Source organism: Sinocyclocheilus rhinocerous, unplaced genomic scaffold (assembly GCF_001515625.1).
Source record: "Sinocyclocheilus rhinocerous isolate Xijiao unplaced genomic scaffold, SAMN03320098_v1.1 scaffold491, whole genome shotgun sequence".
In the NCBI taxonomy this organism is placed as follows: Eukaryota; Metazoa; Chordata; class Actinopteri; order Cypriniformes; family Cyprinidae; genus Sinocyclocheilus; species Sinocyclocheilus rhinocerous.
In genome coordinates this window covers 844,086-903,852 of record NW_015625034.1, presented here as the reverse complement: position 1 = coordinate 903,852, position 59,767 = coordinate 844,086, and the positions used below count along the sequence as shown (strand labels likewise).

General features: G+C 36.2%; 2 protein-coding genes and 1 long non-coding RNA gene across 4 annotated transcripts in view; 1 reads left to right on the top strand and 2 right to left on the bottom strand.

Moving 5' to 3' along the window:
* ncalda (neurocalcin delta a) overlaps positions 1–15,821 on the bottom strand; it is a 55,103-nt gene extending 39,282 nt beyond the window's left edge. The window contains exon 1 of the mRNA XM_016563593.1: positions 15,651–15,821. The gene's annotated coding sequence lies outside the window, so the exon portion shown is untranslated. The remainder of the gene's footprint in view (positions 1–15,650) is intronic.
* Positions 15,822–19,336: 3,515 nt separating this feature from the next.
* Positions 19,337–25,091, top strand: LOC107749163 (uncharacterized). Of its 2 annotated transcripts, none has more exons than XR_001640993.1 (3): positions 19,337–19,411; positions 20,558–20,639; positions 24,518–25,091. It is a non-coding gene; the product is annotated as an uncharacterized LOC107749163 (long non-coding RNA). The 2 variants fall into 2 exon arrangements; XR_001640994.1 differs by having other exon boundaries at positions 19,337–19,534.
* A 27,028-nt stretch (positions 25,092–52,119) lies between these two features.
* LOC107748665 (DNA-binding protein inhibitor ID-4-like) lies at positions 52,120–54,274 on the bottom strand. The gene is made up of 3 exons (XM_016563569.1): positions 53,749–54,274; positions 53,201–53,259; positions 52,120–52,188 (listed from the first exon to the last, which is right to left on the bottom strand). Exons 1-2 carry the CDS (start codon positions 54,079–54,081, stop codon positions 53,215–53,217), a joined length of 378 nt encoding a protein of 125 aa, XP_016419055.1. The 5' UTR covers positions 54,082–54,274; the 3' UTR covers positions 52,120–52,188; positions 53,201–53,214.
* Positions 54,275–59,767: the final 5,493 nt, after the last annotated feature.

Genomic DNA, 59,767 nt, shown 5'->3' with positions numbered 1-59,767 from the left:
ACGAAAATAGTTCCGATCAAAGCCACAGCAGAACTGTTTTGTGTCTCCGAGCAACACACAGCAGTGTTTTGTTACTGAATGAATCCACGTTTTTGAACAAATCGAGTGTCAATGATTCAGTGGCCCATTCATAAGGACAGTCACTTGCCTCGTTTCTGAATGAATCAGCCATTTGAATGAATCGGCTGAATGAATGAATAAATGACTCACTCATTAAAACAGACATTTGCCGCCACCTACTGGTGGTTTAGTCATATTTAAAAGTATCATTGCATTTTTTCAACATTTATTTGTGTTTAAAAAAATATGTAAAACATTAATCTTATAAAATTAAGTTATGCATTTGAAATTTTGCAGTGTAAATGCATCTAACGCCACTTCAGATGCAGCTTCTGTTTCCTCAGCAGTGGTAAGATAGACTTTGTTAATACTAATTTCATTTGAATGGTAACAACTCTACAGTTTCTTATTATTCTAACTGAATTAATTGAAACAAATTAAGAATTTGATGTGAAAAATGACACATTTAATAAGGTTAGGAGAAACAAATGACCATTCTGCTCTCTTTAGCTCTCGTGGTACTGTACTGTAATACACCGACTATTTCCATGTCTTCCACCTTTTTTATGTAGGCTACGGAAATCACGCTTTCTTTCTCCCAGTCTCTCTCACAGACGCACACAGTGCAGACACGCGGAGACGCGAACAGAAACTTCTTGTCAGCGCTGCACCGCGAATTTATCAGTAAAATAGTTTCGCAGCTGAAAAGCTACATGACATTTCTCAGTAGCGAGGTTCATGAAGGAGTTTAACTTAAAGATTCGCTATTAGTAGACGCTGCTGCTGAACGCTGCTGAGAGACGCATAGACGCAGGTATTCACACGCACTTAATCTCTCTCTCTCTCTCTAATAACCGCATTAGACTGCATTAATAACTGCGTTAGCCTGCATATCAATGGCTCAAGCCTCTGTTATCAGCTCTAAAATGACGTTTTGGAATTTGCAACGGAAGGTTTGGGATGAGGTGCGTAAAAAAATTAGTTCAACCCACACGAGATTTCAGGACGGAAACATGTCAAATGTCTTGAAACAAATGATCTGAACAATGTCTTGATGTGTGGTTGGGACTCCAGGCCGTTAAAATTATTTGAGAAATAATGCACTCCCGGAGGTGGTTATGTGGCCACGACTATATGGTATGGTCTTTCTCAGTTCTCAAACAAATTAAGAACTATTCGATTTTTATTGACTGAACGCAAGCGCTTATTCCGATAGAAAACACTGTATCGGTTTCCACTGATTAAGAAATATTTTTGTTTGCTTGGGTGGTAATATTAGGTCTATTATATTAATAGGGAAGGGGGCCCAAAAATTTGTTTTTTCTACGTCACGAAAATAGGTAAATCCGGCCCTGCCATCTAATGTGTGTTTTGGCCATGTAATGTTGCTGAAATTAAATATGTTATTACCTCTGAGTCAGAGCAGCGATCATGGAAGAGAGAACACATGGAAGAGAGCTGGAAGCTGCTAATGCTCATCAGTAAATCAGTGGAAAATGAATAGAAATCATGATTCTGTCTGAGCTATGCTTTTTAAAACGAACACTAACTAGTGTAAATGTAGCCTAACAGATGTGTAAACTGAAGACTATTTGAGCTTTATTAAAACTATTTTGCACTGATTTATTGTTGGTTACATTTTGTTCCTTTGTGCAGTGGCTCAGGAGATGAGTCTTTGAGTTTGTATAAACATCAACAAGCTGAAAAATAAAACCAAAGTTTTTTTTTTAGATAATGTAATCTTGTTAAAATTGATTTCATAAAATTGGTATCGAAAACAGTATCGTTCAGGAACCGGTATCGAAGTCAAGGTATCGGTATCGAAAAATTTTGAACGATACCCAGCCCTACTGCCAACCTCCACTCGATCTGCTGAAACCATCACATCATTCAAGAAATGGATGAAGACATAGGCTACCTCCTCCGCCAGGGCCGCATTAAGACTGAAGGGGCCCCTGGGCTTTACCTCTTGAGGGGCCCTTCATCAACAACAACTACAGCCTACATTCACTCAATCTTTATAATTAAAGCTCAAGTTGTCAGCCTTTTATTTTGCAGCTACAAATGTCATTAACAAAATATCCAAACCTATAGATCTGTCATATAAAATATACACAAATATCACTGCATGAACTACACATGCACATAACCAGACATATTTTACACAGATATCAATATAAAAACATGTAGCATTCAATTGCATGTGTTGATGTTGGTTAAATGCACTATGTACTAACAATAAAGGCCAGAGGAAGGTAAATTATTGAAGGTAAATGTACACCTTTGCAAAATGTTCTGTGCACTTTGAGTTATGCCTTCACAAATATGTCTAACTGCTTGTGGATCTTTGTAACAGGCTGGTAAGTTCATTTACATTTTCACTAATCTTACTCTGCACATGCAATTTTTAAGTCACCAATTTACCTTAATGATAGTGAAATAATTTATTAACTTTAACCAAAAGAAATAGAAGATGTGAAATATTGTTAATCATGATAGTTATTCTTGACAGCTAATGCAATAACTAGGCTAATAAATATTAACGAGTGAAACCTCTGTAACCTGCTATACATTTTTAAGTGTTTATCATCAAAATTGTATTTTAGCATTTTTAATTAAAATTAAGTCCCCCAGCTCGACAATAAGGACTGCCCGATGGCCTGGGGTCAGCGTGAAAGACGCTTGGGACAGATGATGGATTTGTCACAAAATGTAAACATTCAAGAGGGTTTAAAGCATTCAAGCTTTAAAGTGTTCTGAGCGAGCGTCTCAAACAGCGCACCAGCCCTGAAATGCATTTTTTTCCAGAAAAATACATTCAAAAGTATGCAATGTTATTTTACATTTGATTATATTTAATTTCTGTACCTGAGCACCTACAAACTCAAAAACCTAACGCATTGATGCATTTTTTTTCCCATTTATTCATTTGTACTATTGTTTATAATTGGTAGGGGTGCTCCAATTGATCGGCTACCGATCACTATCGGCCGATAATCACGTTGGGATGTTTGATCGGCGGTCTCTAAAAAGGCCGATCTCAAAAAAACTCTCTCAAGCTGATGACGCTGCCGTGAGAGGTTTGGCACGACATGTAGCGGCACCATCTCAGTCTCTGTCCGTCAAGATCCTCATGCAAATAATTGGTATCGGTAATAAAATATCAATATCGGTCGATCACTAATTATAATAAAATGTCTCATTTGTTGAGTTCTGGGAATTGCCCAGTGATGCCTTATTTTCATTTACGTTTCTGAATCTTGACTTTAATCAGACATTCTCCATCATAGGAATTCAGCACGACATAAAAGAAACCAATCTCAATCTCAACAAGTTTAAATTTTTAAGAATATTTAAATCATGGAAATTAAGTATCAAAATATTACATATCTTAAAAAACTTTAATAAATAGTAAATTAGCATTTTCTAACAAAAAGTGCAAAGTAACAAATTGTTAAACAAAAACGCACAAAGAACTTGTATTGAGATTTTTCCATCTACAGATTTTCCCCTGACCTTCTTTTTTTCTGTAAATGAACGGTGCACACTATTGCTGAAAAACACAATCACTACTTAGTGGTTAGATGTCCGTATGCACAAAGGCACAGATCCCTAAACAAGATCATATCTGCAGATGAAACATTTTTTGTAGAAGCATTTTTTAAATTTGAACTAGCACCTCATGACTAATCTACGTTATGTACAAGAAGCTGCAAAAGACACAGGCACAAGCGGAAATGTACAAAACATGGTGACGTTAATTTTAAGTATATATAATGTGCGATATATTGCGTCACCAAAAATGATTGAGGTCATGTACATATATTGCGCGATAAGTCGTTATATTGATTATTGCGACAGGCCTAATCTCAACCATATCTGCATCATTTGCATTTTCAGTTATAAAAAACTATTCCTTATTACAGCAAGCAACATGGAAAACCTAAAGTTATTTCCACATCGCTCAAATATAGTAGCAATATCTTTGTACTACATGTCCCAACGATATTGCTACTATATGTCCCAATCATGTTCTACTGTCAAAGCATGGTACTTACTAAGAGGAAGTCCATGCTTTTTTGGAGATAGCCAGTTATATCACATTCAGATGACTATAGGACAATGTAATTTATTGTCTAAAATTAGTAATTTTGATAGCATGATAGTTAGGCTGAGTGAGATATTAGACTTAGGGCACCAGCGCAAACAGTCTTTTGGTGTTAAAATTGTACGGTCAGGTTTTACTAAAGACGCGCAGTGATGAATTATCGCTGAAAAGGCGTGGACAGTTATTTTTGCGCCTGACCTTATTGAATATGCATTTGTAGGATTTTCCCTTTCAGACGCAAAATTTGTGGGAGGACAGTATTCAAATGAATCATGCAACATTTGCGCTCGTCAAATTACTGGCATTTGCTCCATTATTTAACGCCCAAAAAAAGCTTAAACTATTTTGCGCTTGAAATGGCTGCAGTTATTGTTGCTAGGAGGAGGCACCTCAGAGAACAGAGAGCGTGTGGTAGAAGGGAGAGGATTTTTCCCACACGTATTAATTTATTTTGAATGCCAGAAGAACACATTATCTGAACATATCGTTTGCCAAGACATGGTCTTTTTAATTTGCTTCAGGAAATAAAAGAGGACTTGGAACCTCTTTCCCACACAATACTAGCTCTAGCATAACTTCTTGCAAACCTTCATTTTTTGTCCTTCGGTTCTTTTCAACATACTGTGGCTTCTTTATTTCTTTATTCTTTATTTGCGACTATGCTAATTTGCGCTGCACTTGGAATATTGCGTTGGTCAATATGTAAATGAGATGTTGCGTCGGTGTTCTTTCATTTGCACATTATTAGTAAATCACCAGCAGAAATTTCCCCTCCCATCAGCGCTGTTTTGGAAGTGCACTCTCGCATTTTGTAAAACTGGCCCTTAATAGACTAATAAATGTCTTTTCAATAAGAAAAAGGTGGGCACTGCAGGTGAGACAGAAAGTGCATGAGACCATCATAAATACGAAGAATATTCATGAAAATGCAGAACAGTGAGTGTCCTGCCTACACTGCTGGTAGTTATGCCACAGATCCATATTCAGACAAGTGAAAGTAAAGGTGCAAGACCAACCAAGATGCCACACTGTTACATAAAGTTTGTTACATAAAGTCTAAATGGTATAAATTAATAATATGCTAACATTTGTGCTGGATCTATTTCCATTACTATAAAAGAGCGAATTACATAATATTTGTACTGATATTTGGCCTACAACAAGCATACCCACAACACACACGCATGCGGTGTTACAGAATGAACCATTGCGTGCCCATCTCCTTGGACACCTGCTATGGAGATGTGGGTGACTGTTGAGGTATGCAGGTTGTACAGTCGTGGATGCACGCAGGTTTATATTAATGTGTGTGGGCAGCTGCACTCCTACGAGTGTTTCAGTTCTCTTCCTCATGGCAGAGACAACTGTCACGACTTTGCCCACTCACACAGCAAAACCTCCCATTTCATCGGCAGGGAGGGAAGCGGAGATGCACTAGATGTATTTGTTAGTGTTGCTGTTCACCATGTGGAGTCTAACCAACCCCCCTCCACCACTGTACCTTACCCAGAGTGCAGCTGGTCACGAAACAATGAAGAATGAGTGATTCATCCCTCTGCAGTGGTTCTGTTCTGTCAACAGAGCCGCGTGGGTGATGCCTCTTACGATCCAATTTAGAAGAATGCACACGGACAGGCATGTTAAAAACTGCCAATGACTTCTGGATTTGAACATCTTGAGTGCTTGTCAATCCATCTTAAACTATGCTAAAGCAAAATGTGTTTATGGAGGTTTGATATTTGAGAGAGATTTCTCAACCTTTAAGGCAAATGTGATTTTTAACATACATTTTAGGACTCTTGCCAATTGCTTGTTTCTAAAAAACAATTTCTCTCTACAGGAAAAAACATGATTGGATGGACTAAACTCATGACAAATTTATTATGAAAGAATGAAGTATGAGTGCAAAAGGGGGTGAGTATGTGAGCCAATGTATTTGGCATTAATGGAGGAAAAGCATCAAGTACTTTTAAAATGTGGGAGTAAAGAGAAGCTGTGGTTTTATCATAATGGACGAGGTTGGCGTTTTTACATTGCTGGCCTGTGTTTCTTTGTCAGGTCTTACATAACAGCTCTGCAGATTTAAATGGTACTTTCCTATAAACAATTCTTACAAGACCTATTTTCTTGATATTTGATAGTATCCAAAACTGGTTTAACAGGTTGATCACACACAGTAAGATTATATTTTGTTTTATACAGGAAATATTTTACAAATCAGCCTATGGTTTGCTGCCACCCACTACAAGAATCCAAAACTTACTCCTGAATTTTAGAGTTAAATCAGTGTAGCTAATACAAATATAAAATCTATTTTAAGTAGCAGACTCTGAATGCCATCTGAGTGTAATGACCTTTGCCAAAAACATGCTTCTGTTATGCCCCAGGACTCTTTCAAACGTGGAATGTGAAGCCAGGGCTGTCAGCACCACTTAGTTACCCCTCTCAACAGTATGTCACGCTAGCTGTCACCACACTGCTGGTTTCACCCATCCTAGAGTAACAGTGAAAAGGCCAGCTTTAATCAACACAGCTGAAATTGATCTGAAGTTACACTCTACCAACTTTTCGTGAACATTATGTAACACAGAAATCTCTTACTGCTGAAACAGTCCAAAAAATGAAAAACACTTAGAAAACATTTTAAGGGAAAGCTGCCAAAGCTATTAACATTTCATACCACAGACAGTTTCAAAACAGCTCAGTTTCACAAAACACCACACATCACTCTAGTAAATTCTGCATCAGAAATGAGCAAAAATAATGAAACTGGAGCGCATTCTAATCCATGTCTACACAACTCTTATTTGTGCTGGAGACAAAGTATGTGTTAGGTTGCAAAGAGGTGGAAAATTTCCGGTAAATCTCTGGAAAGTTTCCAAAAATCCCTGGAATATTCCAAAAAATCCTGGAAAGTTTCCAAAATGTCTGGAATATTTCCGAAATTTACTGGAAATTTACCACCTTTTTGCAACCCTAGTGTTAGGACTGCAACATCAATTGTCACAATCACAATTATGCGGTTTTGATTAACTGATGCAAAAACAACATACTGCACTCTAAACTGCACTTTACATCTATTCCCATTCCATTAATGGCCAACCAGAGATTTTTAAAGGGCTAGTTCACCCCAAAATGAAAATTCTGTCATCATTTACTCATAATAATTTTATTTTTTTATTCAATACAGGGGCAAAAATTATGAAAGAATATTTAAAAAAATATTCATTTATGTTCCGTAAGTCTACAAAATTGAACAGCATTTTTGGTAGAACAAACTTTTTAAATGACTCCAAAAGCCAATTAGTAACATCCAACACTAATAAGAGAAGTTTAAACTGTCTGTTTCACTGATGCACATTTTAGGTTTTACGTCTATTCGTTGTGGAATAAACATCACCTGAAGAAGAAAAAAAAAAAAAAGCATTACCTTATGGGCTTATTTACACCTGGTCACTGATAGCCATCTGATTTGTTAAAACCCTTCCATCTTCACCTGGCCACGTAAATGTGTCTCCGGGGAAAAAAAACGAATACAAAACCGATTTTCAATTCCCATGTAATATGCAAAATTTAACAGAGTTCAAGTCAACTGACAGATATGCAGCGATGCGTGTTGCATTAGTGCTGTCATATACGACTATAACATGTCATATAGCCTATAAAATGCTCTAAGACATTTATTATTTTAACCATTGGGAGGAGTAAAATTTACATATGTGGTTTCAACAAACAGATACATTTACACTTGTCCAGTTTTGTCTGAAATGCACCCCAGACCACCTCCTGAAATGGTTTGAGCAATCGGATTTAAATCCGTCTTGAAAGCATTTCGAAGGCCATTTACACCTGGTCTTTTCACAATCAGATAGCTATCCGATCAGAGAAAACGCATGAAGTGACCAGGTGTAAACAGGCCCTGTGTGTCTACTGGTACGAAAAAAAAAATTTGTATGTCTTTAAAAAAAAAAAAAAGTGTTACATTGTATGGTACAATGAACTCTTACCTCAACAGATCAAAGAAAATAATATAATAATCATAATATAATCCCGTTATTTAAGTGATGTAGCTACCAAAGGCATTTCCATACACATAGCCATTAAACCTTTGTTGACACTAAATACCATCATTAATTGTTCTATTCTATATCAGTTATTTAATCACGCAGTCCAAACATTCTTGACGTAGTATGAAAAAGTGTCAGTAGTGAAAGCATTCCACCACACATTCCATCCACATAATATCCAAAGACATCAAGCCCAGGTTCTGCCAGTAGTCAACGCCATGTGCTGCAGTGATTGATTGGTTTCAGTGTGTAGGCAGCTCTCTGGTGGCATGTGTCTGCTCACAGAGTTTGTGCTTAGGCTGAGTGATCTGTTATTGACTTCCTTTCAGCCGACCACCTGGAGAATAATGACATTTACAGACATAATTATTCAAGAAATGACGGCATCAGCTCAGGCTTTGATAAAACATTATCGACGGATGGCTGTCTGTATGCCTCCCACAGAGCTGGGCACTATCCTGCAATCTATCTTGATTCATTGTTCTCTGCAACTGTTCAACCTTGAGCAGAAGAAAGCTTTCTCATCGTGGATCAAAACATGTAGAAAGACCTTTTCTACTCTTAAATCCTCTACCAATTCTTCACAGAACACCAATTATATTTTTTCCATCTGACAAGCTACACAAAATCGCGTTCAAAATCGGCAATGAATCGCCTGCGATTTTGTGTATCTTGTCAGTGATTTACGGCTCTGTGTAGTAAATGCCGCTCCATCTGAAAGCACGTGCTGGAGATTTACTACTGATCATCAGAAGCGGCTTTACTGGTGAGATTCGCATGAAAATCGCATTCGAGTTTTTTGCCCAGCCCTACCAAAAACACTTGGTCACGTTGAATTTGAGTTTTCATTGATTCCACACAGTTGGTGTGAGGTGACATTTGAATGTGAGAATGGGGATGTGGCTCGGAGCGTAATTCATGTGAACATCCTCAGTGAGACAGAACGTCTGCATCGATAGCCACAGATTTTCCTCAAACAAATACCCTGATGATTATGTAATAACTGAGATGACTGGACTAATGGAAACCGAAGGACTAATAACCGTGTCCTAACCAGGCACGACGAGGCCAGATTCCAGCGCCAGGCAATTTGTCTGCTCAAACAAAACGTGAAAATGGGCCATGACGCAAGATCAATCAATCACAAAACACAGCCAATTACAATAGTTTTCTCCATTTGGGTCTCTCACGCTCACAACGCACTGCAGCTCAAAAGAACAGTCAAAGACGGCATGACTGGTTAAATGTCTGTAAAGTCACAGTCCGTATAAAACTGCAGCATGATTTCACAAGATAAATTGCAAACTTTTTCATGAGCATTCTGGTCACATACTCTTAGGACCCCCAATGATTTAGAGCAGGGACGTCAAACTTAGTTTCTGGAGGGCCATAACCATGCAGAGCTTAGTTACAACTCCAATTAAACACACATGAACCAGCTAATCAAGGTCTCCAATTACCTGAAAACTGAAGGTAGGTGTGTTGGAGCTAAACTCTGCAGGACTGTGGCCCTCCAAGAACTGAGTTTGACACCCCTGATTTAGAGGTATTACATTTATGATGTACTAAAGTCAGCATGTGTTTGTAAAATGATCTTCTGGTTTTACAGCTTAACATTAGGTAAGAATCACTCACACAAACTTGCGTCAGTATCACTGAGGACTTGATGACAAGTGACCATGATGACTGGGAGTTCATGTCATCGATCCAGGGGCTCATTTGGGTCCAGTATACATTTGCTCTCACAGACATAGACGTAGAACGTGCTCTTCAAAAACAACATGCAAAAATGTATCTGCAAATTTTTCCACAAACAAAACATCAGGTTACCGCAGGTTGTTGTCATGCCTATTAAACCTGACCCACATAGAAAAGGACAGGTGTTCGGAATAGGTCTTGAGTAGGGCTGCACGATAAATCGCATGCGATATTTAACGCGCATCTTATCAGTAAAGCCGGTTCTGTAATCAGCGGTAAATCTCCATCACGTGCGGGCTTTCACATGGAGCAGCATTAACTACACAGAGCCGAACACTCTAAAGAGAAAGGAAAAAATGAAATCGCATCATATGACCCCTTTAATGCTGCTCAATGTGAAAGCACGCAGGTGATGGAGATTTACCGCTGATTACAGAACCGGATTTCTGACAAGATGCGCGTTAAATATCGCATGCGATTTATCGTGCAGCCCTAGTCTTGAGCAAATATTTTCCACATATTTGAGGTGAACAAAAACAGATTTTTTCATTTCTGTTTGATTCTTTCTGTACAATGGTGCTTTGAATACCACTTTTGCATGGCTGCATTTGATCAATATTTATTTAAAATATCAATCTCAATGACAAGACTTTTAATAATAACAATGACTGAAACAAGTAAATAATTGTTTCAATATTAAATAAAAAAAAATAGGACATTAATTTTACCGTACAACTTGCAAGTTCTTCATGAAATTCTGTCAACCATATAAAGCAAAGTGAGTGCATTTAGCACTAGTCTGGGCATCAGTGCAATACTGGGATTCAGCCAACATCAGACAATAGAGGACTTATGACAATAAAGTACCCGCAGCAACAAAAGGTGTTGCATTTTTAGTTTGAAATAACCTGAGGCTTGTCGACTGAGCCAAGTCTTTTAAACATGGACAGAAAACAGCGTTTCACTGCCTCAGGGAAACAACCTTTTCAACCAACCCACTGGGCAGAGATAATGTTGTGTGGGCTAGATCAGCAATGCGATAACACGACCAATGAGTTAAATGAGATCAGCTATAGAGTTGAGCCAAGTTTTGAATACCTCTGTCCGGAGATAAAGTGAAAAAAAGATTGGGCTTAAGATTATTTATAGAATGCTGCAAGCCATTTCTCATCTTAGACTAAAAATTGCAAAATACCTCTTGACAGAGCACTCTTTTCACTGCGTTTTTACTATGAGCAATGTACCTGTAAAACAAATACATAAATACATTTATCATGTCAAGAGTGATTTTTAATGATCAGTCGAAGAACTCTGTTTTGCAGAGATATTATTTTCCACTGAATTTTGTGGATTTTAATAGCAAAAACATACATAAAACGTAAATGTTACAGTATACATTAATAATAATGAGTGTTTTGCACACATGGATTTTGTTTGGATTCCACCATGTTTAAGGCTTACGCATCAAACATTTCCATAACATTTCACTTGAGAATGAATTTGCCTGCTGAAAACAGTAATGTAATGTCGTTTTATTTATTTCTCTATTTTTATTTTTTAAAGATAACTGATTAAATAGAGAAGTTCTGGTAGATGTGTGGAGTTTTCACGCATATGTTACACTTGTCATTGTTATTTACATCTCATTATTCTGCCAAACCTTTTTAAAAACTTCTTTACATCACAAAGGTTCATAGTTTTTTTTTTTTACCTAGAGCAGTTGTTCTCAACTCCCGTCCTTGGGACCCACTGCTTTGCACATTTTGCAACCCAGTCTCATGGGACATTTCTCTTTGAAACTGCGGCGAAACGTGCAGTAAGGTACTTGCAGTATGTCAGTAAATGTGTTGCAGAAATGTACGCAGAGGTACGTATTTTCATGAGACTGGGTTGACATTTTGTATGTCTCCCTTATTTAACACACCTGATTCAGATCATCAGCTCATTATGAGAGCGATCCATGAACTGAACTAAGTGTCAGATAAGAGAAACATACAAAATGTGCAGAGCAGTTGAGGACCACTGACCTAGAGGATGGTATATGTTAAAAGCCGGGAAAAAGTCATCCAAAGCACGTTCCGAGACTCTAATGCAGGGTATTGGGGAAAAAGAAGGATGCAAACCGGAGTACAGTCATGCAGCCAGTGAAAATACAGCAGACGTGAGACTTCAAGCTCTCCAGGCAATTTATGATTACGGATATGAGATCCAGTAGGCGTATTCATTCAGGCATAGCAGCATGATTTGGGCAGCGACACAGTGGTTTTCAGAAGAAAATTCCTGTGTAAGTCACCTGATCTTCACAGTCAGGATTGGCCATTAATTGTCCACTATTCACAATTTCAAGATCTGCATATAAACAGCATAACAACAATTTTTTGTCAGCCTAAATCTGTTTGGATGTTATTGAGAAGTTCTTGGTTATGTCTTGCCCTTATATCAAATGAATACTGCCTCACATAACCTGTCATTTCAGTGCTCTCAATAGGCAGTCACCATGCTAGAAATGTACTGATTTAAGTGACACAGGTGGGCTTTTATTTCCTCTCTGTAACTAGGCAACAGCAGCTTATAGAGAGTTTTAAGTTGTGTTCTTGAAAGAGTCATTACTAACCAAAAACAAATGCAACCATTTAAGTAACTCAACAACATAAACCTCAAGGTCACTTCCTTCCTGTTTTGATGACGACCACAGACTGCCAGGCCTTTTCTGGTTAAAACAAAACCCACCAAATATTCTGTAATAGATTTACAGATAGATTTATCATGAAAGCTATTCTTAAAGAAACAGAGATCCTCACCTAAAAAAAAAAGACAACAGACGAATTTTCATTAGCGAAGCCATTAGATTTATGCAAGATATCTCAACTGGGGTCTGAATTATGGAAATAAGAGTGGAAAAAGACCAAACTATTTATTGAACGGATGGGTTAATGTTGAAAAAAAAAAAAAGAGGTTGTGTCTTCTGGGTGGGTGCTCTTGTTTCTAAGCAACAGAAACCTTGACTCATCCCCTCATTGTTCTTATGTTGTTCAACAGCTACAAAAAATAAAACCAACGTCTCTGACTGCTTTTGTATGTACATCTGCCATTAAACCTTCATCAGCCCTTTGATGTTTACTGAACCTGGCTCAATAAACACCTCAAACACATATGCTATGAAATACAATATATTATAGAATGAGTTCACTCAAAAAATTTAATTTGCTGAAAATGTACTCACCCTCAAGATGTAGATGATGTTTCTTCATCTTAAAGGGATAGTTCACCCCAAAATGAAAATTATGTCATCATTTACTCACCCTCATGTCGTTCCAAACCTGTATTTGTTTCTTTCTTATGGTGAACATAAAAGAAGACATTTTGAAGAATGCTGGTAACCAAACAGTTGATGGTCCCCATTGCCTTCCATAGTATTTCTTTCCCAACAACTGCTTGGTTCTTCAGAATGCTTCAAAATACCTTCTTTTGTGTTCAACATAAGAACGAAACTTTGGAAATGTTTTCTTTTTAGGTGAACTAAGATGTTTTTAACTTCAAACTGTTGCTTCTGGCTAAAATATGAGTCCTCTATCCATAATATTGCTTTCTCAAGTGAAAAAATCGTCTTGTCTGAATCAGGAGAGAAATGTGCACAGATCAAGCATTGTTTACAAGTAAAAACAGTTCTAAACAAACATGTTGGTGGCTTTTAAGGTGAGAGGACAACAGGGGATGGACTGAGGGACGAATTATTATGGGTTATGGACTGGTATTTCGTCCAGAAGTTAGAGATTAAAGTTAAAAAGCCTTAATGATGGATTTATGTAAACACAACTTTTACTTCACAAGATATTAATTGATGGGCTGAAGTTGTGTGGATTACGGTGATGCTTTTATCAGCTGTTTGAATTCTCATTCTGACGGCACCCAATTACTGCAGATGATCCACTGGTGAGCAAGTGATGATATTTCCCCAAATCCATTCCAATGAAAAAACTCATCTACATCATGGATGGCCTGAAGGTAAGTAATTTTTCAGCATATCTTTCCATCCATTAAGATGGATTTGACAATAAAATAGGAATACTGCTGCTGTCAGTTTTTGTGAGACCACACATTTACAGGTCATTGACCATAATCGGCAGTGTCATGCATGCCGGTCAGTAAGGTGAAGCTTCATGTCTGCGAGGTTTCCACACCTCCATAACATATTATGCATTATTCTAAGTGGCTCTTTTTCACACAAAGTGACAGCAGGATGGTCAGCCGGCTTGGATCCTGTATGCCAACTCTCTCTCTCTTTCATCGCAAATTATATGCATTAGTAGAATTGGCCAACAGATAGCACAGACGTGTGTGTGTGTTTGTTAGGGGGGGCATCTGGCATGGGAACACACGGTTGTTATCTCTTGGCTTGCATCAGTGGCTCTAATTTCCATCTGGTCTGCATTAGTGGGAAAATGAGGGAGGAGGCAGATCTGGGCTCTTCAACCGCAGCCATGAAAGTACACAGACCAAAGGACTTTATCTTTTTTAGGAACTGTAATAGGCATGGATGAACTCTTCAAACACTGGTAGAAAAACCGCACATGCATTCAATCGAACAACTTCTAAATTAAGCATTCATGCTATTCCTATTCAGTATGACAACATGCATACCTATTTCAAGAAGACTTCACAAGGTTTCACATACAGTACCTCTAAGGCTGATGATACACGGGGCAACTTTTTGAGCAATGTTGCCGGGCAACTTTGGTTAAGGTTGCAGTCAACGGGCAACCAGGTGAGACACAGGGCACACGACCGATCTAAAGTATACAGAAAGAAATTTGTTACCCATTTTCAGTGAGAAAGTGCCCCAAAAACATTGCTCAAAAAAAGTTGCCAGGCAAAATTGCCCAAAAAGTTGCCCTGTGTCTGATCAGAAGGTTTTTCATAATCAAAACCACTTTTAAGCAGCATCCTTGGCAATCTCAAACAAAGACAAAAACATTGGCTCTTTCAGTTCATGACACTTGAGAGATATTTAAAGATGCTTAAAAGCCATTTCAGTGTCAAAACCTCACACGCTCTGAAGGATGCCATTGTAAAGCATGAATGACATCCATCTGAGATCTATCCTCAGTGATAACACTGGAGAAATTTCAAGACAATCAAGAGAAACATCACTAATAATGTATCAACATCTACAACAGGCATTTAATAAGCAAACTTCAGCAGACTATTCAAGTGAAAAGTTCACATGAGAAACGGTCATTTCAGAGTTCATGTGTGGCAGTAAAGATAACAATTCGTCAAAACACTCATCTGACCATCTGTTCTTGTTAGTAGCTAACGGTAATACTTGACAAACAAATCTTTCTACAGGAGCCCTTCAAAATTTTTGTGTCAGGAGCTGGAAGAGCAGTTTAAATGAGTATAACGAGTTTACCTTCAGTTTAGCGTTCAAAAGACCTAACGTTACATTCACAAGCTGAGGTTTAAGGAGACTTCCTACCATCAAGCTAACAGGCTAAAAACACACGTTATGTCAGCGTAAAAACAACGAATTGTGTTAAGAAACCACACGACGTTATCGGCTATTAATGCGAAGAAACTCATTTTGTTGTTTATCATAGACAAGAAACACAGTCATGAGCTGAACAACAAAACAAACACAGAGCTCAAAGAAAGAATGACGACAAACAGCGGCAAACTTGAAGAAAAGTTTAGGAAAACAAGAAAACTATACTCACAGTAACAAACTTTCTGCAGACGACTGGAGGAAGCCAAGGAACAAAACCAGCTGTAGGGTCCTATGCAACGGCAGAGAACAAAACGAGAACAGTGGAGAAATTAAACCGAAAACGGTCTCTCACTGCCCTCGCGCAGTTTGGGGAATGTGGCACGAGACATTTTTGATGACGTCATCTGCGCGGCACGCCTTCCTCTTGGCTGCAGCTCAGAGAGGAGTATCAAGCCGGTGGATATGATTCTTAATCAGTATTTATACGCATTTATTTTTGTTGTATGTTTCAGAGAATATGGCTGCATCTTCGCGGATGTATTGTTTTCAAATGCGTTTTTAGATTTCTATAACAAGTCTTAATATTAGTTGTTATTACTTCCAAGTGTTGGAATTTACTTATATGGTATTATTTAATACAACAACAAAAAATTAAATATGCAGTTTATAAGAAGAAGCCGTTTGATTTGACGTTTGATTCCGTTTGATGCATACGTTGTATTTAAAATATATACATTCTACTCAACAGCAAGAGTCAAACGTGAAACGTTGAGAAATATTATGAAATCTATGCATTTACTGACATCTAGTGGTGTTACAGTAACAACAAAGAACAGCACCTCCATGTAGTATTTATATCATAACGAGTAAAAATATGATCGAAAGGCAAATTACAATTTTTTATTCATAATGGTATTTAGATTATAATGCAAAATATAGGATACAAAAGATATTAAATGAAAAACGACAGAAAAACTAGAAAGGTCCTCCTCGTTTTGATGTTTCTCGCATGCGCGCTAGAATGGAAAGCGGGGATGGCAATATTTTGATTGAATAACGTCTTAAAGTTCGGTTTGTTTTTCACAAAAAGCAATCGAATGACTTCAAAAAATTGGAATATCGCACACGAATCATATGGAGTATTGTTATGTAGTATGGTAGAGTTTAACTGTTTACCTTCCTCTCATCAGCCTGTTGAGTTTGACTGACTAAAAAAAAGTCACATGGGTTTGGTGACAGGACTTTACTTTTCAGTTATTCATTTCATTTTGCTCTAGGAAAGCAGTATCACTTTTTATTTGTTCATTTATTTTGGGATATTGTAGGAGCCATCATTTTAACGTTCTGTTGTGTAGCCTATACTTTAGCAACACAGAAAGTTTGCATTACATTGCAAACAATTGCATTGCTATCACTAAAATTATTTAAAGGAAAATATATATTTCTAGAAAAAAAGCTAAAAGAAATTCTAGATTTCTTGTAAAAGCACTTTTATTATAAACTTTTGATCAATTATAGAACTGCTAATAGTGTTGGCTCCTGCCTTTAGAGTAAGTGTCTATACATACATTAGCTTGCAAAAATAAACAGACCCTCAAAAAATAATCAGAAAAAAGTGCCCCATAAGGTTGTGTGCCAACATTTACCTCACTATAACAATAAGCTGTATTGACCATACAAATCTTAATTACATTGCTTAAAAGATGGGCGTTTTATTGAATTTTATTTTTCTCCACAAATTTCTGCAATTCAGCCCGAACCACTTAACGCTACACTAGATTCCACGGATGTGTATTTAGATTTACAACTTTGGTTATTTATATACTCTATTACTAAGTTGCTGTCTTGCAAGCCCTGGGATGTCATTCATGAAATGTATTTAGTTAGTTATATAGTACTCTTTCTGTAGTCAGAAAAAGGTACAAAGCTGTCACTGGCACTGTACCCTAAGCCTACGGTACAAAAGCGGAAAGGTACATCGTTGTACCTTTTTGAATGGTACAGTAACTTAGTAACTTAAAGGTACATATATTATTGCTATATAGTACCAGGGACAGTTTTGTACTTTTTTCTGACAGTGTAGTTGTAGTTTTTCAAAATATTGTTTTTGTTAATTTTGGCATGGCAGTGTTGTGAAATGCCTCAAGGTGCTAGAAATGTGTTGTCCTCTTTTTAACATTAGATGGCGCTATAACTCTAAACTAACAGTTGAAATCTGCAGCAGTCTGTGCTTGTTCTGTGTTTTTCTATGTGCAATTAACCAGAATGGGAAATACCGGTATGTCATTTTAAACCCTTGTGCCACATCACATTCCTTTTTTCTTTTTACAGACTAGATGGATTTGGACAATATGAATGATAAGTACATAACAGTGGCAAGAGAACATAAATAGCACTTTCTACAACCTACCACACAGATCTGAAATGCATGTGGACTTCAGGGTAATAAACTCTTAGATTTGCCTTTTGAAGATGACCTTCTTTAAATTATACAAAAAACTTACATTAGAGATTGATTAACCTTAACAAACAAATGCTTCATGAGTTATTTTTATAAACACACACAGACACACACACACACCCCCCACTCTTGTGCCACGTAGAAATGACATGCAGAGACATGAGACACATATTGGCAGTGACACTGGTGATAATGGATGAACACACAGAAGCACACATTGTCGTTGTTGTATATGATCCCACCTCCTATTTCTGCATGGCTGCCAGGCCCGAGGCTGATGCCAGGCGCTGATAGCTGGCAGACTGTCAGTAATTTGTGTTAATTGTGGGAAGTTTCCATTGCTGGCGACCAGTCAGCTGGCACCACTACAGCCTGGTTTCCATGTGGCCCAGGAGCTCATTCATGCTTTCTGCCTGTCTGCTTTCACTGTTGATCAATGATCAGTGTCTGTCACTAAAATATCTTGCTCTTACATTGTTAGGGCATTAAAAACAATGCTTAAAACAGTCGCAGATCAACAGCTGAGAAGCTTAATTTCACAGTTTATCTAGATTCCAGATTAATTACTGAAGAAGAAATCTGCTCATCTTAAAATCATCTGAATTTATCCGTGCAAGTCTAATATATTTTCAACTTTCACCATGTACCGGTAATCAAAAGCTAATATTATTTAAGGTATTAGAATAATTGTATGTCAGATGCTGTGAAAAATAAACACAATGTAGGTAACCCTTATGCAAGGAAAATATATTTCCTTATATTTTAACAATGAATATACTGAATTATCTAATGTATGTTGAAAATATACAGCATAATATATTGTGTTAATATTATACTGAATAATACAAATAATTGCCATATATTGTTACTTTATACGTATAGCATAATGTATGCGATTTTATATTAAATAATACACTTCATAATATGTAGATGTAGGGTACTGTGTCTATATATATATATATATTACTATGTGTAAAAATGTGCTGCGGTCTTCATTGCTATATATGTATTATATGTATCAAATTATCAATATATTACCTGTGGTCATATACCGGTGTTACATGGTCCATGCATACATTGTGCATATATTGTGCATATATTGCAGTAAATTGAAAAATATAAGCAGTATTTTCACATATATGGAAATGTACTAATTAAAATATTGCATAATATTTGCAGTATATTCCTAGTATGTTTCATAAGGGGAATATAGGTGATACTATTAAATAAGAAATAAAAAAAATGAATGAAATTTCAAAGGAAAAATATTAGTAAAGGTTGTATTAATGAAATATAAGCTCATTAATTTCTCTTACAAGCTATTCATCTTTTACCGGTAGGTATTTATCATTTTTTAACTAACCACAATTAAGTAATTACACTAATTAAGCTAATTAAGACCAATAATGAAGAGCTGAGAGTCACATGAACATTTTTTTCACTCGTTTCAGACTAAGCACACAGCAGACTCATCATATTGATGCCCAGACAGAAATGCACAGTTGGCTCTGGAACAAAAGAAGTAGATTGTAAGTAGTAAATTTTATCAGCAATATCAGAGAAGGGACAATTGCACAAATGATGGGCACTGTGGAAATCTCTACGAACAATAAGAGGAGAATGCACATAAATGAATTCTAGAAAAAAGTGTTGTAAGTATTGAAGTTGTATTGTGGCACGTGAAATTGCTAATTATGTCAACAATGTTGTCATAAAATTGTTATCTAGGCAAAAGATTTGCGCTTGCTTCTTAACCATTCAGTGTTTTCCTTTTTTCGCCCGTTTTTCAATGAATTAATTAGGCGATCACTGTAATTACTGTTTATATTGTTGTTAATGAGCCCAAAGGCAAGCGAGCAGTACTCATCCAAATTACACTCACTAGGCACAGAGCCAAGGAAGAGTCCAAAAGAGAGCAGGGGGAGAATAACATGCTAAATACTCCCCATATCTGCTTAATCATCAACCAGCCTTTTAGTCAACAGAAACTGCACACTCATGAACTAATGCACATTATTTAACGTTAATCTTGTTGAAAAGATGCTATGGAGACCGAAAGGCCAAAAGTTATTTTAGATTGGAGATTTCAGCTTTAGCGAACTGTAGGTCCACAATGGTGCTTTCACAGTTTGCAGGTGTTTGCTGTAGCAGAAAAATTATCACTGTATAAATTAGTTGTGTGGTTAAAAAGCTTTTGCTTTTAATCATCGTTCTTGATTTCTTAAAAAAAATCGAGTGGGTTCGAATGTCTGAGACCACACAAAAAATGTGAGATTCTAAATGCAGTTTAAACCTGGAAATAAGCATAATATATACTGGAAATAAACTGTAAAATTAATTAGAAATTAAGTGCATAGGTTTGCAAAGCTCCTTTGGAATCTGAAAGATGTTTATCATTAAAAAAAAATAATAAAGAGGGTTCATAAAAATAGCATTTTCTTAATTTAATACTGCACTGATCATGCTATTAATATAACTTGAGGATACTTACATATTTATGTTGAAATGAACCTGTTCAAAATCTCAAAAGTGGTTCTTATTATGGTGTGTGGCTTTGATGATGATCATTATTTGTATGTCTTGTGATAATAATGCATAAGTGAGTAGTGAAACGATTGACTTTTCATCAAAAAACTAATCCTGCACATTCTTTGATTTTTACGCATCTTCTGCAGATTTGAGCTCATCCCAACTATGGCTGTATGATATTGAGATCCAGCTATTCACACTTAGGAAAACTGAGGGACTCAAAAAAAGGTACAAACATTCAATGATGCTTAAGGTGACAAAACACTGTATTAAGAAACAAGCGGGTTTACATTTTTGAACAGGAGAATTGTAATTATTTTGCCTTATATGTAAATATCTTATGTAGCTTCTGAAGGGCAGTACTAAATTATAAAACATAATATCTTTTATCCCGTATATTTGTAAAAATTCTGCAAGGGTTTATAAACTGTACTTAAAAGTCACAGATCAAATTTGTGATAATAAGCACGTGACATTCATGAAATGTTTAATTTTAACTTTGATCTTTTTTATTGTTTATTTTTTTTTGTTAAATTAATTAAATTATTTATGAAATTAATGCATATCTCATACAATTAGTCTCAGGTTTTTGGACCCCATGCATATTTCAAGTTGAATTCAAATAAATTGGCCAAATTTTGCTCACATACACACTGAATATGTGCACATTTCATAAAAAAAATATATGCATGCATTTTTGAACAGTATTTTTTTTGTGTGCATTTTTCATAGTAGCTATTAAAGTCAGTGCTCTTGCGTCTCAGTGTATAGGTGTTCTGCTCCATTTATTGCAGCAGTAATGAATTTATTTTATGTGCTCCACTCTGTGTAACACTCTGCGACACCTCTATAATTGCTGCAGCTCTACATCTATTGTACTTCCTGTGTCGGAATGGCTTTTTTTCCCCCCACAGGAGTCTGCTCTCACTGCTCATACTTCCTGGCTTTCTTTCATTCAGCTATTAGTTCGCTCTTTTAAAGGTCAGGGTTGCCTTTTATGCTATTGAGTAACGGATAGAAGAGAGACAAACTGTCAGGCTTGGTGTTATTGCTCCAAATAACACCAGCATGACTAAAGGCTGATAGAAGCATTAGAAGCGCTACACACACATAAGGAACACAGACACAAGTGCGTACACACACACACACACACATACGCACAAATGATCTCCAGTCTCCCTGGCAACCATTTAGCTCTTTCTGGTCAGGTGAAACAGAGAACTGACCTCCCACACAAGAGACAATGGAAGCATTTAAGATTTTTGCTGATGGATTTGAACCTCGAAGAGATCAGGGGCACAAAAGTGCTCTACAATGCGATGCTGTGGAAGATGAGATGAGACTCTGCAGGATGGGAAAAGGGACGTAAACCAGAGATGAGGGAAATATAGGGCTAAATTAGAATTTTATTGAAACAATTGCGCAAAGTACCATCGCAAAAGAATGTCTTTTGACAGAAGTAGCTATTTGATCAAGGATGGTCCATGTATTTGGGTTCAGACACACACACATTCACAATGTCGCACATGCAAGCCCACTTCCATTCACATACGCAGCAAGCGACATATGAGCTGTCAGCTCTTTAATTAACAGTCATTTCCTGTTCCTTCTCTCCATGTGGCACTTTGACCCAATCAGTGTTGCAGAGGGAACATTGCAAGTACAAGAGCAGGAAAACGTGTGCGAAAGAAAAAAGGCTTTAATAAAAATGCACGCACAGGAAGGAGGTAAGAAGAGAAAGCAATGCACGCTAATGTAGATGTTCTATTTCGCTCGAATGAAAAATTGAATTTAATTATTTTAATATGAAATATTAATAACTACCTCACGTTCGCTCGCAGACATTTATCTAAATAGAGCGTCTAATTAATGTGTCTGGCACCCTTATTATTCTTCGAGGGGGTGTGGAGCAGAGAGGAGAGGCATGGAAGGTCATTTTTAACCGGGGCTCATGGGAAATGAAGCCAACAGAGAAGGGTCATGGTGGTGGTAGGCATGGCCGCCAGCTTATCTCTCATAACCTGTTGAAAATGAACAATTTACAGCAATGTAATTCCATGAATGCTACTCAAAATTTAATGGCTATTGTTAGACGTTCCACACAGAAAATTCTCTCTATTTTACTGATTGCACAGCGAGGAAATGTATGTGTGTGGGCAATGACGTGTTTTGTCTTAAGGTGTGTTTTGACATTTGCCATTCTGATTTGAGTATGCTAAAAGAGTACAAATATTTTTAGAGCGATGGGTAAAAATAATTATAGCAGAATTTCAATTTATGTTGAATGTCATTCTGTAATTAGTGCTTAATGAATCATATTGAAGTTTATTATACAACTAACTTGGGAATAATGAAAACATAGATGCCTAGATAATAGAAATATCAATACTAGTACACCTTATAAATTCATAGCCTGGTATATAATAAATATCAGATGTTAGATTAAGGGTCAATGGTAAATAAGTGTCCATGATAAAGGAAAAAAAACACCCTTCTTATGCTAATTTCATATGATTTTCAAAATATTTATACCATTTTCAAGTTTAAAATTAATTGCTGTAGAAATATCATGGGGTTTATTCATCATTTAAATTTTATTTTTACTTACACTTTGAATACTTGTGAGTGTGCACAATTATTATATTTTCAGAATGTGTACAAATATTTGTCAAGATAATATACTTATCATGAATTATTCATAAATAGCATCTACCTGTTTATTTCACCAAATGAATTTAGACTACAGTTTTTCAAATATTAGTATACAGTTAAAATATTTAATCATGAATATTAAATGTAAACAAAGATAAAAGATAATGACTTAATAGGCTTTTCCTTTTAGAATGTTAAAATGAGGCTTTTTTAATATAAATATTATATAAGGACTGTTGTATCACCCTGACGTTTATTACTGTATGCCTCTCAAAAATATCCAAATGAATTTTAATTCAGTAATAAAAACGTTCATATCAGAAGTGTATTCAAGACAATGTATTGATCTGCACAAAAAATAAGCATCATGACATTGAGCACTATATATATCTCCATTATATATCTATCTGTACATAATGTGTGTATGTGTATGTGTATGTACATATATATATATATATATATATATATATATATTTATTATTATTATTATTATTTTAATTTTATTTATTAATTTTTTTCAAAAGGAGAACAAAGATTTTTTGCTGGGGTCTGAACTCTGTCACCATGACTGCGTAAAGCTGAAATAACGAGGCCTTCAATTAGCAGTGGCCAATCAATGTGGTAATTGCAGTGAGAGGCTGATGTAGAGTGAGGGATTGCTGCTAGCTGCAGTCCCGTATCGATTTACTTAAAGCAATTAGATGCCTTCCCTCCACCACGGAGCTTTAGTCCCTCACCATCTGCTCCAAACACACAGCGCAGAGGCTCGGTAAATATGCTACAGGAAATAAGGATATGAGGATCAGTGATTTTAGATTTTTTCATTTTCTCTGCAAAACAATTATGTGAATAAAGATAAATGCAAACACTACACAAAGGACTTAATACACACACAGAGGGACAAAGGAATAGGCTATATGGGTGACAATGACAAAGACAATGCAAACAGTACACTCTTCGATGAACATTCACGGTCAAAAATAATATAGAAGGCTTTTTCTATGATTTTTTTAATATGCATGTTTCCATCATGCTGCAGAAAATTGGCAGAAGAGAAGATTGTGCCCTCACCTCTTTATATAGTTCTGAGTACATCCATTTAGAGTTTATCTGTAATGGTGATAATATAGAGAAATGTAATATACAGTAGAGTCTACACAGCTCCCTCCATTTTCCATCAGCACCGCCATACAAGACTATACAACCCGCTGCTGAGTGCATAATAGATGCTATATTGATTTTGAAAGCTTTTTCTCTTTTCAAGATGTCTTTTCAGTTTGCCCGCAGCTAATCTTCAGGTTTCTTCTAATGCATTTGCCTGCAGCCATGAAAGAGCCACTTGAGTGGGCTGCAATGACAATCCAGCGGTCACTCGGCACAGTCGCATCCGCTATTCTGTGCTTTTGACTGGGAGAAGCTAAATGGTGCTCTAATTGTGATGACCTTCATTGCAGAGGGAGCTCTGTAATTGGACAAACAACCCTGGAGTGAGTCCATCTTCAGGAGAGCCTTGGAGACACTGGGAAGGCAGCAGAGAAAGAGAGAGAAACCGAGATAGAGAGATAAAAGAAGGCTGTATATATTAATAAGCAGATTCACTGATGCATTGTGAACAGAGCAAGAATTTATGAGAAGATGCGTGTCGCTGAAGAGATGGCATGAGAAATGAAAGATGCACTCAGGGCCCCGTGCCTGCCGGTTTCCCAGAGTTCACTTCACCCTGCGGCTGATTATGTCAACGCATGTCTAGATCTGGCAGTGCTCATTTGGATGGCAGTTGTCACTAAGACGGATGTCCATTAGCGAGACCACCACTCCGCTAGACTGAACAAACACAGACGCAGCTCAGCTTGAGCTCTGCGATTGTCAGGCATTTTCATGTGCTCAGAATTCTAGAATTCTAGAGATGATGTTTCTAGATTCTCTGTTATATGAGAGAAGCAATCTATCATAGTAATGTACAGTCTGCCGGTCATTTTTGCTAATTAAATCTGATAAATAAATAAATACATGGACATATAGATAGGACATATAGATGAGCTGAAATTATTTCAAAACTGTGTATTATCTTAAAGTTTCCTATAGTAAAAAAGTAATATATTTAAAATACATTTATTTCATAGTTCAAATCTATCAACATATCTACTGACAGATAACTCGAGACTTTCTGATATAAAAATTACAATTAAACTTTATTTGGCGTACTACTTGTGCACAATGCACATTTCTTAATATTAAGTCTAAAATGTGTTTTAATGTCTCTTTTGATGAGGATTGTATGATTTTTGAATAATATCCATCTTTAAATGCAAGATATTTAAAGTGTAGGCTACCTGAAGTATACTTGCAATAGTTCCACATTCGCACAATCAAATATACTAAGAATATCTTTAATTGGACTTCAGCACTACTTTCGCACAATTAAAATGCATTAAGTACAAAATTAGTTGTTCCAATTTAGCAGACTTTAAGTACACCAGTTTAGTATACTAAAAGTACAATTGCAGTGTATTTTATTACGTTCATAAATATGAAAATTTATTTGTAGTAAACTTATGAAATAAATGTAATAAATGGACTAGCAACACTGCAAAAATATTTTAAAATTAATATTAATACTGAAGTCTCTGCTCACCAAGGCTGCATTTATTTGCAGTAAAAACAGTAATATAAAGTATTGTTGCAATTTAAATTAATCTGTTTACAATATTTATTTTTTAGCATCCATTATTATTCTAGTCTTTATTGTTCAGTGTCACATGATTCTACAGAAATCATTATAATATTCAGGTTTGCTGCTCAAAAAACATTTCTTATTATTATCAGTCTTGAAAACAATTGCTGCTTAATATTTTTATGGAAAACATGATACGTTTTTTTTTAGGATTCTTTGAAACATTTATTTGTAATATGCATTTTTTTGAAACATAGTAAAAGTCTTTACTGTCACTTTTGATCTTTAATTCATCCTTGCTGGAAAAAAGTATTAATTTTTTAGGTCTTTCTGACCCCCAAACATGAAGGCTGAATTTCACAAATGGCAAATCAGAATGAAGTTTTCTAAAAAGCTGTGTAATAAGAGTAAATATGAAAACCTGGAGAGCTGACAATATATAAAAGCATGACCTTTTTATTGCTAAAAATTTTGATATTCTGCTAACTCAAAATCTTTTTTTTTTTAAATTCAGAGCAGAGCTTTTTGAGTTATTCAGTCAGATATAAGGCAAATTTATCATCTCAGTTTCTTCTCTCTTCATCAATACTGTAATTAATTAACACCACCTGAGCTACGTCCATCACAAATAGATAGTCTTTTATCCTTTACCTAAAATCACCTCAAGCTTGTCATATCATCTGACAGTGGTCTGCTTTCAGTTTGCTTTAAAAAAAATCCCCCACAAAAAATGCCTTGCAAGCCAGTCTCTTTATTCTTTAATGGTTTGAATAAAGCAAGTTTATTAATCTGCGGAGAAAGTGAGGGGTGGAAAAAAGACTAAAAGAAAGTGGAACGAAAGCACTTTTGGCTTTCATTTTATTTGGTGGAAAGTAAGAGGGAGAGAGAGGGAGGAAAAAGAGAAAATCAATTACTGGGCACACCTGAATATTTTTTCCTGTCCTATCCTTCTCCGCTGCCTCCTATTCTAGCAAAAAAGAAAAAAAAAATAGGGAAAAAACTAAATTACTCAGCAAACTTATCGCTTGCAGTAGCAGGGCCGGTATTAAAGAAAACAATCAAGGCTGGTGGGATTAATCTCTGACAGCACCCTTATCTTTAACTTGCACCTTTGTTATTTTCTGATGAGCTGCTTCTTTCTGTGCTGCCACATTGTGCCATACCTCAGTGCTCCCTTTCATTGGCTCCCCAGGCTGTGGCGGAGGACCTTTTCAGTTTATTAAAAACCTTTATTTGTGAAGAACAAAGAGGAGACGAAGGCAAACAATAAGGTCAGGCAATCTCTTTTCTGCCAGCTCTCTCTCCTCTCACCTGATATTTGGAGCATTTTCAGAGTGTGTGCGGTGACGGAGGCAGTGACAGCAAACAGCCTCTAAAGGGTGATTGACACATATCAACCTCTGGCGAATAACCTTTTCCATGCTCTTCATATCATAAAGGGCACCACCGTCTCCTCTTGCCACTACGAGGACATGTCAGTGGCACGCACACGGATATGCAGAAACGAAGGCTAAATAGACATGGCAGTTGGAACGCACCTGCAGTCGTATTTCATGATCGCACAGTGGTTTTATTCTCATTCCCAAGCAAGTGAGAAAATGAGTCTCAATGATGAGTCGCTCATTTTTCATTTATGGTGTGCTGGCGGATATGACAGTGGCCTTTGATTTCTACTGACACCTAGTGGTGTGGATGCAGCATCATGCAAATACAGTTTTTTAGTTGCCATTGTGGAAACACACTATTAGCTGTTAGCCATAATTTGTCTATTCCATGACCAAAAGTGTCCAAGGGTTACAGATCTCAATTTTAAATCCTCGATATTAGGCTACTGATATATGAATTAACTGGTATGCATTCTATATATAATGTTATAAACAATATATGTGCAAAATATTATGCTTTTTTTTTGAGGAGTCACCAGTGGCTGTCCTTGCTGACTTGATGCTCTAAGCAAGATAAGGAAAAAATATTTGTAATAATTTAGAAATTGTGTGAATAAGTGGCTGACCTGATTCATTAAATTCATCCATTCTTCTTGCAAATTTTGAACCCCAGAGAGTCAGAGAGCACCATGCACTATTATCATTAGGAAACAACATTTTGACAATACCTCCTTTTGTTTCCCTTTTTCCTTTTTATTATGTTTCAAGTGACAGGGTGAATAAATGATAACCATTTTCAGCTGAAAGAAAATACGAATGATATGTGGAACATGCAACTCAGTTGGCTTCACCAAATTTCTATCATGACAAGATTTTAGCATGGTAACGTATGACAGTGTTAATATGCTATTCGGTCTTGGCGGAATAGATCTGCTATGCTGCTGAATTGCTGCTGCTGTTGTTCTTGTAGAGTATTGCTGGTGCTGCTACAAAGCAAGTACATTAACTTGCTACTGTCAATACATACGCCGATATGGTGCTGTGAGTATTTAAAGGGGTCATATGATGCGATTTCAAGTTTTCCTTTCTCTTTGGAGTGTTACAAGCTCTTGGTGCATAAAGAAGATCTGTAAAGTTGCAAGACGTGTTTGAGAGAGGCGGGGCATAGAGGACCTACAATAATGTACAGTATTTGAAAAATAATGTGTTTTTTGAACATTAAAGCATGTCAACATATTCTGTTACACCAAATACACAAAATAATGATCTTTAAAATAGCATCATATGACCCCTTTAAGACATACTGCTGCTGCACAAGTAGCATATATATTAACCCGTAGCAGATCTATACAGGTGGAGCTGGGGAAGTTGGAGGGTTTCAGAGTAACACTGAAAGCATGCTGCGAACTGCTCTGAATGATAAACTGTGATTTAAATGTAAAGCAGCAAGTTTGCGTTAACGTCCTATCAGTCTGCGCCATTTAGAGTTTCTTGACAGAACTTGACATTTAAACAGGTGAATGTGTGATTTCTTCTATTTTAGGCAAACATTTTTTGTCCCCCTTTTTTTTCTGGAAGGTGCATACAAATTTCACAAAAGTCGGAAGGTGCACATGACCGCTCTGTCTGAATAATGCTTCTGATTATGTGAGACTTTAAAGGTCAGTTTGATAATATTATTTGAGGAATGTTCAAAGTTCAGTATTTACAAGTTAAGTGCGGGGAACTTTTTTGCCTCCTAAAGGGATTGTTCACTCAGAAATGATAATTTAGTCATTTAGTCACCCTCAAGTTGTTCTTGATGTTGTTCTTCAAGTTGAACTGTATGACTTTCTTTCTTGTGCTGAACACAAAAGAAGATATTTTGAAGAATGTTGGTAACCAAACAGTTGGTAACCAAACAGTAGCCATTTACTTCCTAGTATGGAAAAAAAAAATGGAATTCAAAGGCTACCGTCAACTGTTTGGTTACCAACATTCTGCAAAATATCTTCTTTTGTGTTCAACAGATTTAGAACAACTTGATATTGGACACATTAAAGTGACATGATTTCATCAACCCTGACTTCTCTTCTTTTTTCAAATCAAATCAATTCAAGTCATATTTATTTTTGTAGTAAACAACATTGCCCCAAATGCCGTTGATTGACCTTAACTTGTATTGAATCCGGAACATTCCTTTAATATTTGGCAGAAGAACTGCTGTTGGTCTGCTGACCTTATGAACATGTTACTCCATATCTTTAGGGAACAGTGCTGTCACAGAGTTCTGCGAAGAGGACCTTACACATTTGGCCGCTGCATTATGTCCAGCCACACTCGCAAACATCTTCCCTCCCTCTTGCAGAAATCAAGGCCAACATCTGCAGTGACAAGTGTTCCTGTTCACCTCTTTTGGCTTATCTTTCGTTTTTCAGCGAGCTCTTTCTCTCTCTCTCTCTCTCTCTCTCTCTCTCTCCAGGCCTCTAATCTCCCACCCTCCTTCCCTCCTGTATTCATCAGACTGGGCCTGTCCACCCGATGGCTCTTTTTATCTGACTGAAGAAGGAAGAGCAGATACACAAATAAAATGGGAAAGGTAGAATCTGATGAATGCAGCTCCCTGCAGCGGGCCGCTCCGAGTGTGCCGTCTTCTTCTGGCCCGTAATGGAGGTCCCTGTTGGCAAAGAGATTTGTCCTGTATTATTCATTGCGCTCTGAGGCCATTTCTTCCTCAGAGGGCGTAGATGGAGGAGACAAAGCTAACAGCTCCTGCACCGGGAACATTGCGGTGACTGTGTATTGTTTGATGTTGTTATTGAAGCATGGAGACGGTGCAAACACTTGACACAGTTGTTAAACACGGAGCGCCTAAACATCTTCTAACTCAACATCAAACACTATGCTAATGTTGTGTTGCATTAGCGGCGCGGTGGAGGCAGAGCGGAAGAGGGTGGTGAGGCTGTTGAGAGAGACGCAAATAAACACAAACGCACACATGCATACAAACAATCTGAGGCTCTGTGCACTCTTGTGGAGTGGAGTTCTGAGAAGTGTTTATAACAATGATAATAGCACATACTCAGACTAACTAACTAACCAATGCGTGCAGGAGTGCTCTCTCATTCTGGGCTAAAGAGTTTCAGATCACTTGATGGGAAGTGGTCCTTAGGAAATGAATTCACCCAGTCAGATGAGCATATAAACACGTCTGTTATGCATACAGACAGACACAATGCTACAGCTGGACATCATGCAGATCACATTCAAAGCAATGATGCATCGTGTCGGTAAGGATAGATTGAGGTGAGATGCTAAGGTTAATGTCTTGTGCTTTGTTGTGGTTGCTGTCACCTTTTTACAGGCTGTGATGAAACAGAAAGCCAGTGAAAGTCAAATTTTCTGTATTGTGACGTACGTCCAAGTGAAATAGAAAAAATGTAGAAGGGGGACTTGGTTCTATCCACTAGTTGCTGTAAGAAAGGGACATAGTTTAAGCCGACTAAATGATTGGAGAAGTTCATCATATGTCACCAGAGAGAAGCATGCATTAATCTTTCACAATAAGATGCATTAGAAAACAGGCTGAATTTTTTATTTATTTTTACATTTAATTTCATGCCAGCTTGTTAAAGTCCATATTATGTTTATTTGTCGGTGTCCTATTTTGTTTCTCACAAATTCAGTCAAGTTAAATCATTTGCAGTGTTCGGGATGGGAAGTAATTAACTTGAAATGGTCACACTTTATTTTAAGGTCCGATTCTTGCTATTAACAAACCATTTACTACAACTTTTGCCTTAATAAACTACTTATTTGCTGCTTATTAATAGTTAGTAAAGTATTTGTTAAGTTTAGGTATTGGGTAGGAATGTAGAATATGGTCATGCAGAATCTGTGCTTTATAAGTACTAATAAACAGCCAATATGTTAATAATAGGCATGCTAATATGCAACTAGTTAATAGTGAGAATTGGTCCCTATATTAAAGTGACACCCTTTAAATTAGTTCTTTTCTAACCATGTGTACTCTGTGTGCTCAGTTTGCATATGCACCTTGTGGGGAAGTCGTGGCCTAATGGTTAGAGAGTCGGACTCGTAACCCAAAGGTTGCGGGTTCGAGTCTCGTACCGGCAGGCATTGTAGGTGGGGGGAGTGAATGTACAGCTCTCTCGCCCACCTTCAATACCACAACTGAGGTGCCCTTGAGCAAGGCACCGAACCCCCAACTGTTCCCCGGGCGCCGTAGCAAAAAAAATGGCTGCCCACTGCTCCGGGTGTGTATTCACGGTGTGTGTGTGTGTGTGTGTTCACTGCTGTGTGTGTGCACTTTGGATGCGATATATTAACAACATTTGAATTTGCCCTAAGAGCACAATAAAAATAGCAGTTAAATTACTTTCCAAGAGATGAAAAGAAAGATCAGCCTCAGCCTTTGTATTAGAAACACACAGACAGTATACATGGATAGATTTACTTAATTAATAACTGTGTAAACACATCATCACAGTCTGTGAAAAGGGTCCAATGTGTTTGTGCCAGCAAAAAATAAGACTCCTGACAGATTATAAACTATGTCATATAGGTACATTTATGAAAACATATTTTCCCTTTGAGTAAATTCAATGAAGTTATAACTCTATGTTGTTTGTAGCTAATAGTTGGTGTGGACACTACCGTTATGAATATTGTTCTTATTATAGATATCTTAACTACAAATTATAATTAGCTTGTAGCTTGACAAGCTATAGCTTCAAAGTAGCTTCTTTAACACTGCTCATTTTTATAAAACACCTGGTGCTTAGGTAAAATGCATTCTAATACATTCTAACTCTTTAGACAAGATTTTTCCCTAAAGAGTGGTTCTTGCCCAACAAAACAATGCTAGGGCATTATAGGTGGTTGCCAGGGTATTGGTGTTCTGAGTGGTTTTAGCATGTTGCTGTGTCCAGGGATTAAACAATAAAGGGAAAAGAATGTTTCAAAGGGGAAATAAATATTAGTAAATGTTAAGCAAAAGAAGACGGGAACAAGTTGGAGCTGAGGACTTCTCTGAAAACTATAACAAACTTGTATACCGTCCACCCACAAATTAACCAATTAACAAGGAAGTCTTCAGCCAATCACATTTCAATGTTGAACTGCCCCCAAAAGGCAGAAAAATGGGGCAGTAACATAAATAAGCAGGACGGCTAAACAAATTTTGATGTTACACATATAAAAACTTGGCTCTTAAAATGAGATTTTCTGCCAACTTCATGGTACCGATATTTCTGGTATCCCACTGTTTTGTTCATATGTCATGTCTAGAATGTGGGACACATTAATCCTGAAGATGACATCTGGGCCTCACGTCAATTTATTTTGAAAGGTATTAAATAAATGACTGTTTTATAGTAGCTGGAGAACTAGGACATATTAACTCTGTCCACGAGGATAAACCAAACCCTTCACAGCAGCCTTAAAATGGTCTCTAATAGGACCAAATGGAGCTAATAGCACCTTGATTCTTCACTCGCTCAGTTTCTTGGCATAATTTCCTCATTGGCCCCAGAGCCGTTACTATCATGCGGACGGTTCGCCTGTAAGGGACGCACCCATGCTCCTATAATTGTCTTGTGCCCTTTGTTTGAGGGATAATGAAGCTCCCAGCATGCATCTGTCAGGTGTTTGTGTGCTCTCCCTGAGCTGGTGCGTGTGTATGTGTGTTTGTGGTTCCCAGCTGGAGTTCTCTACATGCGCTCTCACACGCACACACACAGGAGGCTTTGGTAAAGAGAGAATAGGGCTCATTATTGCTACCTAACCATGGTGTAAAGCCTCTCAGACACCTGTCCCATCCATGTGTGGCGGGATAATGACCTCACACCTGACACCAATGGGCCGTATACACAGGGCTAATTCAGTCACCAGGAGGTCCAAAGCGAGCATTTACTGCGCGATGACACCCCGCGGAATCAGGCCGCTACACCTGGACCCAACACAGATGGTTGAAAGTAGAATGCGAGGAAGAGAAAATGAGACAGAGAAAGGACATTAACTATAAGCATCCTCACTCACTGTTTATTTTTACAGTCTTCATTACTTCTCAAAGACAGCATGTCGCATTATATTTAGACCCAAGAATAGTTATTTAAATCACACACACACACACACAAAAAAAAGAAATAAAAAATTCACCACTACAATTCCATTGCGTTGCAATGTAGTTGATAAGTTATTGTGTGTATTTTTTTATTATGCAAATGATAGGACATTGTTAGGTTATGGGCTGGTTTCCAATCCCAAGTCTCTATAATTCTGATCTATAAACACAAACACACAAAAACAAAAGACAAACAAAAGAACCCATTAAACCCTTGTATAGTTCTTTATAGGCTCTCTAACGCCCTCTTAGTCTCGCTGGGGAAAGGATTAAAAAACAACATTAAAATAATGTATATTTCCTGAAGATGATGTGGTTCTCAACCTTTTTGCCCCCATAAGGAAACATTCCAAGGCCCCAACATGAGTCTTTTTTTACCTCAGAAAAGCATAAAAGTGATTCAAAACAGCTTTTGCCATTGTAGTAAATTCCTATTCATAGCAAGAGTGGGGTAACATCTCAGATCTAAGGAGGAAAATGGGGTTTGTCTTATGGTTCTTCATAGCACCATTTGACAAAGGTGGTTCCCTTTCAGTCGGTCACTACGAGTCACATCGTGACCGACGAATTGTGATCCCAATTCTTCGGTCACGACGTGACATCTCCGTTCCGAGACGATAGTTTGATTGAAAAAAAGTTCTCCTTGAGTTCTCTCCAGCGCTGGAAAGCTGATCCGATATTTACATGGGTCCTACTTCTTGCCTAATTGTAAGCCTTCTTTTGTTCCGGAGACGTTTTCCTCTTTTGTTTTTTTTTATCCGCCATCTCTATCTTTCTGTCTTGGCTCGGCTAATGTCCATCCTGTGCACTAAGCGCTCTCTCCTCCGCATCATGACTAGACACGCCCCTTACTGCTGATTGGCTACAAGTTTGCTTTGGTAATCGGCTCGACTCAGTTTTCTAAAGCGTTTTTGAAAAAATACATACCCCACCTTCAACTAACCTAATAGTTAGTAAGGTAGCTGTTAAGTTTATGTATATTGGGTAGGATTATGGATGTAGAATATGGTCATGCAGAATATGTGCTTTATAAGTACTAATAAACAGCCAATATGTTAATAAAAGGCATGCTAATACGCAACTAGTTAATAGTGAGAATTGGTCCCTATACTAAAGTGTTACCGAAGTTTGAGTTATAATAGTTTTCAATAGTGCGAGTTAAAACCCAACAAGGCTGTAAAAGTGGGCTTACCTGTTCTTGTGAAAATGGGGTAAGACATTACACGAAACATAACCATTGCCAGTTACACTTTCAATTCATTGTCGCTTGGCAAAATAGTCAGTTCGTAAGCGTGGTTTTATGTAACATAAGCAACTTCATGCATGTGACCAAAAACACAAATCTTATTGGTTGGCCAGTTGGTAGTGCGATGGGATTTTAGAGATTAGAACAAAAAAAGAGGAGTGTTTGTGACAGTTTGAATAGATGTGTTTACAGTTGTTGAATCAAATTCAGATGTTATCACAGAATTTTCATGACAAACAGGCTTTAAGATATATGTACAATAGTAAACAATGATTTTAGGTGTTTTCATGTGATTCACTGTAAATATTGTCTAACATCTAATAACAACACAAGATATGAGATATTATTTCCATGTATTTTATTTAACACCATTTTGTAGGCACCCAAACCCTCTTACCAGTGAACGTCTTACACTGATCATTCATATCCAATTACAAACCAGTTACAATGTAGTCATAGTAATAATGATGCGTACCTTATCAGCATGCAGTCTTTCTTCCACAGCAATCTAAAATCCAGAATGAAATGCAGAGGAGCAAAACTCCAGCCATATGTCTGTCCACTATGATTAATTATGACCCTGAACTGTCATCAGCAATGTGACTGTGTTCAATAGCTATGATAGAACACTGTGCTGCTTCACAAGCCTCAGGACAGTAGATGCTCCAGGATCTCATGGTGTGTCTCACAGAATGATGCTCTAATTAAAGCCTCCCATATGTGGATAATAAGTGTATAACAGTCTGCATTCTGAGCAAGCACTGTTAGGAAAAGGAAGCTGTAAAAAGGAGTTATGCATATGCATGAAACGTTTTCCTTGTTCTCTTTATGCCTCATAAATGACTAATTTATAACACTCTTCATAGGCAGCACACGCAAATAGTGCTCCTCACGTGAGATTTGACTCACGATTGATTGTTATTAACATATTTCTAGGTTAACACGTGATAGTCTATTAAGTGTAAAAATAGCATACATATTAGCATACATATTGTAATATATATATATATATAACAGTATATTCATAATCAGCATTTCTCTTCAGTAACACTAAGGTTCCAATGTTAACAACCTTAACAATAAGGTTAACTATACATTAAGAATTAACAATAAAAATGACTTTCAAAGCATTTCTTAATACTAATATCAATATCAGTATTTAATGTTGCCTTAGAATTTGTCCAGAACAAGGTGTCTTATAAGGGAGCATAATATTTTTGCCTATATTTTGAAAACCTACGTATATGAAACCTACATGTCAAGAACAAGCACGATTCTTTAAATGCTGTCGAGGTAGGCAGTTTACTGTAGGTTTTGCTTCTGTCTTTATTTGCCTGTCTCTTTCTCATTCTATCTGTCGCCTCTATATTGTATTAGGAAATGAGGTGGCAAGGCTTGGAGTCGGTCTTTAGCCCTAATTAACTTTTGTCTTATTGCAACAGTCATGACTACTGATTAACCACCTGCTACTCTGTGCTCACTCTTCTTTTCTTTCTCTCACTTGTACTAGTTCTTTCCTTATTTTCTTCTGAATAAATAAATAAACGATCACTGATAGAAGCTAGATTGATTTGAAAGGTTTGTAGATGTTGAAGTTTATATATCCCCCCAATTAAAGAAAAAATGTATTTTGTTTCTTGCTAAAAACTGGATAACAGAGTTAATGGTTAAACTTGACAAACTGCATGGGGCTGAAAAATGTGTGATACCAAAATGTGTGATACAGGCAGCTAAATATTAAAAAATATAAATAATATTTTATATAAATAATATAGCTGCAGTCCGTAACTTTTTTGTGTTCAACATTTACAAAATGTATCTAATAAGCGAGTACACAATGAATCCATTTTCCAAACCGTGTTTTTGGCTTGTCCTGAATCACTACGGTACACCTATAATAAGTGTTTATATTGGGACTATTTAGACTGGTTCGGGTAGGTACCGCTGCGGAGTTGCCCAGTACTTGCCCCTGTAGATTAAATTTGCATACAAATAAATATTATGTTTTATACAGACATTTTTAAAAAATAAATACTTTTCATGCAAGTTTGATTTTATGTTAGATAATCTATCAAAGATATCTTAGGTAACACTTTAGTATAGGGAACAATTCTCACTATTAACTAGTTGCTTATTAGCATGCGTATTAATAACATATTGGCTGTTTATTAGTACCCATAAAGCACATATTCTGCATGACCATATTCTACATCACTAATCCTACCCAGTACCTAAACTTAATAACTACCTTACTAACTGTTAATAAGCAGCAAATTAGTAGTTTATTGAGGCAAAAGTCATAGTTAATGGTTTGTTAATAGCAAGATTTGGACCTTAAAATAAAGTGTGACCGATATGGAATAACTATTAATTACTTAAAAAAAAAATATATAATAATAATTTTCATTAACCAAGAGCTATGAGCTATAAAGGCATGATTTAGTTTATGTACACTATGTATAAGAAATGTTTCTTGAGCACCAAATCAGCATATTAGAATGGTTTCTGAAGGATCTTGTGATATGAGGATTGGAGTAATGGATGGTGAAAATTCAGTTTTATGTTAATATATTTTAAATGACATAAAAAATATTTAGGATATTATAAATAATGAAATTGATTATTTTAAATTGTAACAATTTCACAATAGGATTTGTTTTAATAGTTTATATATAAACATAATTATATATTATCTAATAATAATAATTAATAATAATAAATAATAATAATTATTATTAATTATTATATATTATATATTACATGAAACAAGGCTCCGCGTACAAGTGGTAATGTGAAAAGTGAATTAAAGAGAAAAAAATGATATTATTTTGGACTGTTTAGCTTTCTGTTTAACACTATTCTCTTTGTTTATCCCTTTATGTGCTGAAATACTTTCCTTTTCAAGGATTGCAAGAAAAGCAAATCTGTAGTTTGGTAATGTATTTCTCTTTACTCTCTTTTCGTTGAGAGACGCGAGTACTGAATTATAAGCTGTGGGTGATTTTGTCTGAGTTGAATTTAGATCTGATCAGGGAGTCTCAGTAATAAACACTGTATGTGTGCCTGTGCGTGTGTGTGTGTGTGTGTGTGTGTTGCTACTGTACTCTCAGCTTGTTTACCTCTCAGTCACTGCTAATGAGTGATCAACTTTCCCAGCGTGAGTGTCGCATGGGTAATTCGATGGCGCTCCATGTTCCCAAATGCCAAAGAGGAGCTTCATTAAAGAGAAGCCCTGTATAATCAAACAATTAGTGCACTGCCTGAGATGAATGCATTCCACTCATCAGTGAAGAATCATCTCTGACTGCCATGCTTCCTCCTCCTTTAAATCCGTTCAGATGATGAAACCTGACAACTTCAGGCTCTCATATCACACAAAGAGCATGAGCCTTAAAATACTCCAAAACCCTGTAACCTATAACACAAAACAAAACTCACAGAAACCCACAGCACAAAAATGATAACATTAAACACAAAACAACACAAAACAGTCATATACTTTCAAGCTCATATTACAGAGTATTTACAGAAGATGAGTAGCTTTACACCATGAAATCTGTAAATCATTTTCACTTTATAAACAGTGTGTACATACTAATATATATATATATATGCATATATACATATATTGTCACGGTCGGTGGTAGTGTGAAGAGCATGGAGCGAGGAGACCAGGAATACAAAACGAAGGAGTTTAATTATCTATTTCAGGGAATCACACGTAGCACAAAGAGTTGACATAAACATACAATTCCTGACAAGGGAGAACTGAACGGGCTAGAACTAAATAGGGTAGATAAGAAAAGTCGTTAAATTCATTAGACATTTATAAAAATAATTATATATTTGTATTTTTTAAATTTTTTAAATACTTGTTGATATTGTTAAAATGTAATATTTTAAAATGTAATCTAACAAAAATGTAACAAACAACTTATTATTATTATTATTAGTAGTAGTAGTATTGATAAAAATAATAATAATTAATATTATTATAAATTAATTAATGATATTATTATATATTGTAATATTATAAAAAATATTATAATATAATTAATCTATTATAAAATGTATTGTATTAATAAATAAAATTATAATATATATATTTTAATAAATAATAATAATAATAATAATTATTATTATCATTATTTATTGTTAGAAGCAAATTTATTATCTCCAATGGCTGTAAGTGTTGCTGTGTGAACAGCGTCACCATTCAGTATACAATATGAATACAATATGAAATTTAAACAACAGCAAAATAGACAGGGCAGCTAAAAGATGTCATTTTCCGGAGCAAGCTATAATCTTAATTTCATATAACAAGCAAATACTCTCAAATCTATTGAATAATACAAGTAATGCAGAAGATTTGATGTTTTTGTAATCATGATGGATTACATTTCATAAACCATTCAAACCATCTAATTATTTCCAGAATATGGATGAACCTCTGATATTGCCACAACGCTACCTCATCCTGGGGAGCGGCACCATGGTTATATGAAAAAATTCCAGAGTTATGAATAATACATGTTTCTCAGCTGTCTAAGCATATTAGTGATGGGCCTGAATAGCTGATGAGATTTACATGGGCCAAATAGAGCAGTGCCTTACTGAGGGGCTGTATTAGACTTAATCTAACCAGAGTGCAAGTGAAAACAAATTAATAAATATCTGCACTGTGAAATAAATAAATAAGTCAGATTGTTGTGCTGACGGCTGCATGCTTGACTGCATGAGAGCGTGACTACGGTGCAAGTGTACGAACAGCCAAAGGAAGGGGTTAAAGAAACCGTTTGCTAGTCTTGCACAGAGAAAGCATATGTGAGGTTTAATAATCAGGATTATGTGTTTTGGGGGGTTCTGAAGCACAGGGTGCTGTAGCATAGGAGCTTTTAGTTGAATCAGCATAAATTAGCATTGATGGCACCTTGCTAATATGCCACAGCTGCACTGGTGATCCAAATGCGGTTGCTGGGTGGAGGCCCAGAGGAATCTATGACCCCTCTTGGGTCCATTGAAAACTGGCAAAATGCAGGCATCAATTATCCCGATCCCGTTCGGCTGGTCCCTGCAGTACACCACACATGTTTTTATAGTCATAAATGAGACATTTAGAGCCACAGCAGATATTATTATTGCCTTATTTGGTCGGATCATTTAAGCAATTCGCATTTACCGTCACATAAAATCTGTTCTTTTATAAATATCACACACACTCTCACACACTCACTCACTCACTCACATATTCTTCTGCCAATGCTAATGGATGATGTGACATATAAAAAACTGCGGTTCAAGGAAACACACACACACTCACAAATTCACACACTCTCACACACAGCTGTCAGCTTTTCAGACGCACAGCTGTGTTATGTCAGACAAGCCTGGTCCAGCAGTGTCTCTGTATGTCTGGACTTGGCGCCGGTCACTGAAGAGCTTGGCTGATAATTGAAAGCGGCCTGATATTCTGTCAACACCTTATACTTGCAAATGACAAACCGCTGTCTGCACTCATATGAATGGACAGTCCTGGTTTGTACACTGGCCAAAACAGCAAAGAGTGACACGCTTTCTGTATGCATGCTAATCAAGTATGCTAATCCGTTAGCATGCTAATTGGCTTTTAAATAGAGATGTTTTAAAGAGTGATTAAAGATGTTTTGAAGGAATAGTTTGGCCAAGAATGAAAATTCTGTCATGATTTACTTACCCTCATGTCCTTCCAGACCTGCATGGCTTGCTTTCTTGTGCAAAAGGAAACAATTTTGAAGAATTTACTGCCCGCTCTTTTCCATTGAGTTACAATGAATGGGGACTAAGTCTTCAAAAAGAATGTAAAAGCACCAGAAAAGTATCATTACAGTTAATCATGTAAAATATATTCTACTATACTATTATATATTGATATGTACAGACTTCAAAATTGGATTTTTTCCCCTTGAACTTTTAAATATGTATTTTAGTTAAGCAAAGATGGATTCAATTGATAAAAAGAGACATTAACAATAGTATGTACAGTATGTATGTATGCATTTATACACACACACACAAACACACACACACACACACACACCCACCCACACACACACACACACACACACGCTGGATTACGTAATCAGATTAAAAAAATTAAGTACTTAAATTAAGTAAAATGCTTACAATTAGATTACATGATTACATATTATTAATACATTATTTTGTTCAAAGTCTCACTGAGATTTTTAATTAAATTAAAGTAGTGAGAATACATACTTAAAATGTTTTTTTAAAATATATATACAGTATTTATTATATTATTACACAAAAATGATCAGGCAACACATCCATTTTTATCACTGATAATAATACTGTTTTTTTTAATGTTTTTTTTTAAATATTCATTATATTATTACACAAAAATGATCAGGCAACACAACCATTTTTATCACTGATAATAATACTAATTGTTTCTTGAGCACCAAGTCAGCATATTATAATGATTTCTAAAAGTGACTAAATTTCTAAAAGCAATGTCTCCTAAAAATTTAGCTTTACAATTACAGAAATAATTTACATTTTAAAAATGAATAAAATAGAAAAAGTTATTTTAAATTGTAGCAATATTTCAGGATATTATTTCTACTTTATTTTGACCAAATAAATGCAGCCTTGGTGAGACTTCTTTCAAAAACATTTTGAACACTAGTGTATATTATGGAAAGAAGAATAGCCTACAGATTTCAAATTCATGGATTAAGAAAAGAAAATATTTAGTTGTAAAAAAAAGTAAGCATAAAAGTTTTGTTTTTATTTTATTTATTTTTATTTTAGTTCTAAAAACATACAAAAAAAGTGTAAAAAAAAACCATACATCACTGTCAAGAAGCTAATGAAAAAACATATAGTCAAGTTCTGTGAGAATCTAAAGCTTGACATTTTCTCCACTTTACTGTATGAGCACATTAAAGTGCTAAATGAGATATTGTTGGCTGAGTGGGCCTCATTTTTCACTACAGCTGCTGCCAGCTTTAGGGATCTTTCATTTCCTTAATACTAATGAGCTAAAGATGGAGCGAGAAAGAGAGGAAGAGAATGAGACAAACAGACAGATAGAGAGACGGGATGGTTTATGTGGCAGCCCATCTACCCTCACTCTACTGGAGATAATGTGGCGGGTGATAGGAGCCTTGGAGACCACCAATGTCCTCCTGCCTTCAGATATGGCCTGTGATAACATGGAGTGCAGTGGAGACTGTGCCCAGCCAGGCCGTAACTAGTAATATATAATGTATTACATTTTGGAAGTAACTTGCCCAACACTGGCCAAGATACCCGCTGATGAGAGAGCAACAGCTGGCACCTCTGCTGCAGCTTTTCCTGCTCGAATAAAGAGAGGATTATGGGATACACACAACCATCCTGCCCTCTGTCTGTTTGTCCTCTGAGCAAAATGCAAGATCGCTGTATTTACTGAAAAATAACATTACAGATTTACTGGATTTTGTACCAGGTAAAACAGCATACGGTGAGAGACAGTTTTGTGTAGTTAAATAGCTCAGTTAAATGTTTCCAGTTTTTCAAATTTCCAGTGTTGGTTTCAGTTTCTTTCTTTTTTTAAGTTAGTGGAAGAAATTATACTTTATTTCAGCAATGAAGCATTAAATTGATCAAAAGCGACATTAAAGACATTTATAATGTTACGAAAGATTTATATTTCAGATAAATGCTGCTCTTTTGAACTTTCTATTCTTCTTCTTCAAAAAAAAAAAAAGATTAATAAAATGAATAAATAAAATAGAAATAAAATGTATCACAATTTCCACAAAAATATTAAGCAGCACAAGTCTTTTCAGCATTGCCATCACAGAAATAAATTACTTTTATTTTTAAATTATTTTTCTCAGGAATAAAACCCATTTTAGAGTTATTTTAAATTTTAATAATATTTCACATTACTTTTTGTATTTTTGATAGATAGATAGATAGGTTTGTATATACTTGTATACAATTTGTACAAAATTCATACTCAAAATATAGAAAGAAAATTATGTGGCATGAGATTCCACAAAAATTGTCAAGTCAAATAAACATTACCATAATTCAGAATGTGTCCATCATAATTAAGTGTGAAAATATAAAATAAGCCAAGTTATTACTTTCTTTATTCATGAGCAGCACTCATTTAATTAGTTACTTTACAAGCATTGACTGAATGGATTGAATTAACTTCCCGAGTTTACAAAAATGGCTTGATGTGAAGAGGACTGAGACATTATTTCACAAAAAAAAAAAAAAAAAAAAATGCCGCCACATAGGGAGGAAGATTTTTTTTTTCCAGATGCATTTATCATAACATGCATCGAAGTTATGATAAATGCCTGATTCACTGTCACACATTATATTTTATTATAGCATCCCCGTTGTTTATGCATAATACAGTTCTGAGAACTGTGTCTTTAGTTATAATTGTTGTTGTTGTTACTTTTCTTCACTGGTTTGTGGAAATGACACTCACTGACTTGAGCTAGAAAGAATCACACAGAGAGTTCTGTCCATGACAACCTCCGGTTGCCACGGTGAGGAATGTTGTTGTTATTGCCAGCGCCGGTCATATCACGGGAATCCCAAACTCACAAACAACCATGTTCTAATGGGCTGCCCATCTGGCCAATAATCCTGAGTCAATGAAAAAACCTTTTTAAAGTGACCTCTCAACTGGAACAAATTAACATCTGAATAAGGTGCTAAACTAAGCAGCCGGGTCAACCCATAGAAAGCCACAAAGTCCGAATGTTGTAGATCAATGCAGCCATCGCTATCCATCCCTGAAATTTGGAAGATAAATAAAGGAGTTAATATCATTAAACATTTTGTATTTTTATCACATATAATATAATATAATATAATATAATATAATATAATATAATATAATATAATTCAGGCTGTCAGTTTTTTTTCTCACAAAGACAAATTTTGTTCAGACATAAAAGCATATGTTGGGCAATAAATATCTTTTGAGTGTTGCTTTGATATTGTTTCATTTGAAGATGTGAAGAATTGAAGTCTATCACGGGAATCCCAAACTCACAAACAACCATGTTCTAATGGGCTGCCCATCTGGCCAATAATCCTGAGTCAATGAAAAAACCTTTTTAAAGTGACCTCTCAACTGGAACAAATTAACATCTGAATAAGGTGCTAAACTAAGCAGCCGGGTCAACCCATAGAAAGCCACAAAGTCCGAATGTTGTAGATCAATGCAGCCATCGCTATCCATCCCTGAAATTTGGAAGATAAATAAAGGAGTTAATATCATTAAACATTTTGTATTTTTATCACTAGAAATATAATATAATATAATATAATATAATATAATATAATATAATATAATATAATATAATATAATATAATATAATATAATATAATATAATATAATATAATATAATATAATATAATATAATATAATATAATATAATATAATATAATATAATATAATATAATATAATATAATATAATATAATATAATATAATATAATATAATATAATATAATATAATTCAGGCTGTCAGTTTTTTTTCTCACAAAGACAAATTTTGTTCAGACATAAAAGCATATGTTGGGCAATAAATATCTTTTGAGTGTTGCTTTGATATTGTTTCATTTGAAGATGTGAAGAATTGAAGTCTATGGTTATTGGACAGAATGCATCTTCTAACTTAATACATTTGATTCATGAACAGAAGGTTTCATTTATCATTCCGGGCTGATGGATGGCGTTTCTCTGACATGAATCCCCTCGGGCCAACTCCACATCCACACCGACTACACTTTTCTTTAATGTAATTTCAGTTGCACACTGGCTTTCCACTAGCAGGTGTGATTACAAAAGAGGAGCATATATATATACATACATGCATGCATATATACAGTGTACACACAGTCACACTGAAAAAGAACCTTTGGTAAAGAAAATATTTTCACTCAAATTTGAGTAATAACTCAAATTGCTAATAAATTTGCTGATTTTTATTAGTTGGTAAGGTAGTTGTTTAGGTATTAGGTATGGATGTAGAATATGGTCATATGCAGAATATGTGCTTTATAAGTACTAATAAACAGCTAATATGTTAGTAATAGGCATGCTAATAAACAACTAGTTAATAGTGAGAATTGGTCCCTATATTAAAGTGTAACCCCTATAATCTTTGTTTTATTTACAACTTTGAAAACACATTTTGTTAACACTTTAGTATAGGGACCAATTCTCACTATTAACTAGTTGCTTATTAGCATGCATATTACTTGCATATTGACTTTTTATTAGTACTTATAAAGCACATATTAATGCCTTATTCTGCAAGACCAAATTCTAGATCCCCATACCTAAACTTAACAACTACCTTTAAAAAGCAGTAAATTAGGAGTTTATTGAAGAAAAAGTTGTAGTAAATATTTAGTAATAGTGAGAATTGCTCCCCAAACTAAAGTGTGCCCCTCATTTTTACAGTGCATATATGTATATTTAAAGCTGCAGTCCGTAAGTTTTGCCTCTTTGCATCTCTGTTTGAAAACCTGCAATTGCAGCTGTTTGCAGAATTATCTTCCTTGCATGGGTTGTGCACCGGCACGGCTCCAGCGCCGATGAATCTAATGTTTTGAGGAGTATGTGTGGCAGTCAGTGTGGATATTTACTGTACTTAATGTATTTCATACTGTAACGTATTTCATAAACACATAATCCTTTCTGGATTACAATCCGCCATCAAAATGGTAAATTTAATTATTCCAGCTGTGAGAAAAGGCTATAAACGATCGGCCACCTGCAGGATCCTCACATGCGATAGCCTTGTAGCCGGGACAACTTCTTTATGTTTACAGACGTGACGTAATGACGCAGCGGCATGCTCGAATTTCCCGCGAAAACCTACCCGTACCACTCAAATTAGAAAACATTATTATAAACGAACCGTTGTGAAACGGGCTAAAGTAAGGCGATAGTTTTGAACACTGGCTGGTTATGTACTTGCTCAAATATTGATTTCGGATCAACAAAAAAAGTTACGGACTGCAGCTTTAAAAAAATAAATAAATAAAGACTAAATTACAAAAAATGTATACAGAGTATATGACTTTCAGTTCAACTGTCCACACACACATATAGCATGGAAAGAACCCCCTGAAAAAAAAAATCTATTTCACACCACCACAAGTGGTTCAGCCCTTTCATGTCAGGCATAATCAGCCGGCGTATAACATGGTGCCAAGTGTCTGTGTGCCAGGAAACCTGTGGATGTGGCCCTGGCACCCTGCGCCGGCATTTGCTGTGACATATTGCCCGTGTGATCATTCCACCTCAGGGTCGTGTTCGTCTAGCACGGCTGGCGTCCCTTCCTGACAGCAGTGATCCAGATCCCTCGCCCTCCTCTCTAATCACTCGTTCTCCAGGGATAGGAGGGTGAATGGGGGGAGGAGTCATTTGAATGAGAGGCAAAGGCCTGGCATGGTTTACAGGGCTCATTTCTGTAATTCATTCTCCGTCTCTCAGGACCTGAACGTTGGCAGTAAATCCACCCGAGCCTTTTCTCTTTCATATTACGTGCCACACCCTTATTTACAGTTTTTCTCAGTCGCTTTGATGCATTTCTCGAATCATCCCTAATATTTGCAAAGAAGTATGCGCATTTCTCAAAACAATTCGTACAAACAGCACCACACAATGGATTACCTGCAAAAGCCTGTAACTTACTCAAAATCTTTAGTTCATCTCTCAAAAATAAGTATTTATATCAATGAACATATCAGTGCCATCAGAATGATAAGTCCTTGTGTCATTGTTCACAAACAAGATAGGCAAAATGCTTAGTCATGTTGTCAATATAACAGTGCACTCTGTTAGTATTACCTGACATAAACTATGGCTTAACAGTTTGGATAACAGTTACTATTGAAATGCAGAAGGCTGCAATTCTTATGTATGCCATATATCCATTTCAAAAGTACAAATTTACACATTACTGTATGTGGGATATTGATTGAAAGAGACTGGATAGGATTCACAGTTACACTTTACTAGTGATCTGACAAAAAAAAAAACATTACAACGTCAATGTGATATAGAAAAGAAATGGGCACAAAGGCGAAAATACAAAATTAGAAAGGCAAACACAGGAAACGCCCCTTAGGCAGAACTTTGCTTTTGCATGCAGCACTGTATGGGGAATGAGTGTAGTCTGTCTACATCTCCTGACGTGCCAGTCTGTCGGCCCACAGATTCTCATCTACATCACAACGAATTTCTTCCCTTGCAATGCAATGTGGAATTGGAGTCAAGTGAAGCATCTCACAACTTCATACAGCCAGGCCAACGGGGAGGAAATATCCATTGTCAGAATTTGTAACTCTTGTGTTGCCCTCTGTCTATGCTTTCCAATTGAAGGTTCATGAGATGCACCTTTGAGCTATTTCAGAGAACTGGTTTATCATTAGCTGATCTACATTCTCTTCATTAGTGAAGCTCTAGATTCACCTGCACAATTAATTGCAAATTTACAAAAAGTCTAATAGAAATGTGTAGAAAATATGCTTCACAATATATGACAACTAGATCAACCATTTTGCATGTAATGACTTCTACGATGAACTAATGCCTAGATGTTTTGGGGGTAAGACTATTGCACAGAGAACTATATAGTACATTTTGAGCAACATGACATTAGCAACTGATAGGAAACCACTGACAAATGTACATAATCAATTGCTTGAATGTACTAAAGCAATCACAACTTGGTCAAAAGAATGAGGAACTGCTTTTATGATGTGCACAGTTCATTAGATGATGTGGAGGTTGAACAAGTAGTTTTGAGAATTTAATTTCTGATCTGAGAAATGCACCAAAGCGACTTGAGAAAAACGGTAACTTTTTTTTTCTTTCTTCTAATCATTTGTCCTCCTATTTTCTCTTTTCATTTTCTTTCTTCTCGCCTGTGTGGTCATTCCGCTGCCTGGCACAATAAGAAACATTGATTTTGAATGAATGAGGTGTTTTGGAGGCTGGAAGAGATGTGCTCACAGCAGAGGCCTATTTCACTTACAATCAGACGCGCAAGCCCTCAAAGTGCTTCCATATGCTCCTGCATAATGACATAGATTCAATATCTATATCTATATTGAACCAATATGCTTTATTTATAAAAACTGATACTTGTCTCGAATGAATCAAGAGGCTTTTGAGCAGCGCTCCCCAAATGAAGTATTACCAAGAACATCTCAACCTCACAGACCGTAAATACACTCAGTCCAGAAACAGAATACCAGTCCAAAAACTTATTTCAACTCTAATGTCAGAAATTAAACTGAGAACAGCAAGGTATTGTTAATATTCAAGGCATTCAGTAACCTTATATTGATTTTTTTTATTACTGCATAATTTTGTTTAAATTATTTCTGTTATTTTCATTTTGTCCACTCATGATATATTACAAATAAAATGCATAGTATAATTAGTAGTAACATTAATGTTTATAGTAGCAATAATATTTATGATTTGAAAAATCCAGTTGTTTTATATTGACTGTTTATCAAACATCAAAAATATTGCACACATATATATATATATATATATATAAATAAATAAATAAATAAATTAATTAAAAAATATAATTAAAGGCATATATATATATTTATAAAAAATTATCTGAAGAGCATATGTGATATATAAAAATGTTGTTATTGGAAAACTATTATGAAAAGAGCTGAGCCTTTAGTTAGTTACAACTTAATACTGGCAAATCTGTATTCTAATCTCTCCAAATGTAAATAATCTTTCCATCTTGCCATATTTTCAGAGGCCAGATCTTGTCTTTGTTTATGAGTGAGTGACTGCCATTGTGTGCTAATAGCTACTTTAAATAGCACCAATTAGCCAGAAGCCTGAGATGTTCAATCACTCTGAGGCTATTAGCCTGTAATCAGGTGCTGTTCAGGACCCGACGTGTTCTGCTCGCTCGCTCCATCTCTCCCTGTCCATTTCTCTCTGCGGGGGGTCAAGAAAGCAGGAGGAAAGGGAATGAAGCCCCTTGATGACCATAAAATGAAGACTAAATGTTCATGGTTGAGCGGCAAATCGTATTGCGTTTTTAGTCTTGTGAGGTAGTTTTAATGCAAAAGTGGGCGATAACTGTTTAAATGGCTGCTTTGCATATTTGTGAAACTACACATTTTTTGGGTCCCCAAAATGGAAGTCGCTGATGCCTGGATATAATAGTGTATTTTTACAACCAGTCAAAAATGTAGAAACACCTTGTGTAATATTGTGTAAGATGTTCATGCTGGGATGCTTATTAAATGGTTTAAAACAGCTTTTTAAACAGTTCCAAGATTTTCATTCGCACCTGGCTGCTTGACTGCATTTCCTTCATTATGTTTTCTTTATTAAAAATAAATAAATAAATATTAATTTTAATAATTTTAAATTGTATATGAATATATTAATGTGTGTATATATATATATAGGCCAAATAAAAATACAGTAAAACAGTATTATTGTGAAAAATGTATATATGTTTTAATATATTTTAAATGTAACATTATCAATGTTGAAAACAGTTGTGCTGCTTAATATTTTTGTGGAAGCAATAATAAATTTTTTCAAGATTCACTGATGGAGATACAGTTTAAAAGAACAGCATTTGTTTGAAATAGTTTTTTGTAACATTATAAATGTATTTACTGTTACTTTTTAGCAAATTAATATAGATAGATAGATAGATAGATAGAGAAAAAACAACATCAACCCAATGAAGTGTGTCCAGACGTTAACTAGTAGTGTATAATTAAATTATAAATAAATAAATACAAATATTGATCTTAAAGCTATTACTGTACAAACTGACCTGCTGTTTTTTCCAATGATCACTTTTATTATTGAATACAGTTTCAAATGGACGGATGCGCACACACGCGCACAACACACAATGTCATACTGTCTCACACCTGTTCAAACAATCCCGACTTTACAACAGCAGCCCAAGCTGCTTGTTTTGATAATAACTCTGTTGGCCGAAAACATTTCCAGACCACTGATCCTTGTTTGACTGCTGCTCTGTTGAGCTTGACCAACGCTACACGGAGGCCTATTCTTATCAAACAGGATGTGATCATTTCCCACAGTCACCCTCGTCGCTGCTTAGAGCCAGACGAGGCGCCAGCAGAGAAAAACACCAAGGTGTACAATCAAACAAAGAGTGTGAAGCAGACTAACACACTTATAAACTGTCCGGCTTGTTTATGGAAAATTATTATGGAAAGTAATATATGACTGTGTGCGATGATGAAATTGATTACTGTTTAAATGGGGGGAAAAAAACAGAAACCTTGTGCGGGTTTCTCGTAAAAAAAAATATTCTTGGAATATTGACTTAAATATAGCTGGTTATATATGCTCATATAGACCAGATGATTGACAGCTGGGGGAGGTGTGGCTTATTCCACTGTGTATATTTGTTCTACACCTGGATGACATAAGCAGTATGTTGGCTTTGTATGTAGTAGCAACACACAGGTGCATTTTGTACCTGCTGGGAATGAGGGGCCCTCAGGAGCCTCTATTAGTGTGTACGGTGGCAGCGGGTCACATCTTTTTTCACAATATTCCCCTGCCCTTTTTGAATTTCTCATTTCGGCGAGGCTGAAAATAGCTGAGAAGCACAAAATCTGAGAACATGTGACGCTGTGACCTCAGAGCATGCTGGGAGACGCTGCAAATCTGCAGGCGGTATCTACAGTATCCCACGGACATCTACGGGCTCCGTTGTTCTTAACCTTGAGAGGGATGGAGAGAGCTGCTAATTGTGCAAAAACGCTTGGGGTTTTCTTTGGTCGGAGTTGATTTTACTATGCAAACAATGTGAAATAAAATGTAGAATGCCTGCAGAATCTGCGTATTTGGTTCAACTGTCTTATTGTTTTTCTGCATAATCTGCTCTAAAATAGATCGGTCCATTAGGGGGCACAATCAGAGAAGAGACTGCAGGCTTAAGCGTAAAACAGTCGACAGATAGGTAAAAATGAACAATGCAATAATAAAAAAAAAAATTGTATCACTCGGTTTGGAATATTCAGATAAAAAGATGAGTGGGTATTGTATCGAAATAAACCTGGTTTTCTATTGTAGATTGACAAATAGCCAGATCATTTTATCTGTAATATAATATCAGACAATACATAGTTATCTTTTGTATTTTTGTCACCGTGCGTGTCAGTGTTTTCTAACTGCGAAGGCTGCCTCACAGTTCCTTCAATGCAGTCTGATATTAATACAGGGCAAGAAAAATGTTTCAAATCTTTTTGTTTGCCAGGAACAAATGGCAAACATGAAAATGTCAGATGCAGGACAGCGAGCAAAGTGGAAGTAAATGACAGTTCGATATGTCTTGTTGATTGAAGACGTTTTTTTCATTCCCTCAAGCACTATGTATTTTATCCACTGTGGTTCTATAGAATTATAGAAAGTGAGACTTTAGGTCACGGTTAAAACAGTATACAAATATTAAAGAAAATATCGCAAATATACTGTTGAAAATGTTCGAGGTTGTGCTTCTGTGGACAAAAAAAAAGGCAAACTTGAATAGGTACAACTAAATTAGAATTTAAAATGTTTTCAAAGATCACACATAGTTGTTTGGAATACATTTATGCCTGATTTACTTCTGTTATATCAATGCTTGCATAAGCATGCTATAAAATAATTTTTCACCTTAACGGAAAATCTAAAATTCCTCAAATGATATTAAAAGCATTGTGAAATTATATACAACTTGCATTAGGGCAGACATGTTTGGAGAGGTTTTGTACAAACAAATGCCTCCTTGATTGATTGTTCAGTGAAGAATTATCTCATTCATTTCAAATAATTTATTCAATAGATGAAAAGTATTATCCCATGCCTTTAGCAATTAAGAAACAGTTTCTAAATATATTCATGCATCAGGAATCCAGTTACAGTTTATTGTATATGTTTTAGTAATTGTGCTCACAAAACGAATTTAACGGACAGAAAACCGAGCACGAGCAAATTAGTTTATGATGTGAGACCTTTATTAGCAGAACATCATGTAATCATTCACTACATTTATGTGAAAACACAATATTTACAGAACAAAACATTTTTGATAAAAAATATTTTAGAATAATTACAATCAGCTGGCTGAACATATATTCTCTTACACATACATTTATAGAACATCCTCCTTGTTATGTACACTATTATTTAAGTCAACACTTATCGTAGTTCTTTACAATATTAAACAGCAGGGAAATCCCTGTTCAACACAAATCACCTAACAAAGACGTCAGATGTTTACATTTCCATTTTGATTCATAAAGCTTTACAGTCTGCTGTTTTTAGTCAAATTAGATGCAGGGTTTTTATCTGAGGTGCCTTTAGTTATGTTCCAATTGGAATTCCAGTGGAAAGGGGGGTGAGGGCTTTGGATTCTCTGTCCAAATTCAGCGCATCCCCCACTGAGAGAGAACAGAATGGGCACAGGAGAAATCTGGCTGGCTTCACCGCATCTTTGACAGCTAACGTTAAAATGTTTACATATTCTGATTTAGTAGCTATTAGTTTCAGTGCTGCTCCCCTGCGATTGGGCCTGGTGTGTGTTGGATTCCCTGGTGAAGCTGGGCTTGGCTTTGGATGGGTTCAGTGCACACCTGTGAGAGAGGAATGAATAGAAGGGGTGTGTGAACTGTGTGCTCCAGACTGACTGGCACCACCCACAAAACAGAGGGCATGCTTGGTCAACAACCCAAAACAAACCAGGTCAAACAACAAGCGCAGTGCTACGCGGGCCCGGACCGCTAACCTCACGCGTATACGCGCTCCCACACACAGCTGCGGGCCAACCGCCTCGGACGCTTCACTCTGTAGCTACCGTCTAACCCCCCTCTTAGCATAGAGTGGACAGTTATTGCGCAAGCTACAGCTGGGTTCGAGCGGCTGCCAGCATCCAGGAACCAGAGTTACAGTCCAGCCAGAGCGGAAAGCGCAAGTATACAGATTGCCACAAAAACCGGCATTCATACTAACAGGAATATTACGGTAATAACTTCGATCTATGTGGTTTTTACTGTCACTGCTCTATTAATAATAGACATTGCAGCTGCATGTACTGCCAGCTCCATTAGAAGTCTGTTACCCAATTATCGTGACAGTTCAGCCCTGTTCTTAGGTTGTGGATTCTGGGTAATGAAAAGCATTTCTCTGGCTTTTTCCACTGCTGCATGTGTTCAAGCTTGAAATAGTCTTAATGCAGGCTGATTAACACACATGGAGTGTTTTAATGTAGATGCTTTTTTTGTATTGAGATGATAATTGGTTTAGAAACAAAAATGTGACAGTATTTTGGAAGCAACACTCTAAAAAGTGCATTTTATAGAAATCAATTTTATTTTAAAATAGTATCAAATGATTTGTATGAATTAACAGCCATTTCATGTTTTACAAATGAAAGAATGTGTGACACGGACTGTGATGAGAAATCATTTTAAATGATTAAATTATTATTAAAAGCAGTATTTGGCTATCCATAAAAACAAGACACATGCCTACACGCAGAAGTGCTGAAGAACCGATCTAGGATCGGATGAATTATTATACGTAACCTTACATGATCCATGGGATGAGTCCTTTAAGAATATTTTATATTGAATTTCATGTACTCACCGGTGTGCAACATTTCAGCGACATAAAACTGAGTCTTCCTTATTGACACCCGTCGTCCTCTGAAAGCAAAAGAAAAAGGCGCGTTCATTCTTACTGCGGCTAACAGTGAGGTGACATGAGGGCCACAATAACCATCAATAAGCTATTGTACATGGAGTCATTTAAAATAATAATGATCATACAGGAGATAATATAGCTATAATAAATATGCACAAACACACACACACACACACACACACACACAAAGGTTTAGATATATGCCTACATAGCTAAAAGATGATATTACATTACATTACATATTTAGGCTATATATTTTAAGATTAGATAAATAAAATTGGACACTAAGAAAATGTTAATGTTTTTACATTTCGGCAAAGAACAAGGAAACAGGCCTCCAGCAGTCTGATCTACAGCATCATATTTGGTCTGGTGCAGTTCATAGAAACACGCACTATTGTCACTTCCGTGCGCAACGAGGCTACCGTGCACAGTCAGTATCACCACAGTTGTTTTAGTGAACATTCACGGAGGTTTCTGGTCCTGCTTACCTGCTCTGTGTTGATTTGTGTGAGAGGGGTCCGTGTGGAGGCGGGTGGGCTCGTCTGTTTCAGGAGAGCCGGGTGCGTCTCCAACGCCAGCTGCAGGTCCAGGATATAGTCAATGACATGCTGGAGGATCTCCACTTTACTGACTTTCTTATCCTGCGGAATAGAGGGCACCAGGCGCTTGAGTCGGCTGTAGCAGTCGTTCATGTCGTACTGCAGACAGAAAAGATCCTCCTCTTCCATTTTGCATCGGCTGCGCTCCGACAAATAACGCAAGGAGAGCTGACTGGAGCCAGAAGAAACCTTATGAGGGCGAACCGGTGCGCTGGCCTTCATTGTAATAAACAAAAGCACAAAGAGCTAAACGAGAAAGGGGGGAAACAAACGTGCGCGGGACGCAACAAGAGGGTTTCGTTTAAAAACGCAATTTGGAGCACGCAAGAAAAGGAGCGCAGTTCTATCCTGACCACATCTCCTCTCTGAGTGGGAACGCACAGTGTAAAACAGCGGATGAGTTGAGGCTGGTCATATATAGAGGAAAAGGGGAGGGGCCACCGCTCGAGCTTTGACAGTCCTGCGCGAGGAGAAACCGGTCAGTCACGAGCTCCCGTGATGATGGAGCAGCGCGCGACCTGTAACTGCGGAGGTGCACGAGCGCAAATAACGTCTGTGTGTTTGTGTGTGTGTGTGTCCGTGTGCGTTTAACCGCGTGTGGATATCTGCATGTGTGTTTCCAAAACAGAAATAATGAAAGAGGTACAAAGATTTTCATTCGTTAATTATGAACAAAATCATTCCACTGTTAGCCTACATTTTTAGCAAGTCAGTAGCTATAATGTAAGTAGGCTAATGTATGCCTTGGAGCTTTAAAATAGCATAGCAGAGACCGGGGCAGGTAGTCACACTGGGGATTTGTCACAGATAGGCTATCTCAGTAGCCTAACTCGTCATTTGGACCCAAAAGTCGAATTATGAAAACATTTAAACCCCTCTTAAATTAAAACAGTTTTTTTTTCTGCCCTTAAAAAATTAAATGTTTGCTAGCTTTTGTGTCAAGTAAGCACAATAAAACATTACTATTTAATTAAGGGACAACTAGATAAAAAGGCAAATTTGAACTAAAAGTAGTAACACTTTACAAGAGGGTCCAATTAGTTAAATATTAGTTAAAGCATTAACTAATATTAAATAACGGTTAGCAATACATTTGTTACAGTATTTATTAATCTAAAAATACAATTCATTCTTAGTTAATTTTAGTTTAGATTTTAATAATATATTAGTGAAGTTTGGAATTAACGTAATAAGATGTTATGCTTTTCATTATAGTTCATGTTAACTAATGTAGTTAATTTTAACAAATGGAACGTTATTGTAAAGTCTTACCTTAAAAGACTGAACTGTGTTCTCAGGAAAAGGGATTTTAATCAGTTTCTTATCAGCGCAGCTTCTATTGGGGCAAATTGTCATGTGTTTCATAATGTGACATTAACAAAAAAAATTATTTTTGTACATGACCTTGTACACGTTTGCTGTTTAATGAATTGTTTTGATGAATTTAATGATGTTTTCTCTTTGTTTAGCTGAAATCTTAGACTGTTTAATGGCAGATTCCACTGTCACAACTTACCCCATGTTGTGTGAGAACATGCATCTATTCAGAAACTGAAAAAAAAAAAAAAACTATACTGAGAAATATGAACTAAAAGAGCCCTGGTCCTCCCTATATGAGAAAAGAAAAAAAAAATATCAGTGCACGCATGTGGATGTTTTGTGTCAACATGCCCTATATACAGTATGGGGTCAGTTACCTATTATAGGTTATACTATTTATATATAATAAACAAAACAATATTCTTGTGACACTGTTCCTGTATAAAAACTATATTTCTAATTGAACATGAAGTAACAGCCTGTTGATGACTATAAAGTTGCCATAAAAAAAAATATATATACGTATTTTAAAAAGATCATCATGAACATGACTGGATACTTGGAATCTACATCAATGAGCTAAATTAAAAAAATGCTCTAATTATGGTAGGAAAAGCCTGTTTCTAAAGCATTACTTATATAGAAAAGAATCAGTCTATATCTATTTGTAAACTTCGTATGAACTGTTTGAAAACTTCATACAGCATTGAAAGAGCAGTATATTGTTCTCCAGGCAAATACTTTGAGTCCAGACACTCATTCATGATCAGTCACCTTAACACCCAATGCTCATAGAGTCACAAACATTAACATATTCTTCTGTAGGCGTCTTTCATTCAAGCATTCTCCAGAAGAGGTTTTTGATTATGAAACATGGATGAATCCACCGTTTAGTCTAACTCATTTCATTCATTTTGTGTGCCAGCCAATTTTCCCATAATCCTCATGGTAGATTCATGGGTCTCGCACCACAGACCGACCGGCACCCGTCCCGTAATGTCCCTTATTCGCAGCAGTCCACCTTCAAATAGTTTCACATCCGTGGCAAGTTGCCAAGGCGATGGAAATGCCTCCCCTCTGGTGGCAACAAGTTTGAATCCGCTTTGCCATTCCTCTCACTTTGATGCATGGAATGGTGTAACGCTCTGCCTGGGTAGAATTTGTATGTGTGTGATATGTATTAGGTAATCATGAGTATTTGTCATGAAAAATTTTACTTGCTTTCTGCAGGTGGGTTGGCCAAACACCCTGCAGCTTAGCAGGTGCAAAGAGTTTGCAAATAGCGCTATCCGTCATGTTCTGAAAAGGGGTCCTCAAAACATAGCACTGGCGTCCTCCTTTGAAAACAAAACCACTTACGATGCATAAAGCCCTGCAATTAGCACATCACAACAAAAATCCTCGCCGTTCTATTCTTGTTTAGTCAGAACTTGCATTAGTTGGTACTACTTTATTTAAAAGGGAACGTGCAAGGTCATTATAGGAATGTTTACCACATCTCACATCTAACTCAGGGCTCAGATTTTATTCAGCATGCTGTTTGATTATGAACCAAATCATAGAGTAGGTAAATGTGCAATTTATAATGCATAAATATAAAATTAAATATATAAATAAAAACAGTTTTAAAAATTATTATTATTATTTCTATAAGGGAATATATATATATATATATATATATATACACACACACACACACATAAACATTTGCTGCTTAATTATTTAAAATGAAAAATGTCTGATAAAATTAAAGTCATGTGATGCATGTAAATACATACAGAATTTTTTTTTATATATTTAAAAAATAATTTTTTAAGTCTTTTAAAATATCATATCATTTATCCTTTTTATGACAAAGCAAGGTTAGTTCTGGTTGTAAAATGCCACTTGGTGCAACTCCCTAAAACATAATGATATTAAAAAATAATATAATATTTGTTAAAAAAAAAACTGACTCATTTTTTCAACATACATTATTTTAATTTTTACTTAATGGTTACACCACATTACATTTTTAATATCTTTATCATTTGACAGTCATAAATTAAATCCTTTGTTGAAAATAATATAAAAATTTACAGTACAAATCCATATGAAACCAACATGAAAGTACATTTCTAAGACATGGGCACTCTTATATTTCACTGACCAAAATTTTGATGTGTATTGATCATGTCTTTGAATACTAGGTTCATATTCTTTATGATATAATAATATTTTATTTTGCTTATTAATCTGTCTATATTCTGTTTTGTGTATTAGTTATGGCTCCTGATGGTGTCCTATAGTCCATGGATGGGAGTTGTGTCCATTCAGGTGAAGAGAACACACATCTCACTATCTCTTTCAAAGACAGCTCTTCAAAAGAGACATGTATATGAATCTTTGATGGTAACCTTTCCCAGAATACCTCTCTGTCTCTCTCTCTCTCTCTCTCTCTCACACACACACTCACACACTCTCTCTCTCTCTCTCTCTCTCACTCACTCTCTATTTCAGCCCCCAGGCAACAGGATACACTGTAACTCCTGATGTCTGCAGGCACCGTTACAGAACTTATCAAATGTGACTTTTCATCCTTAAACAAATCTTGAAAATTAACCTCTTTGAATGGATAAATGTCAATTTTATTGGAAGAAAACCAACCTTTGGGAGAAAATGTAACACTTTTAATTTAAAGGTGAAGTATGTAATTTTTTTGATGTCAAAATATAATACCATCTTAATATGCAAAGTCAACTACAAGAAATAATCTGATTCCCCTGAAAAGTATTATCTGTTAGCAATCTATTTGTTTGAGTGTCCTGACCAGCCCAACTCGGCAACACTGGATCAATCAATAGTGTGAGTTTGGGGGCGGAGGCGGGTCTATGTGTTTGTCCAACCAATGGTAGATGGGAGTGAGATGTTAATTTTAGTGAATATTCATTTTGCTATATGTGACCCAGGACCACAAAACCAGTCTTAAGTAGCACGGGTATATTTGTAGCAATAGCCAACAATACATTGTATGGGTCAAAATTTTAAGCCAAAAATCATTATGATATTAAAGGTGCAATAGGTGATTGTCTTCAGAAAAAATTTTTGTTGTGCTGGTTGAAAGTCTCTTCACATCCCGATAGCAATCATTAAGTTTAGAGGTGGAAAGTAACTAATTACAAATACTTTCGTTACAGTACTTGAGTACATTTTTAAATGTTTTCTACTTTCTTGAGTATAATTAAATTGTGGTACTTTTACTTTTACTTGAGTATTCAACTTCGCTACATTTATTTTTCACCAAAAGTACAAAGTAGGCTACAAAAAAAAACATGGACAAAGAAGGCACCGATGGAGAAACAGGGTGAGCTGGCGTTTGACCGGCACTTTTCAAACTCCTGGGGTGGAGCCCTGCGCTTCAGCCAATAACAGACAGGTCTGACTCGGTTGCAAAACCAATCAAAACTTCCAGTTCAGCTTGGGGGCGGGGCGTTCAAACCGTACTTTGCTTTGACTGTCAATCACCTGCGTTGTCGTTTTGAATCAGCATCATTAGCGTTTCAGTATTTTAGTGAATGTGAGCTATGCTCTGATTTTAAATCGTAATTTTGTCAGCTCCTGAAATGGGACATTACTGAGCGCTAAACACTCTCATGCAGTGCATGGTTAATTCATACTCAAAAGGAGGGCGCTCTAGCGCAGAAAGTCCAAAACAGCCCAGTAGAAGTAATAACTTATGACGTGCAGGAAATCAATAATATGGGGTGCTTCTCAAACGGAAGGCTGCATCCTACCAAGGCTGCGTCCTTCCTAGCTCAGTCCTTCAGAGTCTTGTAGGCTAGAGTCCTCCTTGGCATTAAACGCTAGAATGAGACAGTCTAGTAAGTGTGTGTGGCTACGTCACATATGTTCCCGCCCTCACCGCCACGGCACGAAAATACTAATAAAACTTAGTTTTGGAAAAAGACTTTGTATTACAAATCATTAGCTATATTATTTGGCTTTCTATTAATGCAATACAATGAATCACAGCCGTCTAGTCTCCCGGTGGCTTACATTATTGGCAGTTTAGCGTTTAGTGAGTAATTTACACCAAAACCAAAAAAAACATGCTTTTTGCGATTGAGATGGCCTTCAGCGACGTTTGATGACGTGGCAGCCAAGATATGCAGCCTTCCGTTTGAGAAACACCCATGGACAAAGGCATCCTGCTATGGCTGTAGTTTTTTTTGTCCTACCGAAAATGTGCCTGGAATCCACCTTTGTTATTATAACAAACTACACTTTCAATGTGATTTTAAACCATTCAAGTCAAGAAGACTCAAGGGCTGTTTTCTCTGCTGCACACTCATCCTTGTGTAAGTATTCTTTAGCCTGTTGATTTTCATTCATAGTATTCAGCTAACAAGGAAATATTTTGCAATAAGAGTTAGAATAAATTTGAATGATATCTAAGATTTTTTGTTCTTTATTTATTTATTTATTTTTATTTTTTTTACCTAATTGGAATCGAAATTAGGAATTGACAAGAATTGGAATCATAAAAATTCAAACGATGCCCAACCTTACCCATACCCCACATTATTTTTTACTGGCACATTTCAATTCA

Bases quoted from the DNA above. Each gene is read 5' to 3' on its own strand.
- LOC107748665 (XM_016563569.1), bottom strand. From the start codon at position 54,081: ATGAAGGCCAGCGCACCGGTTCGCCCTCATAAGGTTTCTTCTGGCTCC. The intron at 53,260-53,748 runs GTAAGCAGGACC...TTTTGCTTTCAG, and splicing joins CACAAATCAACACAGAGCAG to AGGACGACGGGTGTCAATAA.